Raw genomic sequence first — 72,089 nt, 5'->3', positions numbered from 1 at the left:
AAAATTGGAAAATAAATTGATGAAAAGATGCCCATTGGTCGACTGAGATGACTGTGCCCCCCACAGTGTACACACACACAGTGTACACACACACTGTACACACACACACACACAGTGCACACACAGTGCACACACACAGTGTACACACACACACAGTGCACACACACAGTGTACACACACACACAGTGCACACACACAGTGTACACACACACTGTACACACACAGTGTGTACGTGTACACACACAGTGTGCACACACAGTGTACACACACACACACAGTGCACACACAGTGTACACACACACAGTGCACACACACAGTGTACACACACACTGTACACACACACAGTGTGTACGTGTACACACACAGTGTGCACACACAGTGTACACACACAGAGTGTACACAATAATTTCAGTTAATATATTTTGGTATACCCCTGTGAGCCATTCGGCTCTTGAATCAAGTGCAACCACAACAAACACAAACAAGAAACTCATCTTAAAGTGACTACTTTGTGTGACTCTGCAAACAGAAAATCCATGAAAAAAACAGCAAAATGTTCCTGAAAAAAGCACCGTACACCAACGCTGTGCTAAAAATCCCAGTGGGATGCAATGTCCACGTTGTTGATGCTGAGTTCAAGGGAGGGAGCAATGGAAAATGAATCTAAATCAACTTCAACTCCAACCCCGCTCTGTGACGTCACTACTCAGCATCACCTCATCGGCGTGAAACGCCAGGGGGAGGTGTCCCTCGCTAGTGACGTCATGTCACCAAGGTATTCACCCCACCGTCTACCGCGCCCTTGAGCGTGACGTCACCTCTGCCCTGGTCAACTTCCGTTATCTGTTCAAGTACAATCCTTATTTGGGTAAAGCTACGCCCGGTGACTGGCGGCTCATTAACATAATGTATTCGTGAAGGCCGTCGCGAGTTTATTGCGACGGGTTTCAGCACCCACGCCCCATCCCTCCACGTATGGGCCGGGCTCATTAACATAATTTATTTAAATTAAGACCCATAATAAAGGTTTTTGGGTTAGATCACGTTTATTTATAAATGTGTCGTAACCCTCCACTACCCGACACGGCCAATCAGCAAAAAAAAGTGTCACGTTGACAAAAAGACAAATAGTTCACTACTTTAGACACCGGTGTGTTGAAGAGTGAATCCATATTTACAGTTTGAGTACGACGTTTCGCTGGTAAATACATCCAGCATCATCGGGCAATTCGCTAGAATGGTAAAGCCCTCGCTTGCTCCCGGTTTTATATAGAGCAGCAGGGTGACGTCATCACTTAACTCATATCAGGTGCAGTGAATAGAGGCGGAGGGGGGGTATTGTAATTATATAATCGATTAGTAATCAGTCATTGGTTATGATTAGTAATGAGTTGTAGATTAGTAATTCTTTAAATCAAAATGTAATGTGTATTATTTAATAATACGCTTCCAGGCCGGACTAAGCCTGTAGCTGTCAGAGTGATTAAAGTTATTCTTGTTCCTCTCAATTTCAATGGATTCTCTAATTAGTCTTTGCCAGTAATAATTGGTTTTACACACCACTGCAACATTGTCAAAATCAATTGAGTGTCCTTGTTGACAAGCATGTTCTGCCACTGCCGACAGTTGTGTTTGACGTAATTTAATATTTCTCTGATGTTCTTTTAGTCTTATGCTGATGTTACGTCCCGTCTGTCCAATGTAGCAGCTGCCACATAAACAATTAATCCGATATAAACGTTCTGTTGATAATTTAGGTAATGCGTCTTTAGTGCAAGATACTAGTTTTTGAATTTTGTGTACTGTACCAAATCTTACTGTAATGTTTTGCTTTTGCAAAACACGGGCTAATTTGTCAGTTACTCCTGAGATATATGGAATTTTTATTGTTTTAACAATCTGGTCACTTTCAGCAGTATTGCTTTGCGATCGTGATTTGGCATTCAATGCTCTGTTAATTTGAGCATTATTGTAGCCATTCTGTCGTAGTGCGTCTTTAACGTGTTTAATCTTTCTCACTAGACTCTCACCATCTGACACTGTTTTAGCCCGATGTATGAGCGTCTTGATAAGAGCGGATTTCTGAGCTGGATGATGCGAATCTGCATTCAGATAGGCATCAGTGTGCGTTTGCTTTCTGTAAACGCTGTGTTATTTTACCGTTTAGGCCATGTCCAAGCAAAATATCTAGGAATGGGAGTGTATTATTCACCTCCATTTCCATGGTGAACTGGATGGCCGGGTTTTGTGCATTGAGATGATTTAGAAAATCATTAAGTGTATCTTTACCATGTGGCCAGACAACCAAAGTGTCATCCACATATCTAAACCAAAAGGATGGTTTTAATGTGCTCGAGGCAAGTGCTCTTATTTCAAAGTTTTCCATGTACAATTTTGCTATAGCAGGGGATAAAGGAGAACCGATTGCTGCTCCTTCCTTTTGTTTAAAAGAAATCCCCTCTCCATAAGAAATAAGTGTTATTTAAACAATGGCCAGCAAGTTTCGGAATATCTTTTGGTAAACCGGTATTCTTTACTAGTGTATCCAGTAATTTAAGCGATTCGTACACTGGAACCTTAGTGAATTGAGAAATCACATCAAAACTTACCAGAATATCAACAGGAGTAAGTTTAATATCTCTAATCACATTCACAAGATGTTCTGAATTATAAATAAATGCGATCTAACCCAAAAACCTTTATTATGAATAATATTGGTCGCGAAAGCCTACGTGTTAAACTGACTAACCTCTATGGGGAGGATACTTTTCTTAAAACCAGAAAATTGGAGAAGCTCCGCATTAAGTGGATGAAATTGATATCTTCACTGGCGTTCCTCAAAAGGTGCAGAGATTCAAAGGTAATACCAAACGCAGTTAAAATAACACATCACATGAAGTCTTCTAAAGCTAACCAAATACTACACAAAGCTATCGAATTATTATTAATAGAGAGAATACAGCACAATAGGAGTGAATTATCTTACATTTCGGAATCGCTAAAGCAGTTACACTTAGATATAAGCAATAGTGTATCTATGCATTATTGGAATATAATCGATAACATAACACAACAATCGGCTGATAATGTGTTTAAACTAACAAAAACTAACCAAATTCATAAATTTTCTAGACTACATAATAAACAAATCCCTACTGAAAACCAAAAAAAAAATTTAAAAACAAAACCGTACTGAACTTGACTAACACTATTAACCGGTGACATGGTCTCTATCCTTTCTAAAGGCCTTAACTTTGCCGTTACCCCACGCACAATTCCAGTGGATGAGATAATTGCTGAGGTAGAATCAGCAGTTCGACTCCTTCCACATAATGAGGCAGAGATGACTAGACATGAGGTTGCTAAAATAATTGAGAATAGCAAAGTTCCAAAAGTAAATATTAGCTCTAACGAGGCAAAAGCCCTAAGAGAGCTGCGTGTAAACAAGGATATCCAAATCCTAGCAGCTGATAAAGGCCGCACTACTGTAGTGATGTCACGAGCCGATTATGATAATAAAATTAGAAATTTACGAGAGGAAAGTACCTACATTAAAATTAAACGAGATCCAACTAATAGTTTAGAAAGTAAGACCACTGCAATAATTGCAAATTCATTAATCCCTAAAAATGAGCAATACCAAATTAAGCCAAAGGCCTCAAAACCACCTAGACTCTATGGGCTACCAAAGATTCATAAAATCGGCATCCCATTACGACCCATAGTCAGTACAATTGGCTCTGCCACATATCAATTAGCAAAATATATAACCAAACAAATACAGCCCTACATCGGTAGGACATCTTCATTCATAAAAAATTCAGAACATCTTGTGAATGTGATTAAAGATATTAAACTTACTCCTGATGATATTTTGGTAAGTTTTGATGTGATTTCTCTATTCACTAAGGTTCCAGTGGATGAATCGCTTAAATTACTTGATACACTAGTAAAGAATACCGGTTTACCAAAATATATTCCGAAACTTGCTGACCATTGTTTAAATAACACTTCTTATGTAGAGGGGATTTCTTTAAACAAAAGGAAGGAGCAGCAATGGGCTCTCCTTTATCCCCTGCTATAGCAAATTTGTACGTGGAAAACTTTGAAATAAGAGCACTTGCTTCGAGCACATTAAAACCATCTTTTTGGTTTAGATATGTGGATGACACTTTGGTTGTCTGGCCACATGGTAAAGATACACTTAATGATTTTCTAAATCATCTCAGTGCACAAAACCCGGCCATCCAGTTCACCATGGAAATGGACGTGAATAACACACTCCCGTTCCTAGATATTTTGCTTGGACATGGCCTAAACGGTAAAATATCACAGCGTTTACAGAAAGCAAACGCACACTGATGCCTATCTGAATGCAGATTCGCATCATCCTGCTCAGAAATCCTCTCTTATCAAGATGCTCATACATCGGGCTAAAACAGTGTCAGATGGTGAAAGTCTAGTGAGAGAGATCAAACACGTTAAAGACGCACTACGACAGAATGGCTACAATAATGCTCAAATTAACAGTGCACTGAATGCCAAATCACGATCGCAAAGCAATACTGCTGAAAGCGATCAGATTGTAAAAACAATAAAAATTCCATATATCTCAGGAGTAACTGACAAATTAGCCCGTGTTTTGCAAAAGCAAAACATTACAGTAAGATTTGGTACAGTACACAAAATAAATAAACTAGTATCTTGCACTAAAGACGCATTACCTAAATTATCAACAGAAGGTGTATATCGGATTAATTGTTTATGTGGCAGATGCTGTATTAGACAGACGGGACGTAACATCAGCATAAGACTAAAAGAACATCAAAGAAATATTAAATTATCTCAAACACAACTGTCGGCAGTGGCAGAACATGCTTGTCAACAAGGACACTCAATTGATTTTGATAACGTTGAAGTGTTGTGTAAAACTAATTATTACTGGCAAAGACTAATTAGAAAATCCATTGAAATTGAGAGGAATAGAAATAACTTTAATCGCTCTGACAGCTACAGGCTTAGTGCGGCTTGGAAGCGTATTATTAAATAATACATATTACAATTCCTTATTGGGAAAACACGTACTAATTAACGGATTACTAACGTAGCATATAATCACAATAACACACATTACAACTAATTACTAATCTACAACTCATTACTAATCATAACCATTGACTGATTACCAATCGATTATATAATTACAATACCCCCTCTCTGCCTCAAATCATTGCACTTGAAATGAGTTAAATGATGACGTCAGCCTGCTGCTCCTCTATTTAAGACCGGGAGCAAGCGAGGGCTTTACCATTCTGGCGAATTTCCCGATGATGCTGGATGTAATTACCAGCGAAACGTCGTACTCAAACTCTAAATGTTGTGGATTCACTCTTCAACACACCGGTGGGCTAAAGTAGTGAACTATTTGTCTTTTGTCAACGTGACACTTTTTTGCTGATTGGCCGTGTCGGGTGGTGGAGGGTTACGACACATTTATAAATAACGCGATCTAACCCAAAAACCTTTTATGATGAATATACATTGTATTAAACCTATATTAGATCATAGCTACATTTCTACCCTACAACATACAAATCTACATTGTGCTAATGTTTCAATTCTACTTTTATTAACTCACACACTTACAAATATACTGTCTAGGACACATTTTCAAAGAAATATTTTCATGTACCCAGACAATATTTGCACGTGCCCACGTAAAAAAACCTGCAGACTGCATACGTAGCTACGACAATGCAAAGCAGCACACACAGCCATGCATTCAATAGCTTTTTACGTTTTGCGGGTTTCTCTCTAAGTTTATTCGGTTTCTATTTCAGCTTATTGGGGTTTTCAGTCTCCTAGTGAATGGGCAGTGATGAGTTTATGGGCAGTGATGAGTCTACGGGCGGTGCTTATCAGTTCTACGGAATCTGAGCCTCGCTCGCCCCACGTGATCGCCTATCCGCGCTATGTTTTCTGAAAGCATCAAGCTAAGGCCTCTGTCGCGATCACAGGCACGCGCGCAAGTCACCCGTCCGTGGTAGTGACACGGAACGTCGGACATAAGCGACCTCCTCTTTCACCAGCGCACTAGGAAACAGTTTCGTGTGTAAACTCATCAAGACCCCTCCCCCAGACACCTACAGGAGCTTTGCGCCGGTAAGTGGTGATGTTGGTGGTGGTGGTGATGTTGGTGGTGATGTTGGTGGTGGTGATGTTGGTGGTGATGTTGGTGGTGATGTTGGTGGTGATGTTGGTGGTGGTGATGTTGGTGGTGATGTTGGTGGTGATGTTGGTGGGGTGGTGGTGATGTTGGTGGTGGGGATGTTGGTGGTGATGTTGGTGGTGGTGATGGTGGTGGTGATGTTGGTGGTGGTGGTGTTGGTGGTGGTGGTGATGTTGGTGGTGATGGTGGTGGTGATGGTGGTGGTGATGGTGGTGATGTTGATGGTGGTGGTGGTGATGGTGATGTTAGTGGTGGTGATGTTGGTGGTGATGTTGGTGGTGGTGGTGATGTTGGTGGTGGTGATGCTGGTGATGTTGATGGTGGTGGTGATGTTGTTGGTGGTGATGGTGGTGATGTTGGTGGTGGTGGTAGTGATGGTGGTGGTGGTGATGTTGGTGGTGGTGATGTTGGTGGTGATGGTGATGTTGGTGGTGGTGGTGATGTTGGTGGTGGTGATGGTGGTGGTGATGGTGTTGGTGATGATGGTGGTGGTGATGGTGTTGATGTTGGTGGTGGTGATGGTGGTGGTGGTGGTGATGTTGGTGGTGTTGGTGGTGGTGGGGATGTTGGTGGTGATGTTGATGGTGGTGGTGATGTTGTTGGTGGTGGTGATGTTGGTGGTGGTGGTGATGTTGGTGGTGGTGGTGATGGTGGTGGTGTTGGTGGTGGTGATGTTGGTGGTGGTGGTGATGTTGGTGGTGATGTTGGTGGCGATATTGGTGGTGATGGTGATGTTGGTGGTGTTGGTGGTGGTGATGGTGGTGGTGGTGATGTTGGTGGTGATGTTGGTGGTGGTGGGGATGTTGGTGGTGATGTTGGTGGTGGTGGTGATGGTGGTGGGGATGTTGGTGGTGATGTTGGTGGTGGTGATGGTGGTGGTGATGTTGGTGGCGATGTTGGTGGTGGTGGTGTTGGTGGTGATGTTGGTGGTGGTGATGTTGGTGGTGATGTTGGTGGTAATGGGGATGTTGGTGGTGGTGGGGATGTTGGTGGTGATGTTGGTAGTGGTGATGTTGGTGGTGGTGATGGTGGGGGTGATGTTGGTGGGGATGTTGGTGGTGGTGGGGATGTTAGTGGTGGTGATGTTGGTGGTGGTGATGTTGTGGTGGTGATGTTGGTGGTGGTGGGGATGTTAGTGGTGGTGATGTTGGTGGTGGTAATGTTGGTGGTGTTGATGGTGATGTTGGTGGTGGTGATGGTGCTGTTGGTGGTGGTGATGTTGGTGATGGTGATCTTTGTGGTGGTGATGTTGGTGGTGGTGGTGATGTTGGTGGTGGTGATGTTGGTGGTGGTGATGGGGCTGTTGGTGGTGGTGGTGATGTTGGTGATGGTGATGTTTGTGGTGGTGATGTTGGTGGTGGTGATGTTGGTGGTGGTGATGTTGGTGGGTGGTGATGGTGCTGTTGGTGGTGGTGATGTTGGTGGTGGTGGTGATGTTGGTGGTGATGTTGGTGGTGATGGTGATGTTGGTGGTGATGGTGATGTTGGTGGTGATGTTGGTGGTGGTGGTGGTGATGTTGGTGGTGGTGGGGATGTTGGTGGTGATGTTGGTGGTGGTGATGGTGGTGGTAGTGATGTTGGTGGTGGTGGTGTTGGTGGTGATGGTGGTGGTGGTGATGTTGGTGGTGATGTTGGTGGTGGTGATGTTGGTGGTGATGTTGGTGGTGGTGGGGATGTTGGTGGTGATGGTGGTGGTGGTGATGTTGGTGGTGATGTTGGTGGTGGTGGTAATGTTGGTGGTGTTGATGGTGATGTTGGTGGTGGTGATGGTGCTGTTGGTGGTGGTGGTGATGTTGGTGATGGTGATGTTTGGTGGTGATGTTGGTGGTGGTGGTGTTGGTGGTGGTGATGTTGGTGGTGGTGATGGTGCTGTTGGTGGTGGTGATGTTGGTGGTGGTGGTGATGTTGGTGGTGATGTTGGTGGTGGTGATGTTGGTGATGATGGTGATGTTGGTGGTGATGTTGGTGGTGGTGGTGGTGATGTTGGTGGTGGGATGTTGGTGGTGATGTTGGTGGTGGTGATGGTGGTGGTGGTGGTGATGTTGGTGGTGGTGGTGTTGGTGGTGGTGGTGATGTTGGTGGTGGTGATGTTGGTGGTGATGTTGGTGGTGGTGATGTTGGTGGTGATGTTGGTGGTGGTGGGGATGTTGGTGGTGATGTTGGTGGTGGTGATGTTGGTGGTGATGTTGGTGGTGGTGATGGTGGTGGTGATGTTGGTGGTGGTGGTGTTGGTGGTGGTGGTGGTGATGGTGGTGGTGATGTTGGTGGTGGTGATGTTGGTGGTGATGTTGGTGGTGGTGGGGATGTTGGTGGTGATGGTGGTGGTGGTGATGGTGGTGGTGATGTTGGTGGTGATGTTGGTGGTGGCGGGGATGTTGGTGGCGATGTTGGTGGTGGTGGTGTTGGTGGTGATGTTGGTGGTGGTGGGGATGTTGGTGGTGATGTTGGTGTTGGTGATGTTGGTGATGGTGGTGGTGATGTTGGTGGTGGTGGGAATGTTGGTGGTGATGTTGGTGGTGATGGTGGTGGTGGTGATGTTGGTGGTGATGTTGGTGGTGATGTTGGTGGTGGTGATGTTGGTGGTGGTGGTGATGTTGGTGGTGGTGATTGTGATGTTGGTGGTGGTGATGGTGCTGTTGGTGGTGGTGGTGATGTTGGTGGTGGTGATGTTGGTGGTGGTGAGGATGTTAGTGGTGGTGATGTTGGTGGTGGTGGTAATGTTGGTGGTGTTGATGGTGATGTTGGTGGTGGTGATGGTGGTGTTGGTGGTGATGTTGGTTGTGGTGGTGGTGATGTTGGTGGTGATGTTGGTGGTGGTGATGTTGGTGGTGATGTTGGTGGTAATGGGGATGTTGGTGGTGGTGGGGATGTTGGTGGTGGTGATGGTGGTGGTGATGTTGGTGGCGATGTTGGTGGTGGTGGTGTTGGTGGTGATGTTGGTGGTGGTGGTGGTGATGTTGGTGGTGATGTTGGTGGTGGTGATGTTGGTGGTGATGTTGGTGGTAATGTGGATGTTGGTGGTGGTGGGATGTTGGTGGTGATGTTGGTAGTGGTGATGTTGGTGGTGGTGATGGTGGGGGTGATGTTGGTGGGGATGTTGGTGTGATGTTGGTGGTGATGGTGGTGGTGGTGATGTTGGTGGTGATGTTGGTGGTGGTGGGGATGTTAGTGGTGGTGATGTTGGTGGTGGTGATGTTGGTGGTGGTGATGGTGATGTTGGTGGTGGTGCTGTTGGTGGTGGTGGTGATGTTGGTGGTGGTGATGTTGGTGGTGGTGATGTTAGTGGTGGTGGGGATGTTAGTGGTGGTGATGTTGGTGGTGGTGATGTTAGTGGTGGTGGGGATGTTGGTGGTGATGGTGGTGGTGGTGATGGTGGTGGTCATGTTGGTGGTGATGTTGGTGGTGGCGGGGATGTTGGTGGCGATGTTGGTGGTGGTGGTGTTGGTGGTGATGTTGGTGGTGGTGGGGATGTTGGTGGTGATGTTGGTGTTGGTGATGTTGGTGATGGTGGTGGTGATGTTGGTGGTGGTGGGAATGTTGGTGGTGATGTTGGTGGTGATGGTGGTGGTGGTGATGATGGTGGTGATGTTGGTGGTGATGTTGGTGGTGGTGATGTTGGTGGTGGTGGTGATGTTGGTGGTGGTGATTGTGATGTTGGTGGTGGTGATGGTGCTGTTGGTGGTGGTGGTGATGTTGGTGGTGGTGATGTTGGTGGTGGTGAGGATGTTAGTGGTGGTGATGTTGGTGGTGGTGGTAATGTTGGTGGTGTTGATGGTGATGTTGGTGGGGGTGATGGTGGTGTTGGTGGTGATGTTGGTGGTGGTGCTGTTGGTGGTGATGTTGGTGGTGGTGATGTTGGTGGTGATGTTGGTGGTAATGGGGATGTTGGTGGTGGTGGCGATGTTGGTGGTGGTGATGGTGGTGGTGATGTTGGTGGCGATGTTGGTGGTGGTGGTGTTGGTGGTGATGTTGGTGTTGGTGGTGGTGATGTTGGTGGTGATGTTGGTGGTGGTGATGTTGGTGGTGATGTTGGTGGTAATGGGGATGTTGGTGGTGGTGGGATGTTGGTGGTGATGTTGGTAGTGGTGATGTTGGTGGTGGTGATGGTGGGGGTGATGTTGGTGGGGATGTTGGTGGTGATGTTGGTGGTGATGGTGGTGGTGGTGATGTGGTGGTGATGTTGGTGGTGGTGGGGATTTTAGTGGTGGTGATGTTGGTGGTGGTGATGTTGGTGGTGGTGATGGTGATGTTGGTGGTGGTGCTGTTGGTGGTGGTGGTGATGTTGGTGGTGGTGATGTTGGTGGTGGTGATGTTAGTGGTGGTGGGGATGTTAGTGGTGGTGATGTTGGTGGTGGTAATGTTGGTGGTGTTGATGGTGATGTTGGTGGTGGTGATGGTGCTGTTGGTGGTGATGTTGGTGATGGTGATGTTTGTGGTGGTGATGTTGGTGGTGGTGGTGATGTTGGTGGTGGTGATGTTGGTGGTGGTGATGGTGCTGTTGGTGGTAGTGATGTTGGTGGTGGTGGTGATGTTGGTGGTGATGTTGGTGGTGGTGATGTTGGTGGTGATGTTGGTGGTGGTGGTGGTGATGTGGTGGTGGTGGAGGATGTTGGTGGTGATGTTGGTGGTGGTGATGGTGGTGGTGATGTTGGTGGTGGTGGTGGTGGTGATGTTGGTGTGGTGGTGATGTTGGTGGTGGTGGTGGTGATGTTGGTGGTGATGTTGGTGGTGATGTTGGTGGTGGTGGGGATGTTGGTTGTGATGTTGGTGGTGGTGATGTTGGTGGTGATGTTGGTGGTGGTGTTATTGTTGGTGGTGTTGATGGTGATGTTGGTGGTGGTGATGTTGGTGGTGATGTTGGTGGTAATGGGGATGTTGGTGGTGGTGGGGATGTTGGTGGTGGTGATGGTGGTGGTGATGTTGGTGGCGATGTTGGTGGTGGTGGTGGTGTTGGTGGTGATGTTGGTGGTGGTGGTGGTGATGTTGGTGGTGATGTTGGTGGTGGTGATGTTGGTGGTGATGTTGGTGGTAATGGGGATGTTGGTGGTGGTGGGGATGTGGTGGTTATGTTGGTAGTGGTGATGTTGTTGGTGGTGATGGTGGGGGTGATGTTGGTGGGGATGTTGGTGGTGATGTTGGTGGTGATGGTGGTGGTGGTGTTGGTGGTGGTGGTGGGATGTTAGTGGTGGTGATGTTGGTGGTGGTGATGTTGGTGGTGGTGATGGTGATGTTGGTGGTGGTGCTGTTGGTGGTGGTGATGTTGGTGATGGTGATGTTGGTGGTGGTGATGCTGTTGGTGGTGGGGATGGTTGGTGGTGATGTTGGTGGTGGTGATGGTGGTGGTGATGTTGGTGGTGGTGGTGTTGGTGGTGGTGGTGATGTTGGTGGTGATGGTGGTGGTGATGGTGGTGGTGATGGTGGTGATGTTGATGGTGGTGGTGGTGATGGTGATGTTAGTGGTGGTGATGATGGTGGTGATGTTGGTGGTGGTGGTGATGTTGGTGGTGGTGATGCTGGTGATGTTGATGGTGGTGGTGATGTTGTTGGTGGTGATGGTGGTGATGTTGGTGGTGGTGGTAGTGATGGTGGTGGTGGTGATGTTGGTGGTGGTGATGTTGGTGGTGATGGTGATGTTGGTGGTGGTGGTGATGTTGGTGGTGGTGGTGATGTTGGTGGTGGTGATGGTGGTGGTGATGGTGTTGGTGATGATGGTGGTGGTGATGGTGTTGATGTTGGTGGTGGTGATGGTGGTGGTGGTGGTGATGTTGGTGGTGTTGGTGGTGGTGGGGATGTTGGTGGTGATGTTGATGGTGGTGGTGATGTTGTTGGTGGTGGTGATGTTGGTGGTGGTGGTGATGTTGGTGGTGGTGGTGATGGTGGTGGTGTTGGTGGTGGTGATGTTGGTGGTGGTGGTGATGTTGGTGGTGATGTTGGTGGCGATATTGGTGGTGATGGTGATGTTGGTGGTGTTGGTGGTGGTGATGGTGGTGGTGGTGATGTGGTGGTGATGTTGGTGGTGGTGGGGATGTTGGTGGTGATGTTGGTGGTGGTGGTGATGGTGGTGGGGATGTTGGTGGTGATGTTGGTGGTGGTGATGGTGGTGGTGATGTTGGTGGCGATGTTGGTGGTGGTGGTGTGGTGGTGATGTGGTGGTGGTGATGTTGGTGGTGATGTTGGTGGTAATGGGATGTTGGTGGTGGTGGGGATGTTGGTGGTGATGTTGGTAGTGGTGATGTTGGTGGTGGTGATGGTGGGGGTGATGTTGGTGGGGATGTTGGTGGTGATGTTGGTGGTGATGGTGGTGGTGGTGATGTTGGTGGTGATGTTGGTGGTGGTGGGGATGTTAGTGGTGGTGATGTTGGTGGTGGTGATGTTGGTGGTGGTGATGGTGATGATGGTGGTGGTGCTGTTGGTGGTGGTGGTGATGTTGGTGGTGGTGATGTTGGTGGTGGTGATGTTGGTGGTGGTGGGGATGTTAGTGGTGGTGATGTTGGTGGTGGTAATGTTGGTGGTGTTGATGGTGATGTTGGTGGTGGTGATGGTGCTGTTGGTGGTGGTGATGTTGGTGATGGTGATCTTTGTGGTGGTGATGTTGGTGGTGGTGGTGATGTTGGTGGTGGTGATGTTGGTGGTGGTGATGGGGCTGTTGGTGGTGGTGGTGATGTTGGTGATGGTGATGTTTGTGGTGGTGATGTTGGTGGTGGTGATGTTGGTGGTGGTGATGTTGGTGGTGGTGATGGTGCTGTTGGTGGTGGTGATGTTGGTGGTGGTGGTGATGTTGGTGGTGATGTTGGTGGTGATGGTGATGTTGGTGGTGATGGTGATGTTGGTGGTGATGTTGGTGGTGGTGGTGGTGATGTTGGTGGTGGTGGGGATGTTGGTGGTGATGTTGGTGGTGGTGATGGTGGTGGTAGTGATGTTGGTGGTGGTGGTGTTGGTGGTGATGGTGGTGGTGGTGATGTTGGTGGTGATGTTGGTGGTGGTGATGTTGGTGGTGATGTTGGTGGTGGTGGGGATGTTGGTGGTGATGGTGGTGGTGGTGATGTTGGTGGTGATGTTGGTGGTGGTGGTAATGTTGGTGGTGTTGATGGTGATGTTGGTGGTGGTGATGGTGCTGTTGGTGGTGGTGGTGATGTTGGTGATGGTGATGTTTGTGGTGGTGATGTTGGTGGTGGTGGTGTTGGTGGTGGTGATGTTGGTGGTGGTGTTGGTGGTGGTGATGGTGGTGATGTTGGTGGTGGTGGTGATGTTGGTGGTGGTGATTGTGATGTTGGTGGTGGTGATTGTGCTGTTGGTGGTGGTGGTGATGTTGGTGGTGGTGATGTTGGTGGTGGTGAGGATGTTAGTGGTGGTGATGTTGGTGGTGGTGGTAATGTTGGTGGTGTTGATGGTGATGTTGGTGGTGGTGATGGTGCTGTTGATGGTGGTGGTGATGTTGGTGATGGTGATGTTTGTGGTGGTGATGTTGGTGGTGGTGGTGGTGATGATGGTGGTGGTGATGTTGGTGGTGGTGATGGTGCTGTTGGTGGTGGTGATGTTGGTGGTGATGTTGGTGGTGGTGATGTTGGTGGTGATGGTGATGTTGGTTGTAATGTTGGTGGTGGTGATGGTGGTGGTGATGTTGGTGGTGGTGGGGATGTTGGTGGTGATGGTGGTGGTGATGGTGGTGGTGGTGATGTTGGTGGTGTTGGTGGTGGTGGTGATGTTGGTGGTAGTGATGTTGGTGGGGATGTTGGTGGTGATGTTGGTGGTGGTGGTGATGTTGGTGGTGGTGGGGATGTTGGTGGTGATGTTGGTGATGGTGGTGGTGATGTTGGTGGTGGTGGTGGTGTTGGTGGTGGTGGTGATGTTGGTGGTGGTGGTGGTGATGTTGGTGGTGATGTTGGTGGTGATGTTGGTGGTGGTGGGGATGTTGGTTGTGATGTTGGTGGTGGTGATGTTGGTGATGATGTTGGTGGTGGTGTTATTGTTGGTGGTGTTGATGGTGATGTTGGTGGTGGTGATGGTGGTGGTGGTGATGTTGGTGGTGGTGATGTTGGTGGTGGTGGGTATGTTAGTGGTGGTGATGTTGGTGGTGGTGGTAATGTTGGTGGTGTTGATGGTGATGTTGGTGGTGGTGATGGGGCTGTCGGTGGTGGTGGTGGTGATGTTGGTGATGGTGATGTTTGTGGTGGTGATGTTGGTGGTGGTGATGTTGGTGGTGGTGATGTTGGTGGTGGTGATGGTGCTGTTGGTGGTGGTGATGTTGGTGGTGGTGGTGATGTTGGTGGTGATGTTGGTGGTGGTGATGTTGGTGGTGATGGTGATGTTGGTGGTGATGTTGGTGGTGGTGATGTTGGTGGTGGTGGGGATGTTGGTGGTGATGTTGGTGGTGATGGTGGTGGTAGTGATGGTGGTGGTGTTGGTGGTGATGGTGGTGGTGGTGATGTTGGTGGTGATGTTGGTGGTGGTGATGTTGGTGGTGATGTTGGTCGTGGTGGGGATGTTGGTGGTGATGGTGGTGATGTTGGTGGTGATGTTGGTGGTGGTGGTAATGTTGGTGGTGTTGATGGTGATGTTGGTGGTGGTGATGGTGCTGTTGGTGGTGGTGGTGATGTTGGTGATGGTGATGTTTGTGGTGGTGATGTTGGTGGTGGTGGTGTTGGTGGTGGTGATGTTGGTGGTGGTGATGGTGCTGTTGGTGGTGGTGATGTTGGTGGTGGTGGTGATGTTGGTGGTGGTGATGTTGGTGATGATGGTGATGTTGGTGGTGATGTTGGTGGTGGTGGTGGTGATGTTGGTGGTGGGGATGTTGGTGGTGATGTTGGTGGTGGTGGTGGTGGTGATGTTGGTGGTGGTGGTGTTGGTGGTGGTGGTGATGTTGGTGGTGGTGATGTTGGTGGTGATGTTGGTGGTGATGTTGGTGGTGGGTGGGATGTTGGTGGTGATGTTGGTGGTGGTGATGTTGGTGGTGATGTTGGTGGTGATGTTGGTGGTAGTGATGGTGGTGGTGATGTTGGTGGTGGTGTTGGTGGTGGTGGTGATGGTGGTGGTGATGTTGGTGGTGGTGATGTTGGTTGTGATGTTGGTGGTGGTGGGGATGTTGGTGGTGATGGTGGTGGTGGTGATGGTGGTGGTGATGTTGGTGGTGATGTTGGTGGTGGCGGGGATGTTGGTGGCGATGTTGGTGGTGTTGGTGGTGATGTTGGTGGTGGTGGGGATGTTGGTGGTGATGTTGGTGATGTTGGTGATGGTGGTGGTGATGTTGGTGGTGGTGGGAATGTTGGTGGTGATGTTGGTGGTGATGGTGGTGGTGGTGATGTTGGTGGTGATGTTGGTGGTGATGGTGGTGGTGATGTTGGTGGTGGTGGTGATGTTGGTGGTGGTGATTGTGATGTTGGTGGTGATTGTGCTGTTGGTGGTGATGTTGGTGGTGGTGATGTTGGTGGTGGTGAGGATGTTAGTGGTGGTGATGTTGGTGGTGGTGGTAATGTTGGTGGTGTTGATGGTGATGTTGGTGGTGGTGATGGTGCTGTTGATGGTGGTGGTGATGATGGTGATGTTTGTGGTGGTGATGTTGGTGGTGGTGATGTTGGTGGTGGTGATGTTGGTGGTGGTGATGGTGCTGTTGGTGGTGGTGATGTTGGTGGTGGTGATGTTGGTGGTGATGTTGGTGGTGGTGATGTTGGTGGTGATGGTGATGTTGGTTGTAATGTTGGTGGTGGTGATGGTGGTGGTGATGTTGGTGGTGGTGGGGATGTTGGTGGTGATGGTGGTGGTGGTGATGTTGGTGGTGTTGGTGGTGGTGGTGATGTTGGTGGTAGTGATGTTGGTGGTGGTGGGGATGTTGGTGGTGATGTTGGTGGTGGTGATGGTGGTCGTGATGTTGGTGGTGATGTTGGTGGTGGTGGGGATGTTGGTGGTGATGTTGGTGGTGGTGGTGGTGTTGGTGGTGGTGGTGATGTTGGTGGTGGTGGTGATGTTGGTGGTGATGGTGGTGGTGGTGATGTTGGTGGTGATGTTGGTGGTGGTGGGGATGTTGGTGGTGGTGATGTTGGTGGTGGTGATGTTGGTGGTGGTGGTGATGTTGGTGGTGGTGGTGATGTTGGTGGTGGTAGGGATGTTAGTGGTGGTGATGTTGGTGGTGGTGGTGATGTTGGTGGTGGGGATGTTGGTGGTGGTGGGGATGTTGGTGGTGATGTTGGTGGTGGTGTTGGTGGTGGTTGCGATGTTGGTGGTGGTGGTGATGTTGGTGGTGGTGATGGTGCTGTTGGTGGTGGTGATGTTGGTGGTGATGTTGGTGATGTTGGTGGTGGTGGGGATGTTGGTGGTGATGTTGGTGGTGATGTTGGTGATGTTGGTGGTGGTGGTGGTGATGTTGGTGTTGGTGGTGATGTTGGTGGTGGTGATGTTGGTGGTGATGTTGGTGGTGGTGGGGATGTTGGTGGTGATGTTGGTGGTGGTGGTGATGGTGGTGGTGATGTTGGTGGTGATGTTGGTGGTGGTGGGGATGTTGGTGGTGATGTTGGTGGTGGTGGTGTTGGTGGTGGTGGTGATATTGGTGGTGGTGATGTTGGTGGTGATGTTGGTGGTGGTGATGTTGGTGGTGATGTTGGTGGTGGTGGGGATGTTGGTGGTGATGTTGGTGATGGTCATGTTGGTGGTGGTGATGGTGGTGGTGATGTTGGTGGTGGTGGGGATGTTGGTGGTGATGTTGGTGGTGGTGATGGTGGTGGTGATGTTGGTGGTGATGTTGGTGGTGGTGGTGATGTTGGTGGTGTTGGTGGTGGTGGTGATGTTGGTGGTAGTGATGTTGGTGGTGGTGGGGATGTTGGTGGTGATGTTGGTGGTGGTGATGGTGGTGGTGATGTTGGTGGTGATGTTGGTGGTGGTGGGGATGTTGGTGGTGATGTTGGTGGTGGTGGTGGTGTTGGTGGTGGTGGTGATGTTGGTGGTGATGGTGGTGGTGGTGATGTTGGTGGTGATGTTGGTGGTGGTGGGGATGTTGGTGGTGATGTTGGTGGTGGTGATGTTGGTGGTGGTGATGTTGGTGGTGATGTTTGTGGTGGTGGGGATGTTAGTGGTGGTGATGTTGGTGGTGGTGGTGATGTTGGTGGGGATGTTGGTGGTGGTGGGGATGTTGGTGGTGATGTTGGTGGTGATGTTGGTGGTGGTGGTGTTGGTGGTGGTTGTGATGTTGGTGGTGGTGGTGGTGATGTTGGTGGTGGTGATGGTGCTGTTGGTGGTGGTGATGTTGGTGGTGGTGGTGATGTTGGTGATGTTGGTGGTGGTGGGGATGTTGGTGGTGATGTTGGTGGTGGTGATGTTGGTGGTGGTGGTGGTGATGTTGGTGTTGGTGGTGATGTTGGTGGTGGTGATGTTGGTGGTGATGTTGGTGGTGGTGGGGATGTTGGTGGTGATGTTGGTGGTGGTGATGGTGGTGGTGATGTTGGTGGTGATGTTGGTGGTGGTGGTGATGTTGGTGGTGGTGGTGTTGGTGGTGGTGGTGATATTGGTGGTGGTGATGTTGGTGGTGATGTTGGTGGTGGTGATGTTGATGGTGATGTTGGTGGTGGTGGGGATGTTGGTGGTGATGTTTGTGGTGATGTTGGTGATGGTGCTGTTGGTGGTGGTGATGGTGGTGATGTTGGTTGTGGTGGGGATGTTGGTGGTGATGTTGGTGGTGGTGATGGTGGTGGTGATGTTGGTGGTGATGTTGGTGGTGGTGGTGATGTTGGTGGTGGTCGGGATGTTAGTGGTGGTGATGTTGGTGGTGGTGGTGATGTTGGTGGTGGTGATGGTGACGTTGGTGGTGATGTGGGTGGTGGTGATGTTGGTGGTGATGTTGGTGGTGTTGATGGTGATGTTGGTGGTGGTGATGGTGCTGTTGGTGGTGGTGGTGATGTTGGTGATGGTGATCTTTGTGGTGGTGATGTTGGTAGTGGTGATGTTGGTGGTGGTGATGTTTGTGGTGGTGATGGTGCTGTTGGTGGTGGTGATGTTGGTGGTGGTCGGGATGTTAGTGGTGATGATGTTGGTGGTGGTGGTGATGTTGGTGGTGGTGATGGTGATGTTGGTGGTGATGTTGGTCGTGATGTTGGTGTTGGTGGTGATGTTGGTGGTGGTGATGTTGGTGGTGGTGATGGTGCTGTTGGTGGTGGTGGTGATGTTGGTGGTGGTGATGTTTGTGGTGGTGATGTTGGTGGTGGTGATGTTTGTGGTGGTGATGGTGCTGTTGGTGGTGGTGATGTTGGTGGTGGTGATGCTGGTGGTGGTGACGGTGGTGGTGATGCTGGTGGTGGTGGTGGTGATGTTGGTGGTGATGGTGGTGGATGGAGCGTTTGTGTGCACTAATATAAATTACGGTGTCAAAAATCATTACGTGAAAGGATTTGGCCTTTAAAAGGTAGCAAATCATTTATTTGCAAGGCAATTTTAACAAATTGCACGAACATGAACCATTCAAAAACGTGTCATAACGTGATTGATCAAACATCACGAAAACGTCTGAGGCCTGCGCCCAGAACACTTACCGCACTCCCGGTCAAAGTGCGCCGTCTAATCTGGGAAACGGGGGCATTACAGGAGCAAGGTAAAATTTAATTTAACAACAACAACAATAATAATATTTGGACAAGTTCGGCAGGCCGGATTAGGAATCCCAACTGGCCGTCCTTTGCCCACGTCTGGCCCAAAGCGTGTAGAGACGGCGCTACGGGATCGCTTCATGACGCAGGAGCGAAGTGTGACGTGGCCCTTGCAGTACCGTGAGCGACTCACGAGGGGGGTGCCCTTCACCCCGCAGCTGATAGACCACGGCTGAGGTTGATGACGGACCGGTTGAGGCTCACGGCGTTCCTCTGAGGCCGAATGAATCAGCCTCGCCCCCTCCGCTGCACTCCGGGCTCTCACGTAATGCATCCTGTACACGTGAGACTATGCACGATATCGAATCGAACGTCTCTGAATATGGATTCAACTGTCGCCGGTTCCAACGTGCAAGCCTCATCTCCCCTCTTACACTAGGCACCGCCTCCGTGCGCTCTGCGCTGCAGGAGCCGAAGCTTTCTGATCGAAGCAGCGAGTTGACCTTGTCCTTGTGTAGAGGTCAACCCTCGATTCGTCTTTTGCTTCGCCTTCTCCTCTTGCTGCCTCCAAGATCTGGAACTTACTTCCCTCAACCAGCTGTCCACGTCCAAGCTAAATACATTTCCTCCTCTTCTCTGCCTATGGCCGTCTCTCTCTTAAAATACCGGACAAATATCACGCCTCGTTGTTACCGGTTAGGTGCACGCGTCTGTTGTGGTATAGCGTCGTGAGATTCGGTTGCATGTAGATGCTCTCTAAATTAAAAATCGTGTTAACTTATTCTGTACAAGCTCCACCACTGTCGTCATGTATAATTATCACACACACACCACTCGCGCTATTCGCCACGGCAGAGTTAATTGTGTAGGCAATGTCACAACAGTAGCACAGCTACCGACCTCACCTTCAAAGAGTGCAATATACCTAGGAGCTGATATAATTAGTCGATTAAGTGAATTGACCAAACTTATAACTTTTGTGTGCATGTATGTTGTTGAACTTCTTTCACGCTGTGCGGTAGTTAACCGTGCCAATCAGAGATGTGGGGGAAGGACGAAAGACTAAACACAAAGCAGTTAAATTTTGATTTAAAGGTTTCGTGACTACAGTAATTCAAATTCTTAGCTATTTCGGTAAAGCCACGTTGAAGGGAAACAATAAAATAATAAAATATATATAAAACAATAAAAATCATGATGACCGTTTGTGTTATGGTCGAAACGTCGTGATAATTTTTATTGTTTTATATATATTTTATTATTTTATTGTTTCCCTTCAACGTGACTTTACTGAAAGAGCTAAGAACACAAAAAGCAGTACTAAAGAAATGAGTTTGAAATCTAGATGTGAATGTGCATAGCTCCAGTGGCTTCCTAATATGGTAATAAAAAGTATTCCAGGCGGCTGCAGAAACACACTTGACAGCGTGCGACGCCGTGACCGTCTTTGTTCGGTGGCTGAGCCAAAAGGCACTGCGAGGGTGACCGCAGTTTGCGTGAAGGTTCCTTAACCAGAGGAACGCGTGGTCAGTAACTCGGGTGGATTAAAAAACAGCGACCATTTCAGCGTCGCGCTTCCCGAAGGTAGGAAACCCCCTACAAGCCACGCCCAGCATGATACAACTGATTATGCCGCGCCCATAACCTCCCATCCAGTGGCACATATGCGGACAATTTTTTTAAAAAACCAATTGTTATCCAATTTGTCGAGTAATGAAACCGATATATTTGGTTGAGTGATCGACGACTTGAGAAATATGATGATATCCCAGCTCTAATTATAACTGCAGTTATTTAAGAGATGGCCAAAGCAAAATTCATCACCCCAATTCATGACACAAATTTATAAATTCTGATATATGAAATATTTTACTTAATTAAAACCATGCGATATTATTTATTTCGTTATTGAGCTGCGTGAATTGTAAAACATGCACTCCATTGATTTAAAATATCCATTTAAAAATTGTATCCTTTTAGCAACTTGATCAAAACCTATTTGCGATTTGGCATCTTCATGAGATCAAAGATGAATCGGCCCACTTTGAAACACAAGCAAAATGAATATCTGAATATGAATGGCGTGACCAAATTAAACATATCCTGGATCGTTTTGGTGAACGCTACACTAACAACAATACTCATTTCTATACAACGTCTGGCTCGCGTGATTACTCTGTGTGGTTCATAAGGTGGGGCGTGTGCTGCTTTGATGATGGCAATTCAACCCCCGACCCACCACCCTCCCCAACAACTCGCTCCAACCATTCTGCGGTCATGATTTGGGACTGTGATTCCATTTGCAAGTAAACTCACATTTTAACAACGAGGGTTTGAAAGCATTAAGCATTAAGATCTGTCTGCATGTCTGCTCTGTTGTAAAGATGATCCAATATGAACACAATTGTAATACAACAGCTCTGTTGCTGTTAGGGACCATACAATGTTGAAAACTGGCCACAATTGATTAAACGGCCCACTCATGGTCCAGAGCAGAACTCGGTACCACCTAAGTTAGCAAAACTTCAGTTGTACCCATTTATTTGAATGGAAAATGAAAGTAAATTACTTGATAGTCTCACTCATTGAATTTGTTTATCACTGGCCACGTAGAGAAATTGCAACTGCTCAATTTAGGCCACCTCACGTGGTACCGACAAAGGAGACATCTCATGGGCTATGGAAAAATAAGAATAGGTTGTATCCTTTCTGGCAATAAAACAGATCTTAAGATTCATTGAAGAAGGTTTCTGTTTGGTGTTTGAACATCTAAACACCCGTTTTGTTGCCAAAAAAGGATCAAATCTATTCTTATTTTGTCATACTTTGATACCGGCAAAACGGTCTCATTTTGAAGCGTCTCTTGGACTATTGGATGGGGAGAAATAAACCGGCGCTAAAAGTCAGTGCCGACCTCTCCTGTCGTGCCCAGTGACGTCATCACGGGCGAAGTTCACCGCGCGAAGTCAAACGCCGCTCGAAACGCAAAATCATCGCTCGGTGAACATTTCCGAGGACAAACAAACGCATGCCAGGAACCGTGTGAGTTTGTGTTTCTTGTTTCCTCTGCGCAATGTGGGGGAGGGCTTCATCCAGCAGTGGATTGACAAAAGCGCTGTATGCATACTGCACAGGCTACGCTAACGTCACATTTAGGCCCATGGACCGAACAAACGCGTCTCTCTTTCTCCATCCGTCTCCACTCTCTCTCTCTCTTCCTCTCTTCACTGTTGGCCTGTAGGTTTGGGCCGAGCGAGTTCCTGCCGGGGTTTTGGCTTTTCAGGAGCTGATTCCCCCCGTGGCTTTGTCGGCACGAGGCGACCGCGCGGAGTGTCAAGGGCTCCACCGGGCCCCAAGGTGCTGCCCCAGCACCACCGTAGTAGCCAAACCACCGGTGCTCGGCATGGCCTGTATGAAGGTCCTGCTGGACCTCATGTTGCGCACGGGGTACAGCATCGTCCAGGAGAACGGACAGAGGAAGTTCGGACCGCCGCCCGACTGGCAGGGGCCCCCTCCCGCCCATGGCTGCGAGGTGTTTCTGGGGAGGATCCCGCGCGACCTCTACGAGGATGAGCTGGTGCCCGTGCTGGAGATGGTGGGGAAGCTCTACCAACTCCGCCTCATGATGGATTATAGCGGAGAGACCCGCGGCTATGCGTTCGCTACCTACGCGACGCTCGCCCAAGCCACGGATGCCGTCAAGAAACTCGACAAATTCGAGATCCGTCCTGGACGCCGCATTGGAGTCTGCTTCAGCGTGGACAATCGCCGCCTCTTCATTGGGGGGCTGCCAAAGGACAAGAAGCGAGCGGAGGTGATGATGGCGATGAGCTGTGCCACGGAGGGCGCGGTGGACGTCACAATGAGCATCTGTTGCTGGGACATAACCCTCAACCGAGGCTACGCGTTCATCGAGTACAGGAGCCATCGCGCGGCCGCCATAGCCCGGAGCAAACTCCTTCGAATCAACTTGCAGCTATGGGGCCGGACCATCAAGGTGGACTGGGCCATCCCGGAACGGGTGGCTGCGGCCGCGGCGGTGGAGATGGAGGCGGCGGTGCCAGACCTGCTGCAGCCGGAGTGCACGGTCACCGGCAAAGCCACACACAGCCAATTTGGGGGCTGGGGGGCACGCCCGCAGCTGTGGTGGGTACCTCACCACCTGCGGCCCATGCCCATTGCTCTCGAGGCGCTGCCGGAGGCGGCCATGCTGTCGTGGGAGGTGCGGCTGCGGATGCTGTGCCGGACCGCTGGCATCAGCTACCCAAGCTTCGAGCTGCACGCTTACTCGGGGCCCGGGATGCCCGCGGGCCTCCTCTATAAGGTGTCAGTTCCCGGGATGGGAGAAGGCACCGGCATCTTCCCCGCATTTCTGAGCTCCAGCGAGGAGGGAGCACGGCAGGTGGCGTGTCAGCACGTCTACAACATCCTCACCAAAGCGAATCCTCTGAGAATGTGCCCAGCCCCTGCCGCGACACCGCCTCCCAGCTGCCTCTTCCAGGACCTCTATGCGTAACCCGGCTCCTTCCCCGTGACCCAGCCGCCGGTCGCCACGTGCTGTACCTGCACCAAAAGGCGTGACGGCGATGGAGAGAGATGTCGGCGAACGGCGACACGCCAGGACCCGGGACCCCACCGACGAGGCCCGAGCTCTGGGTCCCCTCCCCCTTATATCCCCCCAGGCGTGGCTAGGCCCCGCCTCCGGCCACGCCCTCTCGTGGAACCTTGGAGCAGGTTACACGAGAGGGCGTGGCCGGAGGCGTGGCTAGGCCCCGCCTCCGGCCACGCCCTCTCGTGGAACCTTTCGAGCAGGTGACCGGAGTAACTCGGCTAGCCCCACCTGTTGCCTTTGCCCCAGATGCGCCTCCTTCCCTGATTGGTTGTTACCTCTGTGGCCGTACCGTGAAGCCCTTGCCAGGCCAGCGGGTGTCACCCTGTCATGCCAGCAGGTGTCACCCTGTGATGTCAGCAGGTGTCACCCTGTGATGTCAGCAGGTGTCACCCTGTCATGTCAGCATGTCACCCTGTGATGTCAGCAGGTGTCACCCTGTGATGTCAGCAGGTGTCACCCTGTCATGTCAGCAGGTGTCACCCTGTGAAGTCAGCAGGTGTCACCCTGTGATGTCAGCAGGTGTCACCCTGTCATGTCAGCAGGTGTCACCCTGTCATGTCAGCAGGTGTTACCCTGTGATGTCAGCAGGTGTCACCCTGTGATGTCAGCAGGTGTCACCCTGTGATGTCAGCAGGTGTCACCATGTCATGTCAGCAGGTGTCACCCTGTGATGTCAGCAGGTGTCACCCTGTCATGTCAGCAGGTGTTACCCTGTGATGTCAGCAGGTGTCACCCTGTGATGTCAGCAGGTGTCACCCTGTCATTGCACTTTAATGAAAACCGACAACAGAATCCTTGAAGAAAAAACGAATTCAGGTGTTTGACATGTCGACGCCATTTCGTTTTGAAAATGTAGTGGAGAAAAATATATATTGTTCACATCGCATTCTGTTTTGTCAATGATCTCTGTAACGTGCGACTGCTCTGCAAGCCATGCATTAACCCCTTTCTGTCTCAATTTAATTCCCAGCATGCAATTCTCCAAGCCTCAGATTTTATAACATATTTCGCACAACTTTAATCCTGGTAAATATATTATTTTCTTTAAAAACACAAGCATTATATTTAGTCTATTGCATGGCTAAAGTATTCTAAGTAAAAATATAAATTGTATTAAACCAATATTAGATCATCGCTATGATAAATATATTTCTACCCTACAATATACAAATCTACATTGTGCTAATGTTTCAATTCTACTTTTATTAACTTACAAATATAGTGTCTAGGACACATTTTCAAAGAAATATTTTCATGTACCCAGACAATATTTGCACGTGCCCACATAAAAAAACTTGCAGACTGCATACGTAGCTACGACAACAGAATCCTTGAAGAAAAAAACGAATTCAGGTGTTTGACATTTCTTTTTGTACGGGAGAAAAATATATATTGTTCACATCGCATTCTGATGTCAAAACATTTGATTCTTTATAAAATTGAAAAACCCTTGAACAACTTTGCTGCACACGGAGATGTCCGTGCACCGCCTTGTTTCCACAGCCTCTATCCTAGTGCCATTTGTATTTCATGCACATACCGCTGTTAAGAGTTTGATGTTTTATTGATTTTCAATTTAGGTGTTTTTTCCTGTAATGTCTTTTTGTTACTTTTTTAGTGGAAATAAAGTCCTGAAAAGTCTCTTCCTCTCTATCTCCACTCTCTCGGCCGAGTCTCTGCCACTTCTGGTTTTGAGTGTCGCATGCTTGGGATCCTTCTTTCCCTCCTCTGTGGATTTAATTTGATATGCTGATTTACACGCCAACATATTTCAGACTTTCCTGTTTTGTTAGGGCATTTTCCTGATCATTACCAACGTTCCCATGGCCATGCACTTTAGAGTAACTTATTGCCCGATGATGCTGGATGTAATTAGCAGCGAAACGTCGTACTCAAACTGTAAATGTGGATTCACTCTTCAACACACCGGTGGGCTAAAGTAGTGAACTAATTGTCTTTTGTCAACGTGACACTTTTTTTGCTGATTGGCCGTGTCGGGTGGTGGAGGGTTACGACACATTTATAAATAACGCGATCTAGCCCAAGAACCTTTATTATGAATAATATTGGTGCTAATGTTTCAATTCTACTTTTATTAACTCACACACTTACAAATATACTGTCTAGGACACATTTTCAAAGAAATATTTTCATGTACCCAGACAATATTTGCACGTGCCCACATAAAAAAAACTTGCAGACTGCATACGTAGCTACGACAATGCAAAGCAGCACACACAACCATGCATTCAATAGCTTTTTACGTTTCGCAGGTTTCTTTCTAAGTTTATTCGGTTTCTATTTCAGCTTATTGGGTTTTCTCCTAGCGAATGGGCAGTGATGAGTCTATGGGCAGTGCTGGGTCTACGGGCAGTGCTTATCAGTTCTACGGAATCTGAGCCTCGCCCTCCCCCACGTGATCGCCTATCCGCGCTACGTTTTCTGAAAGCGTCAAGCTAAGGCCTCTGACGTGATCACAGGCACGCGCGCGGTCACCCGTCCGTGGTAGTGACACGGAACGTCGGACATAAGCGACCTCCTCTTCCACCAGCGCACTAGGAAATAGTTTTAGTGTGTAACCTCATCAAGACCCCTCCCCCAGACACCTACGGAGCTTTGCGCCGGTAAGTGCCGTAGTGAGGCCTGGTCCCCGGGAGGCTCGCCGGTCTCGGCTAGATTGCTCACCCGGCCCAGGGTGGCGATGTTGGCCGCCTGGGGCTCCCTGGGGAGACAAAGGCGGCCGCGCGCTCAGGCGCTTGGTCACCCCATCGTGCGCCACGCGGCGGCTGCTGCTGCTGGAGACTGAACAGCGGCTTGCCCCCCAAGGGTCTCGTTCCAGGGCTCGTACGGTGGGGGGGGGGGGGGCATCTCTATAGTTTGTCTTTGATGGTGGTGGTGGTGATGTTGGTGGTGGTGATGGTGGTGGTGATGGTGGTGGTGGTGATGTTGGTGGTGGTGGTGATGTTGGTGGTGGTGGTGATGGTGATGTTGGTGGTGGTGATGGTGGTGGTGATGGTGGTGGTGATGGTGGTGATGTTGATGGTGGTGGTGGTGATGGTGGTGGTGATGATGGTGGTGGTGATGGTGGTGATGGTGATGTTGGTGGTGATGTTGGTGGTGGTGATGGTGGTGGTGATGGTGGTGATGTTGGTGGTGGTGATGTTGGTGGTGGTGATGTTGGTGGTGGTGTTGGTGGTGATGGTGGTGGTGATGTTGGTGGTGGTGATGTTGGTGGTGGTGATGTTGGTGGTGGTGATGGTGGGGATGTTGGTGGTGATGTTGGTGGTGGTGATGGTGGTGGTGATGTTGGTGGTGGTGTTGGTGGTGGTGGGGATGTTGGTGGTGATGTTGGTGGTGGTGGTGATGTTGGTGGTGGTGATGTTGGTGGTGATGTTGGTGGTGGTGGGGATGTTGGTGGTGATGTTGGTGATGGTGGTGGTGATGGTGGTGGTGATGTTGGTGGTGATGTTGGTGGTGGTGGTGATGTTGGTGGTGGTGGGAATGTTAGTGGTGGTGATGTTGGTGGTGATGTTGGTGGTGATGTTGGTGGTGGTGTTGGTGGTGGTGGGGATGTTGGTGGTGATGTTGGTGGTGGTGGTGTTGGTGGTGGTGGTGATGTTGGTGGTGGTGGTGATGGTGGTGATGTTGGTGGTGATGGTGGTGGTGGGGATGTTGGTGGTGATGTTGGTGGTGGTGATGGTGGTGGTGATGGTGGTGGTGATGTTGGTGGTGATGTTGGTGGTGATGTTGGTGGTGGTGGGGATGTTAGTGGTGGTGATGTTGGTGGTGGTGGTGGTGATGTTGGTGGTGGTGATGTTGGTGGTGGTGATGTTGGTGGTGGTGGTGATGTTGGTGGTGGTGGTGATGTTGGTGGTGGTGATGTTTGTGGTGGTGATGTTGGTGGTGATGCTGGTGGTGGTGATGGTGGTGGTGATGCTGGTGGTGGTGATGGTGGTGGTGATGGTGGTGGATGGAGCGTTTGTGTGAACTAATATAAATGACGGTGTCAAAAATCATTACGTTAAAGGATTTGGCCTTTAAAACGTAGCAAAGCATTTATTTGCAAGGCAATTTAACAAATTGCACGAACATGAACCATTCAAAAACGTGTCGTAACGTGACTGATCAAACATCACGAAAACGTCTGAGGCCTGCGCCCAAAACAATTACCACACTCCCGGTCAAAGTGCGCCGTGTAATCTGGGAAACGGGGGCATTACAGGAGAAAGGTAAAATTTAATTTAACAACAATAATAACAATATTTGGACAAGTTCGGCAGGCCGGATTAAAAAGCCCAACGGGCCGTGCTTTGCCCACGTCTGGCCTAACCCGTGTAGAGACGGAGCTACGGGATCGCTTCGTGACGCAGGAGTGAAGTGTGACGTGGCCCTTGCAGTACCGTGAACGCCTCACGAGGGGGATGCCCTTCACCCCGCAGCGGATAGACCACGGCTGAGACTGATGACGGACCGGTTGAGGGTCACGGCGTTCCTCTGAGGCCGAATGAATCAGCCTCGCCCCCCTCCGCTGCACTCCGGGCTCTCACGTGATGTATCCTCTACACAAATTGAACGTCTCTGAATATGGATTGAACTGTCGCCGGTTCCAACGTGCAAGCCTCATCTCCCCTCTTACACCAGGCACCGCCTCCGTGCGCTCTGCGCTGCAGGAGCCGAAGCTTTTTGATCGAAGCGGCGAGTTGACCTTCTCCTTGTGTAGAGGTCAACCCTCGATTCGTCATTTGCCTCGCCTTCTCCTCTTGCTGCCTCCAAGATCTGGAACTTACTTCCCTCAACCATCTCTCCACGTCCAAGCTAAATACATTTCCTCCTCTTCTCTGCCTATGGCCGTCTCTCTCTTAAAATACCGGACAAATATCACGCCTCGTTGTTACCGGTTAGGTGCACGCGTCTGTTGTGGTATAGCGTCGTGAGATTCGGTTGCATGTAGATGCTCTCTAAATTAAAAATCGTGTTAACTTATTCTGTACAAGCCACACCACTGTCGTCATGTATAATTATCACACACACACACACACCACTCGCGCTATTCGCCACGGCAGAGTTAATCGTGTAGGCAATGTCACAACAGTAGCGCAGCTACCGACCTACTCACCTACAAAGAGTGCAATATAGCTAGGAGCTGATATGATTAGTCGATTAAGTGAATTGACCAAACTTATAACTTTTGTGTGCATGTATGTTGTTGAACTTCTTTCACGCTGTACGGTAGTTAACCGTGCCAATCAGAGATGTGGGGGAAGGACGAAAGACTAAACACAAAGCAGTTAAATTTTGATTTAAAGCTTTCGTGACTGCAGTAATTCATATTCTTAGCTCTTTCGGTAAAGTCACGTTGAAGGGAAGCAATAAAATAATTAAATATATATGACAATACAAATCATGATGACCGTTTGTGTTATGGTCGAAACGTCTTGAGAATTTTTATTGTGTTTTATATATTTTATTATTTTATTGTTTCCGTTCAACGTGACTTTACCGAAAGAGCTAAGAACACAAAAAGCAGTTCTAAAGAAATGAGTTTGAAATCTAGATGTGAATGTGCATAGCTCCAGTGGCTTCCTAATATAGTAATAAAAAATATTCCAGGCGGCTGCAGAAACACACCTGACAGCGTGCGACACCGTGACCGTCTTTGTTCGGTGGCTGAACCAAAAGGCACTGCGAGGGTGACCGCAGTTTGCGTGAAGGTTCCTTAACCAGAGGAACGTGTGGTCAGTAACTCGGGTGGATTAAAAAACAGCGACCGTTTCAGCGTCATGCTTCCCGAAGGTAGGAAACCCCTTACAAGCCACGCCCAGCATGATACAACTGATTATGCCGCGCCCATAACCTCCCATCCAGTGGCACATATGCGGACAAATTAAAAAAAAGCTAATTGTTATCCAATTTGTCGAGTAATGAAACCGATATATTTGGTTGAGTGATCGACGACTTGAGAAATATGATGATATCCCAGCTCTAATTATAACTGCGGTTATTTAAGAGATGGTCAAAGCAAAATTCATCACCCTAATTCATGACACATTTATAAATTCTGATATATATAAAATATTTTACTTAATTAAAACCATGCGATATTATTTATTTCGTTATTGAGCTGCGTGAATTGTAAAACATGCACTCCATTGATTTAAAATATCCATTTAAAAATCGTATCCTTTTAGCAACTTGATCAAAACCTATTTGCGATTTCGCATCTTCATGAGATCAAAGATGAATCGGCCCACTCTGAAACACAAGCAAAATGAATATCTGAATATGAATGGCGTGACGAAATAAAATATATCCTGGATCGTTTTGGTGAACGCTACACTAACAACAATACTCATTTCTATACAACGTCTGGCTCGCGTGATTACTCTGTGTGGTTCATAAGGTGGGACGTGTGCTGCTTTGATGATGGCAATTCAACCCCCGACCCACCACCCTCCCCAACAACTCGCTCCAACCATTCTGCGGTCATGATTTGGGACTGTGATTCCATTTGCAAGTAAACTCACATTTTAACAACGAGGGTTTGAAAGCATTAAGCATTAAGATCTGTCTGCATGTCTGCTCTGTTGTAAAGATGATCCAATATGAACACAATTGTAATACAACAGCTCTGTTGCTGTTAGGGACCATACAATGTTGAAAACTGGCCACAATTGATTAAACGGCCCACTCATGGTCCAGAGCAGAACTCGGTACCACCTAAGTTAGCAAAACTTCAGTCGTACCCATTTATTTGAATGGAAAATGAAAGTAAATTACTTGATAGTCTCACTCATTGAATTTGTTTATCACTGGCCACGTAGAGAAATTGCAACTGCTCAATTTAGGCCACCTCACATGGTACCGACAAAGGAGACATCTCATGGGCTATGGAAAAATAAGAATAGGTTGTATCCTTTCTGGCAATAAAACAGATCTTAAGATTCATTGAAGAAGGTTTCTGTTTGGTGTTTGAACATCTAAACACCCGTTTTGTTGCCAAAAAAGGATCAAATCTATTCTTATTTTGTCATACTTTGATACCGGCAAAACGGTCTCATTTTGAAGCGTCTCTTGGACTATTGGATGGGGAGAAATAAACCGGCGCTAAAAGTCAGTGCCGACCTCTCCTGTCGTGCCCAGTGACGTCATCACGGGCGAAGTTCACCGCGCGAAGTCAAACGCCGCTCGAAACGCAAAATCATCGCTCGGTGAACATTTCCGAGGACAAACAAACGCATGCCAGGAACCGTGTGAGTTTGTGTTTCTTGTTTCCTCTGCGCAATGTGGGGGAGGGCTTCATCCAGCAGTGGATTGACAAAAGCGCTGTATGCATACTGCACAGGCTACGCTAACGTCACATTTAGGCCCATGGACCGAACAAACGCGTCTCTCTTTCTCCATCCGTCTCCACTCTCTCTCTCTCTTCCTCTCTTCACTGTTGGCCTGTAGGTTTGGGCCGAGCGAGTTCCTGCCGGGGTTTTGGCTTTTCAGGAGCTGATTCCCCCCGTGGCTTTGTCGGCACGAGGCGACCGCGCGGAGTGTCAAGGGCTCCACCGGGCCCCAAGGTGCTGCCCCAGCACCACCGTAGTAGCCAAACCACCGGTGCTCGGCATGGCCTGTATGAAGGTCCTGCTGGACCTCATGTTGCGCACGGGGTACAGCATCGTCCAGGAGAACGGACAGAGGAAGTTCGGACCGCCGCCCGACTGGCAGGGGCCCCCTCCCGCCCATGGCTGCGAGGTGTTTCTGGGGAGGATCCCGCGCGACCTCTACGAGGATGAGCTGGTGCCCGTGCTGGAGATGGTGGGGAAGCTCTACCAACTCCGCCTCATGATGGATTATAGCGGAGAGACCCGCGGCTATGCGTTCGCTACCTACGCGACGCTCGCCCAAGCCATGGATGCCGTCAAGAAACTCGACAAATTCGAGATCCGTCCTGGACGCCGCATTGGAGTCTGCTTCAGCGTGGACAATCGCCGCCTCTTCATTGGGGGGCTGCCAAAGGACAAGAAGCGAGCGGAGGTGATGATGGCGATGAGCTGTGCCACGGAGGGCGCGGTGGACGTCACAATGAGCATCTGTTGCTGGGACATAACCCTCAACCGAGGCTACGCGTTCATCGAGTACAGGAGCCATCGCGCGGCCGCCATAGCCCGGAGCAAACTCCTTCGAATCAACTTGCAGCTATGGGGCCGGACCATCAAGGTGGACTGGGCCATCCCGGAACGGGTGGCTGCGGCCGCGGCGGTGGAGATGGAGGCGGCGGTGCCAGACCTGCTGCAGCCGGAGTGCACGGGCACTGGCAAAGCCACACACAGCCAATTTGGGGGCTGGGGGGCACGCCCGCAGCTGTGGTGGGTACCTCACCACCTGCGGCCCATGCCCATTGCTCTCGAGGCGCTGCCGGAGGCGGCCATGCTGTCGTGGGAGGTGCGGCTGCGGATGCTGTGCCGGACCGCCGGCATCAGCTACCCAAGCTTCGAGCTGCACGCTTACTCGGGGCCCGGGATGCCCGCGGGCCTCCTCTATAAGGTGTCAGTTCCCGGGATGGGAGAAGGCACCGGCATCTTCCCCGCATTTCTGAGCTCCAGCGAGGAGGGAGCACGGGAGGTGGCGTGTCAGCACGTCTACAACATCCTCACCAAAGCGAATCCTCTGAGAATGTGCCCAGCCCCTGCCGCGACACCGCCTCCCAGCTGCCTCTTCCAGGACCTCTATGCGTAACCCGGCTCCTTCCCCGTGACCCAGCCGCCGGTCGCCACGTGCTGTACCTGCACCAAAAGGCGTGACGGCGATGGAGAGAGATGTCGGCGAACGGCGACACGCCAGGACCCGGGACCCCACCGACGAGGCCCGAGCTCTGGGTCCCCTCCCCCTTATATCCCCCCAGGCGTGGCTAGGCCCCGCCTCCGGCCACGCCCTCTCGTGGAACCTTGGAGCAGGTTACACGAGAGGGCGTGGCCGGAGGCGTGGCTAGGCCCCGCCTCCGGCCACGCCCTCTCGTGGAACCTTTCGAGCAGGTGACCGGAGTAACTCGGCTAGCCCCACCTGTTGCCTTTGCCCCAGATGCGCCTCCTTCCCTGATTGGTTGTTACCTCTGTGGCCGTACCGTGAAGCCCTTGCCAGGCCAGCGGGTGTCACCCTGTCATGCCAGCAGGTGTCACCCTGTGATGTCAGCAGGTGTCACCCTGTGATGTCAGCAGGTGTCACCCTGTGATGTCAGCATGTCACCCTGTGATGTCAGCAGGTGTCACCCTGTGATGTCAGCAGGTGTCACCCTGTCATGTCAGCAGGTGTCACCCTGTGAAGTCAGCAGGTGTCACCCTGTCATGTCAGCAGGTGTCACCCTGTCATGTCAGCATGTCACCCTGTGATGTCAGCAGGTGTCACCCTGTGATGTCAGCAGGTGTCACCCTGTCATGTCAGCAGGTGTCACCCTGTGAAGTCAGCAGGTGTCACCCTGTGATGTCAGCAGGTGTCACCCTGTCATGTCAGCAGGTGTCACCCTGTCATGTCAGCAGGTGTTACCCTGTGATGTCAGCAGGTGTCACCCTGTGATGTCAGCAGGTGTCACCCTGTGATGTCAGCAGGTGTCACCATGTCATGTCAGCAGGTGTCACCCTGTGATGTCAGCAGGTGTCACCCTGTCATGTCAGCAGGTGTTACCCTGTGATGTCAGCAGGTGTCACCCTGTGATGTCAGCAGGTGTCACCCTGTCATTGCACTTTAATGAAAACCGACAACAGAATCCTTGAAGAAAAAACGAATTCAGGTGTTTGACATGTCGACGCCATTTCGTTTTGAAAATGTAGTGGAGAAAAATATATATTGTTCACATCGCATTCTGTTTTGTCAATGATCTCTGTAACGTGCGACTGCTCTGCAAGCCATGCATTAACCCCTTTCTGTCTCAATTTAATTCCCAGCATGCAATTCTCCAAGCCTCAGATTTTATAACATATTTCGCACAACTTTAATCCTGGTAAATATATTATTTTCTTTAAAAACACAAGCATTATATTTAGTCTATTGCATGGCTAAAGTATTCTAAGTAAAAATATAAATTGTATTAAACCAATATTAGATCATCGCTATGATAAATATATTTCTACCCTACAATATACAAATCTACATTGTGCTAATGTTTCAATTCTACTTTTATTAACTTACAAATATAGTGTCTAGGACACATTTTCAAAGAAATATTTTCATGTACCCAGACAATATTTGCACGTGCCCACATAAAAAAACTTGCAGACTGCATACGTAGCTACGACAACAGAATCCTTGAAGAAAAAAACGAATTCAGGTGTTTGACATTTCTTTTTGTACGGGAGAAAAATATATATTGTTCACATCGCATTCTGATGTCAAAACATTTGATTCTTTATAAAATTGAAAAACCCTTGAACAACTTTGCTGCACACGGAGATGTCCGTGCACCGCCTTGTTTCCACAGCCTCTATCCTAGTGCCATTTGTATTTCATGCACATACCGCTGTTAAGAGTTTGATGTTTTATTGATTTTCAATTTAGGTGTTTTTTCCTGTAATGTCTTTTTGTTACTTTTTTAGTGGAAATAAAGTCCTGAAAAGTCTCTTCCTCTCTATCTCCACTCTCTCGGCCGAGTCTCTGCCACTTCTGGTTTTGAGTGTCGCATGCTTGGGATCCTTCTTTCCCTCCTCTGTGGATTTAATTTGATATGCTGATTTACACGCCAACATATTTCAGACTTTCCTGTTTTGTTAGGGCATTTTCCTGATCATTACCAACGTTCCCATGGCCATGCACTTTAGAGTAACTTATTGCCCGATGATGCTGGATGTAATTAGCAGCGAAACGTCGTACTCAAACTGTAAATGTGGATTCACTCTTCAACACACCGGTGGGCTAAAGTAGTGAACTAATTGTCTTTTGTCAACGTGACACTTTTTTTGCTGATTGGCCGTGTCGGGTGGTGGAGGGTTACGACACATTTATAAATAACGCGATCTAGCCCAAGAACCTTTATTATGAATAATATTGGTGCTAATGTTTCAATTCTACTTTTATTAACTCACACACTTACAAATATACTGTCTAGGACACATTTTCAAAGAAATATTTTCATGTACCCAGACAATATTTGCACGTGCCCACATAAAAAAAACTTGCAGACTGCATACGTAGCTACGACAATGCAAAGCAGCACACACAACCATGCATTCAATAGCTTTTTACGTTTCGCAGGTTTCTTTCTAAGTTTATTCGGTTTCTATTTCAGCTTATTGGGTTTTCTCCTAGCGAATGGGCAGTGATGAGTCTATGGGCAGTGCTGGGTCTACGGGCAGTGCTTATCAGTTCTACGGAATCTGAGCCTCGCCCTCCCCCACGTGATCGCCTATCCGCGCTACGTTTTCTGAAAGCGTCAAGCTAAGGCCTCTGACGTGATCACAGGCACGCGCGCGGTCACCCGTCCGTGGTAGTGACACGGAACGTCGGACATAAGCGACCTCCTCTTCCACCAGCGCACTAGGAAATAGTTTTAGTGTGTAACCTCATCAAGACCCCTCCCCCAGACACCTACGGAGCTTTGCGCCGGTAAGTGCCGTAGTGAGGCCTGGTCCCCGGGAGGCTCGCCGGTCTCGGCTAGATTGCTCACCCGGCCCAGGGTGGCGATGTTGGCCGCCTGGGGCTCCCTGGGGAGACAAAGGCGGCCGCGCGCTCAGGCGCTTGGTCACCCCATCGTGCGCCACACGGCGGCTGCTGCTGCTGGAGACTGAACAGCGGCTTGCCCCCCAAGGGTCTCGTTCCAGGGCTCGTACGGTGGGGGGGGGGGGCATCTCTATAGTTTGTCTTTGATGGTGGTGGTGGTGATGTTGGTGGTGGTGATGGTGGTGGTGATGGTGGTGGTGGTGATGTTGGTGGTGGTGGTGATGTTGGTGGTGGTGGTGATGTTGGTGGTGGTGATGGTGGTGGTGATGGTGGTGGTGATGGTGGTGATGTTGATGGTGGTGGTGGTGATGGTGGTGGTGATGATGGTGGTGGTGATGATGGTGGTGGTGATGGTGGTGATGGTGATGTTGGTGGTGATATTGGTGGTGGTGATGGTGGTGATGTTGGTGGTGGTGATGTTGGTGGTGGTGATGTTGGTGGTGGTGTTGGTGGTGATGGTGGTGGTGATGTTGGTGGTGGTGATGTTGGTGGTGGTGATGTTGGTGGTGGTGATGGTGGGGATGTTGGTGGTGATGTTGGTGGTGGTGATGGTGGTGGTGATGTTGGTGGTGGTGTTGGTGGTGGTGGGGATGTTGGTGGTGATGTTGGTGGTGTTGGTGGTGGTGGTGATGTTGGTGGTGGTGATGTTGGTGGTGATGTTGGTGGTGGTGGGGATGTTGGTGATGGTGGTGGTGATGGTGGTGGTGATGTTGGTGGTGATGTTGGTGGTGGTGGTGATGTTGGTGGTGGTGGGAATGTTAGTGGTGGTGATGTTGGTGGTGATGTTGGTGGTGGTGGTGATGTTGGTGGTGGTGTTGGTGGTGGTGGGGATGTTGGTGGTGATGTTGGTGGTGGTGGTGTTGGTGGTGGTGGTGATGTTGGTGGTGGTGGTGATGGTGGTGATGTTGGTGGTGATGGTGGTGGTGGGGATGTTGGTGGTGATGTTGGTGGTGGTGATGGTGGTGGTGATGGTGGTGGTGATGTTGGTGGTGATGTTGGTGGTGATGTTGGTGGTGGTGGGGATGTTAGTGGTGGTGATGTTGGTGGTGGTGGTGGTGATGTTGGTGGTGGTGATGTTGGTGGTGGTGATGTTGGTGGTGGTGGTGATGTTGGTGGTGATGTTGGTGGTGGTGATGGTGATGTTGGTGGTGGTGATGGTGCTGTTGGTGGTGGTGATGTTGGTGATGGTGATGTTTGTGGTGGTGATGTTGGTGGTGATGCTGGTGGTGGTGATGGTGGTGGTGATGCTGGTGGTGGTGATGGTGGTGGTGATGGTGGTGGATGGAGCGTTTGTGTGAACTAATATAAATGACGGTGTCAAAAATCATTACGTTAAAGGATTTGGCCTTTAAAACGTAGCAAAGCATTTATTTGCAAGGCAATTTAACAAATTGCACGAACATGAACCATTCAAAAACGTGTCGTAACGTGACTGATCAAACATCACGAAAACGTCTGAGGCCTGCGCCCAAAACAATTACCACACTCCCGGTAAAAGTGCGCCGTGTAATCTGGGAAACGGGGGCATTACAGGAGAAAGGTGAAATTTAATTTAACAACAATAATAACAATATTTGGACAAGTTCGGCAGGCCGGATTAAAAAGCCCAACGGGCCGTGCTTTGCCCACGTCTGGCCTAACCCGTGTAGAGACGGAGCTACGGGATCGCTTCGTGACGCAGGAGTGAAGTGTGACGTGGCCCTTGCAGTACCGTGAACGCCTCACGAGGGGGGTGCCCTTCACCCCGCAGCGGATAGACCACGGCTGAGACTGATGACGGACCGGTTGAGGGTCACGGCGTTCCTCTGAGGCCGAATGAATCAGCCTCGCCCCCCTCCGCTGCACTCCGGGCTCTCACGTGATGTATCCTCTACACAAATTGAACGTCTCTGAATATGGATTGAACTGTCGCCGGTTCCAACGTGCAAGCCTCATCTCCCCTCTTACACCAGGCACCGCCTCCGTGCGCTCTGCGCTGCAGGAGCCAAAGCTTTTTGATCGAAGCGGCGAGTTGACCTTCTCCTTGTGTAGAGGTCAACCCTCGATTCGTCATTTGCCTCGCCTTCTCCTCTTGCTGCCTCCAAGATCTGGAACTTACTTCCCTCAACCATCTCTCCACGTCCAAGCTAAATACATTTCCTCCTCTTCTCTGCCTATGGCCGTCTCTCTCTTAAAATACCGGACAAATATCACGCCTCGTTGTTACCGGTTAGGTGCACGCGTCTGTTGTGGTATAGCGTCGTGAGATTCGGTTGCATGTAGATGCTCTCTAAATTAAAAATCGTGTTAACTTATTCTGTACAAGCCACACCACTGTCGTCATGTATAATTATCACACACACACACACACCACTCGCGCTATTCGCCACGGCAGAGTTAATCGTGTAGGCAATGTCACAACAGTAGCGCAGCTACCGACCTACTCACCTACAAAGAGTGCAATATAGCTAGGAGCTGATATGATTAGTCGATTAAGTGAATTGACCAAACTTATAACTTTTGTGTGCATGTATGTTGTTGAACTTCTTTCACGCTGTACGGTAGTTAACCGTGCCAATCAGAGATGTGGGGGAAGGACGAAAGACTAAACACAAAGCAGTTAAATTTTGATTTAAAGCTTTCGTGACTGCAGTAATTCATATTCTTAGCTCTTTCGGTAAAGTCACGTTGAAGGGAAGCAATAAAATAATTAAATATATATAACAATACAAATCATGATGACCGTTTGTGTTATGGTCGAAACGTCTTGAGAATTTTTATTGTGTTTTATATATTTTATTATTTTATTGTTTCCGTTCAACGTGACTTTACCGAAAGAGCTAAGAACACAAAAAGCAGTTCTAAAGAAATGAGTTTGAAATCTAGATGTGAATGTGCATAGCTCCAGTGGCTTCCTAATATAATAATAAAAAATATTCCAGGCGGCTGCAGAAACACACCTGACAGCGTGCGACACCGTGACCGTCTTTGTTCGGTGGCTGAACCAAAAGGCACTGCGAGGGTGACCGCAGTTTGCGTGAAGGTTCCTTAACCAGAGGAACGTGTGGTCAGTAACTCGGGTGGATTAAAAAACAGCGACCGTTTCAGCGTCATGCTTCCCGAAGGTAGGAAACCCCTTACAAGCCACGCCCAGCATGATACAACTGATTATGCCGCGCCCATAACCTCCCATCCAGTGGCACATATGCGGACAAATTTAAAAAAAAGCTAATTGTTATCCAATTTGTCGAGTAATGAAACCGATATATTTGGTTGAGTGATCGACGACTTGAGAAATATGATGATATCCCAGCTCTAATTATAACTGCGGTTATTTAAGAGATGGTCAAAGCAAAATTCATCACCCTAATTCATGACACATTTATAAATTCTGATATATAAAATATTTTACTTAATTAAAACCATGCGATATTATTTATTTCGTTATTGAGCTGCGTGAATTGTAAAACATGCACTCCATTGATTTAAAATATCCATTTAAAAATCGTATCCTTTTAGCAACTTGATCAAAACCTATTTGCGATTTCGCATCTTCATGAGATCAAAGATGAATCGGCCCACTCTGAAACACAAGCAAAATGAATATCTGAATATGAATGGCGTGACGAAATAAAATATATCCTGGATCGTTTTGGTGAACGCTACACTAACAACAATACTCATTTCTATACAACGTCTGGCTCGCGTGATTACTCTGTGTGGTTCATAAGGTGGGGCGTGTGCTGCTTTGATGATGGCAGTTCAACCCCCGACCCACCACCCTCCCCAACAACTCGCTCCAACCATTCTGCGGTCATGATTTGGGACTGTGATTCCATTTGCAAGTAAACTCACATTTTAACAACGAGGGTTTGAAAGCATTAAGCATTAAGATCTGTCTGCATGTCTGCTCTGTTGTAAAGATGATCCAATATGAACACAATTGTAATACAACAGCTCTGTTGCTGTTAGGGACCATACAATGTTGAAAACTGGCCACAATTGATTAAACGGCCCACTCATGGTCCAGAGCAGAACTCGGTACCACCTAAGTTAGCAAAACTTCAGTCGTACCCATTTATTTGAATGGAAAATGAAAGTAAATTACTTAATAGTCTCACTCATTGAATTTGTTTATCACTGGCCACGTAGAGAAATTGCAACTGCTCAATTTAGGCCACCTCACGTGTTACCGACAAAGGAGACATCTCATGGGCTATGGAAAAATAAGAATAGGTTGTATCCTTTCTGGCAATAAAACAGATCTTAAGATTCATTGAAGAAGGTTTCTGTTTGGTGTTTGAACATCTAAACACCCGTTTTGTTGCCAAAAAAGGATCAAATCTATTCTTATTTTGTCATACTTTGATACCGGCAAAACGGTCTCATTTTGAAGCGTCTCTTGGACTATTGGATGGGGAGAAATAAACCGGCGCTAAAAGTCAGTGCCGACCTCTCCTGTCGTGCCCAGTGACGTCATCACGGGCGAAGTTCACCGCGCGAAGTCAAACGCCGCTCGAAACGCAAAATCATCGCTCGGTGAACATTTCCGAGGACAAACAAACGCATGCCGGGAACCGTGTGAGTTTGTGTTTCTTGTTTCCTCTGCGCAATGTGGGGGAGGGCTTCATCCAGCAGTGGATTGACAAAAGCGCTGTATGCATACTGCACAGGCTACGCTAACGTCACATTTAGGCCCATGGACCGAACAAACGCGTCTCTCTTTCTCCATCCGTCTCCACTCTCTCTCTCTCTTCCTCTCTTCACTGTTGGCCTGTAGGTTTGGGCCGAGTGAGTTCCTGCCGGGGTTTTGGCTTTTCAGGAGCTGATTCCCCCCGTGGCTTTGTCGGCACGAGGCGACCGCGCGGAGTGTCAAGGGCTCCACCGGGCCCCAAGGTGCTGCCCCAGCACCACCGTAGTAGCCAAACCACCGGTGCTCGGCATGGCCTGTATGAAGGTCCTGCTGGACCTCATGTTGCGCACGGGGTACAGCATCGTCCAGGAGAACGGACAGAGGAAGTTCGGACCGCCGCCCGACTGGCAGGGGCCCCCTCCCGCCCATGGCTGCGAGGTGTTTCTGGGGAGGATCCCGCGCGACCTCTACGAGGATGAGCTGGTGCCCGTGCTGGAGATGGTGGGGAAGCTCTACCAACTCCGCCTCATGATGGATTATAGCGGAGAGACCCGCGGCTATGCGTTCGCTACCTACGCGACGCTCGCCCAAGCCACGGATGCCGTCAAGAAACTCGACAAATTCGAGATCCGTCCTGGACGCCGCATTGGAGTCTGCTTCAGCGTGGACAATCGCCGCCTCTTCATTGGGGGGCTGCCAAAGGACAAGAAGCGAGCGGAGGTGATGATGGCGATGAGCTGTGCCACGGAGGGCGCGGTGGACGTCACAATGAGCATCTGTTGCTGGGACATAACCCTCAACCGAGGCTACGCGTTCATCGAGTACAGGAGCCATCGCGCGGCCGCCATAGCCCGGAGCAAACTCCTTCGAATCAACTTGCAGCTATGGGGCCGGACCATCAAGGTGGACTGGGCCATCCCGGAACGGGTGGCTGCGGCCGCGGCGGTGGAGATGGAGGCGGCGGTGCCAGACCTGCTGCAGCCGGAGTGCACGGGCACCGGCAAAGCCACACACAGCCAATTTGGGGGCTGGGGGGCACGCCCGCAGCTGTGGTGGGTACCTCACCACCTGCGGCCCATGCCCATTGCTCTCGAGGCGCTGCCGGAGGCGGCCATGCTGTCGTGGGAGGTGCGGCTGCGGATGCTGTGCCGGACCGCCGGCATCAGCTACCCAAGCTTCGAGCTGCACGCTTACTCGGGGCCCGGGATGCCCGCGGGCCTCCTCTATAAGGTGTCAGTTCCCGGGATGGGAGAAGGCACCGGCATCTTCCCCGCATTTCTGAGCTCCAGCGAGGAGGGAGCACGGGAGGTGGCGTGTCAGCACGTCTACAACATCCTCACCAAAGCGAATCCTCTGAGAATGTGCCCAGCCCCTGCCGCGACACCGCCTCCCAGCTGCCTCTTCCAGGACCTCTATGCGTAACCCGGCTCCTTCCCCGTGACCCAGCCGCCGGTCGCCACGTGCTGTACCTGCACCAAAAGGCGTGACGGCGATGGAGAGAGATGTCGGCGAACGGCGACACGCCAGGACCCGGGACCCCACCGACGAGGCCCGAGCTCTGGGTCCCCTCCCCCTTATATCCCCCCAGGCGTGGCTAGGCCCCGCCTCCGGCCACGCCCTCTCGTGGAACCTTGGAGCAGGTTACACGAGAGGGCGTGGCCAGAGGCGTGGCTAGGCCCCGCCTCCGGCCACGCCCTCTCGTGGAACCTTTCGAGCAGGTGACCGGAGTAACTCGGCTAGCCCCACCTGTTGCCTTTGCCCCAGATGCGCCTCCTTCCCTGATTGGTTGTTACCTCTGTGGCCGTACCGTGAAGCCCTTGCCAGGCCAGCGGGTGTCACCCTGTCATGCCAGCAGGTGTCACCCTGTGATGTCAGCAGGTGTCACCCTGTGATGTCAGCAGGTGTCACCCTGTGATGTCAGCATGTCACCCTGTGATGTCAGCAGGTGTCACCCTGTGATGTCAGCAGGTGTCACCCTGTCATGTCAGCAGGTGTCACCCTGTGAAGTCAGCAGGTGTCACCCTGTGATGTCAGCAGGTGTCACCCTGTCATGTCAGCAGGTGTCACCCTGTCATGTCAGCAGGTGTTACCCTGTGATGTCAGCAGGTGTCACCCTGTGATGTCAGCAGGTGTCACCCTGTGATGTCAGCAGGTGTCACCATGTCATGTCAGCAGGTGTCACCCTGTGATGTCAGCAGGTGTCACCCTGTCATGTCAGCAGGTGTTACCCTGTGATGTCAGCAGGTGTCACCCTGTGATGTCAGCAGGTGTCACCCTGTCATTGCACTTTAATGAAAACCGACAACAGAATCCTTGAAGAAAAAACGAATTCAGGTGTTTGACATGTCGACGCCATTTCGTTTTGAAAATGTAGTGGAGAAAAATATATATTGTTCACATCGCATTCTGTTTTGTCAATGATCTCTGTAACGTGCGACTGCTCTGCAAGCCATGCATTAACCCCTTTCTGTCTCAATTTAATTCCCAGCATGCAATTCTCCAAGCCTCAGATTTTATAACATATTTCGCACAACTTTAATCCTGGTAAATATATTATTTTCTTTAAAAACACAAGCATTATATTTAGTCTATTGCATGGCTAAAGTATTTTAAGTAAAAATATAAATTGTATTAAACCAATATTAGATCATCGCTATGATAAATATATTTCTACCCTACAATATACAAATCTACATTGTGCTAATGTTTCAATTCTACTTTTATTAACTTACAAATATAGTGTCTAGGACACATTTTCAAAGAAATATTTTCATGTACCCAGACAATATTTGCACGTGCCCACATAAAAAAACTTGCAGACTGCATACGTAGCTACGACAACAGAATCCTTGAAGAAAAAAACGAATTCAGGTGTTTGACATTTCTTTTTGTACGGGAGAAAAATATATATTGTTCACATCGCATTCTGATGTCAAAACATTTGATTCTTTATAAAATTGAAAAACCCTTGAACAACTTTGCTCCACACGGAGATGTCCGTGCACCGCCTTGTTTCCACAGCCTCTATCCTAGTGCCATTTGTATTTCATGCACATACCGCTGTTAAGAGTTTGATGTTTTATTGATTTTCAATTTAGGTGTTTTTTCCTGTAATGTCTTTTTGTTACTTTTTTAGTGGAAATAAAGTCCTGAAAAGTCTCTTCCTCTCTATATCCACTCTCTCGGCCGAGTCTCTGCCACTTCTGGTTTTGAGTGTCGCATGCTTGGGATCCTTCTTTCCCTCCTCTGTGGATTTAATTTGATATGCTGATTTACACGCCAACATATTTCAGACTTTCCTGTTTTGTTAGGGCATTTTCCTGATCATTACCAACGTTCCCATGGCCATGCACTTTAGAGTAACTTATTGCCCGATGATGCTGGATGTAATTAGCAGCGAAACGTCGTACTCAAACTGTAAATGTGGATTCACTCTTCAACACACCGGTGGGCTAAAGTAGTGAACTAATTGTCTTTTGTCAACGTGACACTTTTTTTGCTGATTGGCCGTGTCGGGTGGTGGAGGGTTACGACACATTTATAAATAACGCGATCTAGCCCAAGAACCTTTATTATGAATAATATTGGTGCTAATGTTTCAATTCTACTTTTATTAACTCACACACTTACAAATATACTGTCTAGGACACATTTTCAAAGAAATATTTTCATGTACCCAGACAATATTTGCACGTGCCCACATAAAAAAAACTTGCAGACTGCATACGTAGCTACGACAATGCAAAGCAGCACACACAACCATGCATTCAATAGCTTTTTACGTTTCGCAGGTTTCTTTCTAAGTTTATTCGGTTTCTATTTCAGCTTATTGGGTTTTCTCCTAGCGAATGGGCAGTGATGAGTCTATGGGCAGTGCTGGGTCTACGGGCAGTGCTTATCAGTTCTACGGAATCTGAGCCTCGCCCTCCCCCACGTGATCGCCTATCCGCGCTACGTTTTCTGAAAGCGTCAAGCTAAGGCCTCTGACGTGATCACAGGCACGCGCGCGGTCACCCGTCCGTGGTAGTGACACGGAACGTCGGACATAAGCGACCTCCTCTTCCACCAGCGCACTAGGAAATAGTTTTAGTGTGTAACCTCATCAAGACCCCTCCCCCAGACACCTACGGAGCTTTGCGCCGGTAAGTGCCGTAGTGAGGCCTGGTCCCCGGGAGGCTCGCCGGTCTCGGCTAGATTGCTCACCCGGCCCAGGGTGGCGATGTTGGCCGCCTGGGGCTCCCTGGGGAGACAAAGGCGGCCGCGCGCTCAGGCGCTTGGTCACCCCATCGTGCGCCACACGGCGGCTGCTGCTGCTGGAGACTGAACAGCGGCTTGCCCCCCAAGGGTCTCGTTCCAGGGCTCGTACGGTGGGGGGGGGGGGCATCTCTATAGTTTGTCTTTGATGGTGGTGGTGGTGATGTTGGTGGTGGTGGTGGTGATGGTGGTGGTGATGGTGGTGGTGGTGATGTTGGTGGTGGTGGTGATGTTGGTGGTGGTGGTGATGGTGATGTTGGTGGTGGTGATGGTGGTGGTGATGGTGGTGATGTTGATGGTGGTGGTGGTGATGGTGGTGGTGATGATGGTGGTGGTGATGATGGTGGTGGTGATGGTGGTGATGGTGATGTTGGTGGTGATGTTGGTGGTGGTGATGGTGGTGGTGATGGTGGTGATGTTGGTGGTGGTGATGTTGGTGGTGGTGATGTTGGTGGTGGTGTTGGTGGTGATGGTGGTGGTGATGTTGGTGGTGGTGATGTTGGTGGTGGTGATGTTGGTGGTGGTGATGGTGGGGATGTTGGTGGTGATGTTGGTGGTGGTGATGTTGGTGGTGGTGTTGGAGGTGGTGGGGATGTTGGTGGTGATGTTGGTGGTGTTGGTGGTGGTGGTGATGTTGGTGGTGGTGATGTTGGTGGTGATGTTGGTGGTGGTGGGGATGTTGGTGGTGATGTTGGTGATGGTGGTGGTGATGGTGGTGGTGATGTTGGTGGTGATGTTGGTGGTGGTGGTGATGTTGGTGGTGGTGGGAATGTTAGTGGTGGTGATGTTGGTGGTGATGTTGGTGGTGGTGGTGATGTTGGTGGTGGTGTTGGTGGTGGTGGGGATGTTGGTGGTGATGTTGGTGGTGGTGGTGTTGGTGGTGGTGGTGGTGATGTTGGTGGTGGTGGTGATGGTGGTGATGTTGGTGGTGATGGTGGTGGTGGGGATGTTGGTGGTGATGTTGGTGATGGTGGTGGTGGTGGTGATGTTGGTGGTGATGTTGGTGGTGATGTTGGTGGTGGTGGGGATGTTAGTGGTGGTGATGTTGGTGGTGGTGGTGGTGATGTTGGTGGTGGTGATGTTGGTGGTGGTGGTGATGTTGGTGGTGGTGGTGATGTTGGTGGTGGTGATGGTGATGTTGGTGGTGGTGATGGTGCTGTTGGTGGTGGTGATGTTGGTGATGGTGATGTTTGTGGTGGTGATGTTGGTGGTGATGCTGGTGGTGGTGATGGTGGTGGTGATGCTGGTGGTGGTGATGGTGGTGGTGATGGTGGTGGATGGAGCGTTTGTGTGAACTAATATAAATGACGGTGTCAAAAATCATTACGTTAAAGGATTTGGCCTTTAAAACGTAGCAAAGCATTTATTTGCAAGGCAATTTAACAAATTGCACGAACATGAACCATTCAAAAACGTGTCGTAACGTGACTGATCAAACATCACGAAAACGTCTGAGGCCTGCGCCCAAAACAATTACCACACTCCCGGTCAAAGTGCGCCGTGTAATCTGGGAAACGGGGGCATTACAGGAGAAAGGTAAAATTTAATTTAACAACAATAATAACAATATTTGGACAAGTTCGGCAGGCCGGATTAAAAAGCCCAACGGGCCGTGCTTTGCCCACGTCTGGCCTAACCCGTGTAGAGACAGAGCTACGGGATCGCTTCGTGACGCAGGAGTGAAGTGCCCAACGGGCCGTGCTTTGCCCACGTCTGGCCTAACCCGTGTAGAGACGGAGCTACGGGATCGCTTCGTGACGCAGGAGTGAAGTGTGACGTGGCCCTTGCAGTACCGTGAACGCCTCACGAGGGGGGTGCCCTTCACCCCGCAGCGGATAGACCACGGCTGAGACTGATGACGGACCGGTTGAGGGTCACGGCGTTCCTCTGAGGCCGAATGAATCAGCCTCGCCCCCCTCCGCTGCACTCCGGGCTCTCACGTGATGTATCCTCTACACAAATTGAACGTCTCTGAATATGGATTGAACTGTCGCCGGTTCCAACGTGCAAGCCTCATCTCCCCTCTTACACCAGGCACCGCCTCCGTGCGCTCTGCGCTGCAGGAGCCAAAGCTTTTTGATCGAAGCGGCGAGTTGACCTTCTCCTTGTGTAGAGGTCAACCCTCGATTCGTCATTTGCCTCGCCTTCTCCTCTTGCTGCCTCCAAGATCTGGAACTTACTTCCCTCAACCATCTCTCCACGTCCAAGCTAAATACATTTCCTCCTCTTCTCTGCCTATGGCCGTCTCTCTCTTAAAATACCGGACAAATATCACGCCTCGTTGTTACCGGTTAGGTGCACGCGTCTGTTGTGGTATAGCGTCGTGAGATTCGGTTGCATGTAGATGCTCTCTAAATTAAAAATCGTGTTAACTTATTCTGTACAAGCCACACCACTGTCGTCATGTATAATTATCACACACACACACACACCACTCGCGCTATTCGCCACGGCAGAGTTAATCGTGTAGGCAATGTCACAACAGTAGCGCAGCTACCGACCTACTCACCTACAAAGAGTGCAATATAGCTAGGAGCTGATATGATTAGTCGATTAAGTGAATTGACCAAACTTATAACTTTTGTGTGCATGTATGTTGTTGAACTTCTTTCACGCTGTACGGTAGTTAACCGTGCCAATCAGAGATGTGGGGGAAGGACGAAAGACTAAACACAAAGCAGTTAAATTTTGATTTAAAGCTTTCGTGACTGCAGTAATTCATATTCTTAGCTCTTTCGGTAAAGTCACGTTGAAGGGAAGCAATAAAATAATTAAATATATATAACAATACAAATCATGATGACCGTTTGTGTTATGGTCGAAACGTCTTGAGAATTTTTATTGTGTTTTATATATTTTATTATTTTATTGTTTCCGTTCAACGTGACTTTACCGAAAGAGCTAAGAACACAAAAAGCAGTTCTAAAGAAATGAGTTTGAAATCTAGATGTGAATGTGCATAGCTCCAGTGGCTTCCTAATATAGTAATAAAAAATATTCCAGGCGGCTGCAGAAACACACCTGACAGCGTGCGACACCGTGACCGTCTTTGTTCGGTGGCTGAACCAAAAGGCACTGCGAGGGTGACCGCAGTTTGCGTGAAGGTTCCTTAACCAGAGGAACGTGTGGTCAGTAACTCGGGTGGATTAAAAAACAGCGACCGTTTCAGCGTCATGCTTCCCGAAGGTAGGAAACCCCTTACAAGCCACGCCCAGCATGATACAACTGATTATGCCGCGCCCATAACCTCCCATCCAGTGGCACATATGCGGACAAATTTAAAAAAAAGCTAATTGTTATCCAATTTGTCGAGTAATGAAACCGATATATTTGGTTGAGTGATCGACGACTTGAGAAATATGATGATATCCCAGCTCTAATTATAACTGCGGTTATTTAAGAGATGGTCAAAGCAAAATTCATCACCCTAATTCATGACACATTTATAAATTCTGATATATATAAAATATTTTACTTAATTAAAACCATGCGATATTATTTATTTCGTTATTGAGCTGCGTGAATTGTAAAACATGCACTCCATTGATTTAAAATATCCATTTAAAAATCGTATCCTTTTAGCAACTTGATCAAAACCTATTTGCGATTTCGCATCTTCATGAGATCAAAGATGAATCGGCCCACTCTGAAACACAAGCAAAATGAATATCTGAATATGAATGGCGTGACGAAATAAAATATATCCTGGATCGTTTTGGTGAACGCTACACTAACAACAATACTCATTTCTATACAACGTCTGGCTCGCGTGATTACTCTGTGTGGTTCATAAGGTGGGGCGTGTGCTGCTTTGATGATGGCAATTCAACCCCCGACCCACCACCCTCCCCAACAACTCGCTCCAACCATTCTGCGGTCATGATTTGGGACTGTGATTCCATTTGCAAGTAAACTCACATTTTAACAACGAGGGTTTGAAAGCATTAAGCATTAAGATCTGTCTGCATGTCTGCTCTGTTGTAAAGATGATCCAATATGAACACAATTGTAATACAACAGCTCTGTTGCTGTTAGGGACCATACAATGTTGAAAACTGGCCACAATTGATTAAACGGCCCACTCATGGTCCAGAGCAGAACTCGGTACCACCTAAGTTAGCAAAACTTCAGTCGTACCCATTTATTTGAATGGAAAATGAAAGTAAATTACTTGATAGTCTCACTCATTGAATTTGTTTATCACTGGCCACGTAGAGAAATTGCAACTGCTCAATTTAGGCCACCTCACGTGGTACCGACAAAGGAGACATCTCATGGGCTATGGAAAAATAAGAATAGGTTGTATCCTTTCTGGCAATAAAACAGATCTTAAGATTCATTGAAGAAGGTTTCTGGTTGGTGTTTGAACATCTAAACACCCGTTTTGTTGCCAAAAAAGGATCAAATCTATTCTTATTTTGTCATACTTTGATACCGGCAAAACGGTCTCATTTTGAAGCGTCTCTTGGACTATTGGATGGGGAGAAATAAACCGGCGCTAAAAGTCAGTGCCGACCTCTCCTGTCGTGCCCAGTGACGTCATCACGGGCGAAGTTCACCACGCGAAGTCAAACGCCGCCTCGTGAGCGCCGCTCGAAACGCAAAATCATCGCTCGGTGAACATTTCCGTGGACAAACAAACGCATGCCGGGAACCGTGTGTGTTTGTGTTTCTTGTTTCCTCTGCGCAATGTGGGGGAGGGCTTCATCCAGCAGTGGATTGACAAAAGCGCTGTATGCATACTGCACAGGCTACGCTAACGCCACATTTAGGCCCATGGACCGAACAAACGCGTCTCTCCTTCTCCATCCGTCTCCACTCTCTCTCTCTTCCTCTCTTCACTGTTGGCCTGTAGGTTTGGGCCGAGCGAGTTCCTGCCGGGGATTTGGCTTTTCAGGAGCTGATTCCCCCCGTGGCTTTGTCGGCACGAGGCGACCGCGCAGAGTGTCAAGGGCTCCACCGGGCCCCAAGCCGCTGCCCCAGCACCACCGTAGTAGCCAAACCACCGGTGCTCGGCATGGCCTGCATGAAGGTCCTGCTGGACCTCATGTTGCGCACGGGGTACAACATTGTCCAGGAGAACGGACAGAGGAAGTTCGGACCACCGCCTGACTGGCAGGGGCCCCCTCCCGCCCATGGCTGCGAGGTGTTTCTGGGGAGGATCCCGCGCGACCTCTACGAGGATGAGCTGGTGCCCGTGCTGGAGACGGTGGGGAAGCTCTACCAGCTCCGCCTCATGATGGATTATAGCGGAGAGACCCGCGGCTATGCGTTCGCTACCTACGCCACGCTCGCCCAAGCCACGGGTGCCATCAAGAAACTCGACAAGGTAGAGATCCGTCCCGGACGCCGCATTGCAGTCTGCATCAGCGTGGACAATCGCCGCCTCTTCATTGGGGGGCTGCCAAAGGACAAGAAGCGAGCGGAGGTGATGATGGCGATGAGCGGTGCCACGGAGGGCGTGGTGGACGTCAAGATGAGCGTTTGTCGCTGGGACAAAACCCTCAACCGAGGCTACGCGTTCATCGAGTACGGGAGCCATCACGCGGCCGCCATGGCCCGGAAGAAGCTCCTTCGAATCAACTTCCGGCCATGGGGCCGGACCATCAAGGCGGAGTGGCACACGGTGGTTGCGGCTGCGACAACGGAAGACGAGGACGAGATGGAGGCGGCGGTGCCAGACCTGCTGCAGCCGGAGTGCACGGGCACCGGCAAAGCCGCACACAGCCTGTTTGAGGGCTGGGGGGCACGCACGCGCCTGTGGTGGGTACCTCTCCACCTGCGGCCCATGCCCATTGCTCTCGAGGCGCTGCCGGAGGCGGCCATGCTGTCGTGGGATATGCGGCTGCGGATGCTGTGCCGGACCGCCGGCATCAGCTACCCAATCTTCGAGCTGCACGCTCACTCGGAGCCCGGGATGCCCGTGGGCCTCCTCTATAAGGTGTCGGTTTCCGGGGTGGGAGAAGGCGCCATCATCTTCCCCGAATTTCTGAGCTCAAGCATGGAGGGAGCACGGGAGGTGGCGTGTCAGCTCGACTACAACATCCTCACCAAGTCGAATCCTCCTGGCAGTAGTGGTGATGGCGGTGGTGGTGATGGTGGTGGTGGTGGTGGCGATGGCGGTGGTAGGCCGGGCTGCACTGCCGTCACCGGACAACGTCGAGCGGCGGCAGCATCAGCGGCGTCGTCGTCCCACGGCCTTTGCTGTCCCGTGAGCGACAGGGCGCTGCCGTGGCCGCTGGCGGTGGCGGGACCACAAAGGGCGAGGAGGAGGAGGTGGTGGTGGTGGTGATGGAGGAGGAGGGCGATGAAAAGGAGGAGGTGGATGAGAAGGAGGAGGTGGATGAGGTGGATGAGAAGGAGGCGGTGGATGAAAAGGAGGAGGTGGATGAGAAGGAGGAGGTGGATGAGAAGGTGGATGAGAATGTGGATGAGGAGGCGGTGGATGAGAAGGATGAGGGGAAGGTGGTTGAGTAGAAGGACGAGGTGGAGGGTGACTTTGTGTGGTGGTTTATAACCACCACCCCCTGCTCCGATGCCATTCCCACACGGGAGGGGGGCAGCCGTGGCTCCCCCTCACACTTGGAACCAGGTACATACACAAATACATACACACATAAACATACACAATATACATACACACATATAAACACATACACAAATAAACACATACACAATATACATACACACACATAAACACATACACAAATACATACACACATAAACACATACACAATATACATACACACATATGAACACATACACAAATACATACACATATAAACATACACACATATATACAAACAAACAAACATCCCCCGTATAGCCTTAACAGACTGTAGGGGCAAGTGCTGTTAGCGAGCACCTATGAAGGCCGCAACGGTACACGAGGGGGTGGGTGGCCAGCACCACGCCCGACCGCCTTTGTCTCCCAGTGGCGATGTTTACACACCGCACCAGGTATTCATTTGAGGCTGAGTCGACCTAGGGGAGGCCCAGGACCGGTTCAGATAATCGTCACTTCTGTTGGCCGTGAGCGGGAATCGAACCCGGGTCGCCAGGTTCATAGCGCAGCGCGCTAACCACTACACTACCGCTCCCCACACACATATATACATACACATATATACATACACATATATACATACGCACATATATACATACAACAACAACCGCCATTTGCCACTAAGTGGCGGTGACGTCACCACGACGCTTGTGCCAGGCTATGTGCACCGTGAGGCCACGTGAAGTGTCGAACGCCCGCTGGCAGGAGGTCACTGGGCAGACCCAGGTGCCACGGGTCGACTGACTGAGATGACTGGCTGATGCACCACCTGTGCCCCCTACTGTGCCAACCTGCTGTGCTTTAGCCACCCGGCGCTCCGCTCGTTGTTCTGAGCGTCGCTTCTCCGCCCTCCGTTGTTGTTGGAGGGCGACTGCCTCCAACTGCCCAGTAGCGTCCTTCACGAGCCTCCTCCACAGAGGCCGATCTTGACACCGCTGGTACCAGTCACCGGCAAGTCCACTCAGCTCCACGTCCTCCTGTACCACATCACTCCATCTCTTCTCTAGCCCGTGCCGCGCCCGCTTAGCCCCCTCAATCCGGCCAAACAAAAGCTGTTTCGGCATGCGGTGGCTGGGCATGCGGGCTACATGACCCAGCCATCGCAGCCTTGCCTGCCGGAGGAGCTCACCGATGGGAACCTGCCCAGATCTTTCTAGGATTTGTGAGCTCCTCACACAATCCAGTCTGGTTAAACCCAGGATGGATCGTAGGCAGGCCAGCCTAAATGTTTCTAACCGGCAAAGATGTTCCATTAGGGGGGTCCACGTTTCGCAAGCGTAGAGAAGGGGGGGAATGACCGTGGCCGAGAAGACCTGAAGCTTAGTGCGGAGCGACAGACCAGGTAGCTTCCACACAGCGTTACGCAACCGATGAAAAGATATTGCCGCTCGACTGATTCGGAGTGAGACCTCTGCTGTTAAACTGGAGCCAGTCATAAGCACACTGCCCAGGTATGGGAAACTCTCCACTCTCTCCACAACTGCCCCATCACCGATTGGGAGTTGTGGGGGTGGAGTGTCCGATGGTACAAAATACCCAGGCAGGTGCTTAGTTTTGGTGGGGCTGATGGTAAGGCCCCACCTCTTAGTGGCACGCTCCAGTCTCAGCAGCAGCGTCTCCAACTCCTCCTCTGACTGAGCAGCTATTACCAAATCATCAGCATACATAACGTGGTTGAGCAATAGGGAGCCATCCCTTGACCGCACCCGGGCATCGATTAGCCTCCCATTATATCTGTACCATATGGAGATTCCCCCGGTACAGCTTTTGAAGGCTTCACGAACTACGTGGTCAAAATAGATGTTAAATAATGTGGGAGCCAGAGGACATCCTTGTCGCACCCCAAGGTGTACAGGGAATGGCTCTGACTCCCGGCCACGTAGTTTTACCCGGGCCCGCTCACCATCATGAAGGTCCTTAATGATCGTGAGCAGAGGGTCAGGTACTCCAAAAGCACGAAGAACGACCCAGAGCCCAGGCCTACTGATGGTATCATAGGCCTTGACCAGGTCAATAAAGCAGAGATGTAGGTCTTGTTGGAATTCCCTACACCTCTGCTGTAGCAGACGGACAGAAAATATGGCATCTGTGCAGGACCGCCCTTTCCTGAAACCGCATTGGGGCTCCGCAAGCCTCTCCTCAGCGTGCCTGGCAAGGCGATGCTGAATAATTTTTGCCAGGACCTTTCCCGGCACACTGAGGAGTGAGATGCCCCTGTAGTTGTTACAGTCTGTGCGGTCCCCCTTCTTAAAAAGGGGGACCACCAGGGCATCCTTCCAATCCTGCGGAACCCGTCCGGTGGTCCAGACTGTTGTTATGATGTCATATAGGGCAGTCTGTGCACAAACGCCACCCTCCCTCAGCATTTCGCTTGGGAGATCATCTCTGCCCGCTGCCTTTCCTGGTCTCAGACTCCGGATTGCCTTCAATACTTCCTCAGCAGATGGCACCTCAGCCAGCCACTCACAGGGGGTGACTTCTTCCAATATTTGAGGCACCGCAGCCTCAGCAGGGTCATCCTCACTTTGTGCCACGATGTTTTCCTGGCTGAGGGATTTTCCCTCCCCCAGGACCTCACAGAAATGCTCAGCAAATCTGCGAACCTGTTCCTGGGGGTCGGAGATTGGATCACCGTTTTTTCCCCTAATGATGGTAATAGGTGTGGTGCTGCAGGGGCCACTGAGGCAGACTCCATCTCCTCAGCAACCCGCGACCACCACCCATCCTTGCAGCGCCTCACGGCTCTCCGAACCTCCGAGCGAAGGCTGCGGTAAGCCTCCTCATTCTCTGACGTGGGATTCTGTAGCCGATGACAGTGGGCCTGTCGCTTTTTCTCAACCATCCTGAACACCTCCTCTGTCAGCCAGGGTCTCTGGGGAGGTCTGGACCGCGTACCCAAAGCAGCCATTGCAGCTGCATGAGTCACAGTCCTAAACCTCGCCCATTTACCCTCGACATCAGGAGGAGTCTGGGACGATGCCAATCCCAGCCGCAAGCGATGATGAAATTCTCGCTTGCAACTTTCATCAGATAATTGAGACCAGGCCACTTTATGTTGGAATGGGGTCCTGGGTGTACACCCACCACCGGAGTGGAAGAATGGCAGGCGCATCTTACAGATGACTAGTCGATGGTCAGAGGGCAGATCAGCTCCACGGTAGGTCCTGGTGTCAAGGACATGGGCTCGCATCCGCTGATCCGTCACTATGTAGTCCAGCAGATGTTCTTGCTTGGACCCGGCATGCATCCATGATGTTGTGTGGATGCGCCAATGCCGGAACAGCGTGTTGGTAATTACAAGCCCATTGACTGCACAAAAATCTAGCAGCCTCCTACCGTTGTTATTGAGCTGATCTGACCCATGCCCTGCAATCACTCCAGACCAGGTACCAGCATCATGACCAACTCGGGCATTGAAGTACCCAACAAGATGACTCTATCCCGAGGGGCCACTTTAGCCAGCACCTGTTACAGGAGGTCATAGAAGGCATCTGACTCATCGGCTTTGCCTGCATCCCTCCACGGATGTTCATCTTCGGTGGGGGCATAAGTAACCACGACCACCACTCCTCGCCTCCAGTTGATGGGAAGGCGAGCCCAAAGTAGCCTGGGGATTAGAGCTTCCCACACCTCACCCCCACGCTCCCACGCCCCCTTCATTCTTTTGTTCAAAAGAAGAGCCACACCCTGTTGTTTGGCAGTCTCCTGCCCCGAGCAGAGGACTGTCCACCCCTCATTGTGGCAGGAGCCAGAGCCGGTCCACCGGACCTCCTGAATGCCGCAGAAATCCAGGCAGTACCGGTCCAACACCCGACAGAGGAGTGGCAGCCTCTCCTCCGCAGTGAGCATTCGAACATGCCACGTTGCCACACGTAGTGGCTTTACGTTGTTTCTGGAGGAGCCCCGAGGGTAGAGATTCAATCTCCTGGCTGGCCACGTGGAATGTTCGAACGCTCGCTGCGGAGGAGAGGCTGCCACTCCCCTATCGGAAGGTGGCCCGGCACTGCCTGCATCTCTGCCGTATTTGGGAGGTCCGGTAGACTGGCGCTGGCTCCTGCCACCATGAGGGGTGGCACCATCAGTAGGCTTGGGCTCTGGCTTTGTTCTTCGTGCTATTGGACTCTCTGCTCACGACCATTAAGCACCTTCATGATGGTGGGCTGGCCCGGGTAAAACTACGTGGCTGGGAGTTAGAGCCATTCCCTATTCACCTTGGGGTGCGACAGGGATGTCCTCTGGTTCCCACATTATTTAACATCTATTTCGGCCATGTAGTTCGTGAAACCTTCAATGGCTGTACCGGAGGAATTACCATCAGCCCCACCAAAACTAAGCACCTGCCTGGGTTCATTCTTTGGTTCTTTCGGTAAAGTCACGTAGAATGAGAACAAAATAATAAATTGATAAAATAAAATAACACAATAAAATTCTCATGACGTTTCGGTCACAACACAAGCGGCCTTCATCAGGTGAAGGGACGAGACTGTCTGGAGGACAGCGCTGGAGCGAACACAGCCAAGCTCAGACCGCGACCTTTAAGCTGTGTTATAAGAAACAGAGTGCCTTGACAAAGGAATTAGCATAGAATTTAGCATTGAAAAAGCTGAGTGATTAGCTTGTGACTGGTCACAGAAATGGCTATGTTAAAGTCAAAGCATACACATCCACAGAGGCACCCCTTGACAAAGGAATTAGCATAGAATTTAGCATTGAAATAGCTGAGTGATTAGCTTGTGACTTGTCACAGAAATGGCTATGTTAAAGTCAAAGCATACACATTCACAGAGGCACCTAGTGCAAATCAAACAAGAGAATTTAGTATTGAAATAACTGAGGGATTAGCTTGTGACTGGTCAAAGAAATAGTTATGGTAAAGTCAAAGCCTACACATCTACAGATGCACCTAGTACAAATCAAACAGGAGAATTTAGCATTGAAAAGCACAGAGACAATTTCAACCGAGAAGATGGATTCTGGCTTAGTAACCATTGGAAAGATGTTTAAACCATTTCCGTTCTTAATTAATTGTATTTTATGATGACCTTCAGACTGCAGCTCTTTCGCTGGCATTGACTCTTAATACCTCTCACACCACGGTTAATGGTATGGTTTACAACATGGAGTATAACAGCGCCTCGCAGCTGTCTCTCTCCCCCTCCTCCATTCCAACCATGGATGAACTCGTCCATCTGAACGGGGCTCGTAGCTATGCGTGGTGCTAAAGTTGAGGGTAAGAATCCACCCATTTTTTTGCCATATAGCATTGTGATATATAACGACTTATTGTTGGTAGCTTAGCTGATTGGAGAATATATAGAGTTTATTGATAACATTGAGGTAATTTATATTTTAGTTTTTTATTGGTTTACTATATAGCATTCATTATATAGTGTAGTGTATACTCAGTTACTGTTAATAGCTCAGATGTGTAGGCTTTGACTTTAACATAGCCATTTCTGTGACCAGTCACAAGCTAATCACTCAGTTATTTCAATGCTTAATTCTCCTGTTTGATTTGTACTAGGTGCCTCTGTAGATGTGTAGGCTTTAACATAAATATTTCTATGACCAGTCACAAGCTAATCCCTCAGTTATTTCGATGCTAAATTCTCCTGTTTGATTTGTACTAGGTGCGTCTCTGAATGTGTATGCTTTGACTTTAACATAGCCATTTCTGTGACAAGTCACAAGCTAATCACTCAGCTATTTCAATGCTAAATTCTATGCTAATTCCTTTGTCAAGGCACTCTGTTTCTTCTCACACAACTTAAAGGTCGCAGTCTGAGCTTGGCTGTGTTCGCTCCAGCGCTGTCCTCCAGACAGTCTCGTCCCTTCACCTGATGAAGGCCGCTTGTGTTGTGGCCGAAACGTCGTGAGAATTTTATTGTGTTATTTTATTTTATCAATTTATTATTTTGTTCTCATTCTACGTGACTTTACCGAAAGAACCAAAGAAGATGAATCCTTGCAGTCACGAAAGCTTTAAATCAAAACCTGCATGGGTATTTTGTGCCACCAAACACTCCACCCCCCGTTGTTGATGAAGCAGATGTTGAGAGAGTGGAGAGTTTTCCATACCTGGGCAGTGTGCTCATGACCGGCTCTGGTTTGACAGCAGAGGTCTCGCTCAGAATCGGTCGACCGGCATTACGAGAAGAGACGGAGTGCTGTTGGATTTGGAGCTGAGTGTCTCAATTGGTCTCTGTGGAGGAGGCTCGTGTAGGAATCTGCTACTGGGCAGTTGGAGGCAGGCGCCCTCCGTAACTTCCGTTCGGCACTTCACGTGGCCTTAACGTGCACACAGCCTGGCACAATCGCCGTGGTAACGTCACGGCCACTTAGTGGCGAATGGCGGTTGTGTTTGGAGATCTGAAGTGTAGCAGTTAGCGCTACGCTGCACCACGAACCTGACGACCCAAGTTCGATTCCCACTCGCATCCAACATCGGTGACGATTATTTGAATCGGTCCAGGGCCTCCCCTAGGTCGACTCCGCCTCAAATGAGTTCCTGGTGTGTAAACATCGCCACTGGGGAGACAAAGGCGGCCGGGCGTGGTGTTGGCCACCCACCCCCTTCGTGTGCCATGCCGGCCTTCATAGGTGCTCGCTAACAGCACTTGCCCCAACGGTCTGTTAAGGCTACACGGGGGATCTTTGTCTTTTTGCGACCCGGTGAGTGTGTGCAGCAAGTGTCTCTGCTGGGCGTATCAGAAGGCAACGAAAATAAGGACAACTTGGCAGTCACACAGACACAGTGACACACATGCGCAGAGACAGACACACATGCAGAGACACAGACACACACGCAGAGACACATAAACACACACGCAGAGACATAGACACACACACAGACACATGCAGAGACAGACACCGATACAGACACATAAACACAGATACACACAGACACACGCAGAGACACACACACACACACCGATACAGACACACACATAGACACACGCAGAGACAGGCGTGTGTTTGTTGGGATGATTAAAACAAAGCGTTGTTGTTGTTGTTGGGGAGTTTTTGGTGTTTTCACTTTGGGAGTTCATAGATGAGAGATGTAAACATCTGTAATAAATACATCAGTCAGTGGGTTCATAATGGCCGTGTCAGAGACACTGACACCCTGGGTTCAAGCCCTGGGTCTGGGTGTCTCTCTCTCAGTGGGTTCATAATGGCCGTGTCAGAGACACTGACACCCTGGGTTCAAGCCCTGGGTCTGGGTGTCTCTCAGTGGGTTCATAATGGCCGAGTCAGAGACACTGACACCCTGGGTTCAAGCCCTGGGTCTGGGTGTCTCTCTCAGTGGGTTCATAATGTCAGAGGCACTGAGACCCTGGGTTCAAGCCCTGGGTCTGGGTGTCTCTCTCTCTCAGTGGGTTCATAATGGCCGTGTCAGAGACACTGACACCCTGGGTTCAAGCCCTGGGTCTGGGTGTCTCTCTCTCTCAGTGGGTTCATAATGGCCATGTCAGAGACACTGACATCCTGGGTTCAAGCCCTGGGTCTGGGTGTCTCTCTCAGTGGGTTCATAATGGCCATGTCAGAGACACTGAGACCCTAGGTTCAAGCCCTGGGTCTGGGTTTCTCTCTCTCAGTGGGTTCATAATGGCCGTGTCAGAGACACTGACACCCTGCGTTCAAGCCCTGGGTCTGGGTGTCGTGGGTTCCATGCCGACCCTGATGCCCGCTGCTGCTGCTGCTGTATAGACTTTGTCTCTGTCCCTTTTGTCGCGTGGATTTTTTTTCCGGGCCCTCTGGTTTTCCCCTCCACATTTGAGAAACATGAGTTGTCGAGTATTTGTCAACTGCTCTAAAGGTCCACGTGATGATGACGACGACGATAATAATAAACCAAATTGCTAGAGCTATCATTTGTAATGGTCAGGTCAGGGCCTTCTGAAAGAGCTACGCCGCATCTCAACGAGGGCCTTACCCAGTAAAAATAAAACGTTTCGTTTTTAGTTCAAGTCCCGTGCACAACATCACGCGTCCACCTGTTAAGAGGAGGAGGAGGAGTTCCAGCCCAGGTAAGTGAACTCGCCACCTTTATTATCGTCACCACCACCACCACCACCGCGATGTCTCCAGCAAACAACGAAACAGCTGCCAGGCCCCCTTCAGTCTGGGGGCAGGCAGGCAGGGAGAGAGGGGACGAGGCCACGACAGACCACGTGACCCACAACCAACGCCGGGGCACGTGGCGACATCAAACAGAACCGTGACGCGCAAAGCGCCCCCACCCCACCCCCCCCTGGGTGGGGGCGAGTCGAACGGACGACGATTCTCTGTCGACTCTCTCGGATCATTCTGGAAGATGCATTGTGGACGCGCCCCAACAACGCACGCACAGCCTCACCACCCACCGGGCCATCGATAAAGTTGTGCGAGTCTGGTGAGTCTTTGGGTCTCTGTGTGGTGAGTCTGTGGGTCTCTGTGTGGTGAGTCTGTGGGTCTCTGTGTGGTGAGTCTTTGGGTCTCTGTGTGGTGAGTCTGTGCGTCTCTGTGTGATGAGTCTGTGGGTCTCTGTGTGGTGAGTCTGTCGGTCTCTGTGTGATGAGTCTTTGGGTCTCTGTGTGGTGAGTCTATGGGTCTCTCTGTGGTGAGTCTTTGGGTCTCTATGTGGTGAGTCTGTGGGTCTCTGTGTGATGAGTCTATGGGTCTCTGTGTGATGGGTCTCTGTGTGATGAGTCTGTGGGTCTCTGTGTGATGAGTCTATGGGTCTCTGTGTGATGAGTTTATGGGTCTCTGTGTGGTGAGTCTGTGGGTCTCTGTGTGATGAGTCTATGGGTCTCTGTGTGGTGAGTCTATGGGTCTCTGTGTGATGAGTCTATGGGTCTCTGTGTGATGAGTCTATGGGTCTCTGTGTGATGAGTCTATGGGTCTCTGTGTGATGAGTCTGTGGGTCTCTGTGTGATGAGTCTATGGGTCTCTGTGTGGTGAGTCTATGGGTCTCTGTGTGGTGAGTCTATGGGTCTCTGTGTGGTGAGTCTATGGGTCAAACTCAGAAATATCCAGCGGCGGCAGGCATCGTCAGGGGTCGGGATGGAACCCACGACCTCCCGCGTGCCAGGCGAGGTGGTCGAAATCTCCTAACCACCGCGCGGTGTGATTGGTGTGGCGACGACTTGGGGAGCGGCTTTCATCCGGCGGTGTCAACCGGGGGCGGGGACGAGGTCCTAAAGTTCCGATTTCTGCTCCACCGCGGTGGTGGCGGCGGCAGTGGTGGCGGTGGCAGCGGCGGTGGCGGTGGTGGTGTCGGCGGTGGTGGCGGCAGCGGCGGTGGCTACCTGCACTCGGCAGAGACAATATCAGGCTTGGGGACCAGGCCTGGGGCGTTCCCCCCTCGCTCGTTCGCCGGGGAACGAGAAGATCACGCAGGGTGGGGAGAAAAACTCACAAGGCACAGAACTCGAAACAACAGCCAGCAGCAGCATCATCATCATCAGGCCCGATGATGATGCCGGTGGTGGTTGTAATTAGCGGTGAGGTGTCACCAGGTACTTGAATTGTGAAGGTTGTCGTGGTTTTACTCTACAACACACTACCGGTTCGTACTGAACAAGCATACTACACTGTACACTACACACCACACTGTACACTACACTACACACAACACTGTACATTACACTGCACTGTCCACTACACTATACACTACACTGTACAGTACACTATAAACTAGTAACTAATTGGCACGTTTGTTTACGTGACACTAAACCTGACTAATTGGCTGCGTCAGGTGGTGGCGGGTTTTACGACACAGCGTTTATATATTGACAACACTTAACACAAAAACAAATTCGACTTTGGACACAACGGGAATATTGTGTTCATGTAGCAGCAGGAGGAGAAGGAATCCACAAATGTACGGTCGGGGGTACGGGGGTCAGAACGTTACAACAGCAAACACGACATGCAAACACGACACGCAGACACGACACGCTAACACGTCATGCAAACATGACAAGCAGACACGACACGCAGACACGACACGCTAACACGACACGCAGACACGTCACGCTAACACGTCATGCAGACACGACACGCAGACACGACATGCAAACACGACACGCAGACACGACACGCTAACACGTCACGCTAACACGTCACGCAGACACGACACGCAGACACGACACGCTAACACGATACGCAGACACGTCACGCAAACACGACACGCAAACACGACACGCGCCGTCGGCACATGCCAGGTATAGCAAAGGTTAACAAATCAATAAAAATAAATATATAGACACAAATATTTTGTGTATCTTACCGGGTAAGCCCCCCGCTGTGCTACTACGTCACTTGTTTAGTAGAAGCTACACCGGCTACCACAGGTGACAGCTCAACTCAGTGGCTTATCGTCATCATTATCGTCATTATCATCGTCGTCATCGTCATCATCGTTATCATCGTCGTCATCATCGTTATCGTCATCATCATCGTCATCATCATTGTCATCATCGTTGTCATCGTCATCATCGTCATCATCATCGTCGTCATCATCGTCATCATCATCGTTGTCGGGTGGCAAATATAGAGCAGCAGCCAAATGGCTCTGAACGCGTAGAGACGCAGGAAGTGTCAGGGTCGGGATAGGACCCACGACCTCCTGCGTACCAGGCGAGGTAATAATACGGTTTTTCCCCTTTTTGGTACTGGCAAAGGAGGTCTAATGATGTAGATGATCCAGGCGAGGTGGTTAACATCTCATAGCCACCGTGATGATGACGATGATGATGAGGGAGACACCGCAAACTCCAAATACACAGGTGTCAGGGGCGGGGAAGTAGCCCACGCCCTCCTGTGGACCAAGCGAGGCAGTCCACATCTCAGCCATTGTGATACTGATGATGATTATGAGAGACACCGCAAACTCTAAATATACAGCAGCAGCAGCAGGCGTCGTCAGGGTCTGGATCCAACCCACGCCCTCCGGTGTACCAAGCGAGGCAGTCCACATCTACGTAGCCACCGCAACGCCACCGCCGCTCACTGGGACGCTCGCCGGCGTTCCGTCTGCCCCGCACGGTGCACATCAGCAAGGGGAGCAGCACCAGCACCGTCAGCACCGTCATGGCCACCGTCAAGCTGATGGGGTAGATACTGCTGCCGCTGGCGGGAGCGTCGCCTCGTCTCCCGTAGACACCGAAGACGAGGGTGGGGAGGAGCGGGAGGTGGATGGGGTGGTGGTGGTGGTGGTGGTGGCGGCGGTGGTGGTGGCATTGGTGGTGGTGGCGGTGGTGGTGGCGGTGGTGGTGGTGGCGGCGGTGGTGGTGGTGGCGGCGGTGGTGGTGGTGGTGGTGGCGGTGGTGGCTATGGGATTGGGGACACACGAGGAGATTCGGTGAGACGCGGGGAGATAACAGGGAGATACGGGTAGACATGGGGAAGCAGAGACACGGGGAAACAGAGAGACACAGTGAGACAGATACAGACAGAGAGACAGATACAGACAGAGAAACAGACAGAGACTGACAGAGAGACAGACAGAGAGACAGACAGAGTGGGATGCTGAGCAGTGTTGTTGGATGAGGTTAGTGAGGAGGAGGTTTTGGTCTTAATCACTTCTCTGTGTATGTGTGTGTGTCTGTCTGTGTGTCTGTATGCTGGGCTGGCTGAGTCATGTAGCCCGCATGCCCAGCCACCGCATGCCGAAACAGCTTTTGTTCGGCCGGATCGAGGGGGCTGAACGGGCGCGGCATGGACTGGAGAAGAGATGGAGTGATGTGGTACAGAAGGACGTGGAGCTGAGTGGACTTGCCGATGACTGGTACCAGCGGTGTCAAGATCGGCCTCTGTGGAGGAGGCTCGTGAAGGACACTACTGGGAAGTTGGAGGCAGTCGCCCTCCAACAACAACGGAGGGCGGAGGAGCGACGCTCACAACAACGAGCGGAGCGCCGGGTGGCTAAAGCCCAGCAGGTTGGCACAGTAGGGGGCACAGGTGGTGCATCAGCCAGTCATCTCAGTCGACCCGTGGCATCTGGGTCTGCCCCGTGACCTGCCAGCGGGCGTTCGACACTCCACGTGGCCTCAAGGTGCACATGTCCTGGCACAAGTGTCGTGGTGACGTCACCACCACTTAGTGGTGAACGGCGGTTGTTGTTGTGTCTGTGTGTGTCTGTGTGTGTCTGTGTGTGTCTGGCACAAGCGTCGTGGTGACGTCACCGCCACTTAGTGGCGAATGGCGGTTGTTGTTGTTGTCTGTGTGTGGCTGTCTGTGTGTGTCTGTCTGTCTGTGTCTATTCAACATCGCCTTGCCAGGCACGCTGAGGAGAGGCTTGCAGAGCCCCAATGTGGTTTCAGGAAAGGGCGGTCCTGCACAGATGCTGTCCGTCTGCTACAGCACAGGCGTAGGGAATTCCAGCAAGACCTACATCTCTGCTTTATTGACCTGGTCAAGGCCTATGATACCATCAGTAGGCCTGGGCTCTGGGTTGTTTTTCATGCTTTTGCAGTCCCTGACCCTCTGCTCACTCTCATTAAGGACCTTCATGATGGTGAGCAGGCCCGGGTAAAACTACGTGGCCGGGAGTCAGAGCCATTCCCTGTACACCTTGGGGTGCGATAGCGATGTCCTCTGGCTCCCACATTATTTAACATCTATTTCGACCGCGTAGTTCGTGAAGCCTTCGATGGCCGTACCAGACCAGAAGAATTTCCATCTGGTACAGATGTAACGCCATAGATGGAACGGCGGTGCCTCGTACCGTCAGGGGAGGGGCTGCAGCGGCAGCCCTAGAGGGGAGGGGCTGCTGGGGGCTCAGGACCCCAGACAGCCCCACCCCTCGGCTCTAGGACCCCAGACAGCCCCACCCCTCGATGGGCAGGAGGCACCAGAGGGGACCTCCCCGGCCGATCTGGAGCCAGCCGCAGCCGAAGAACGAAGGGCGGCGGCGGCAGCAGCCAAGTAGGACCCTGGACCCCCTCGCCCCGCCGTCCTTGTGCAGGGTGGTAGTTGGTGACGTCACGTCGCGCTCAACCCTCCGGTACGATGACGTCACGTGCGGTGACATCACGGACAGGGGGCCGGGACGGTGACATCATGTCCCCCTGGGGTATTTAGGTCGGGACCCCTTGATGTGTTCGAGGTCGTCGCGGGGAGCCAGGAACGTGTGAAGTTGGGAGTTGGGACCCAGGGTAGGGGGAGATTGGCACCTGGCTAGGGTAGCCTGTGGGTGTGCTAGGGACCTCCCCAGTACCCTACCCCTGGGGGAGCGATGGGACCCAGGGTAGGGGGAGATTGGCACCAGGCTAGGGTAGCCTGTGGGTGTGCTAGCGACCTCCCCAGTACCCTTCCCCTGGGGTGTGGAGTGTAGGCAGTGAGCGTGCAGTACACGGAGTCGTGGTGTGTGAAGAAAAGTCTTTAATAAAACAACTGGCGCAAGCCCCTACACGAAGATCTGCCTCCGAGTCGTCATTTACGCCTCAACACTTGTAAGGGCCGGGACGCCGTGCGGGCCGTTGGTGGGACTCTGGGCCGGTGGTGGGACTCTGGGCCAGTGGTGGGACTCTGGGTCAGTGGTGGGACTCTGGGTCAGTGGTGGGACTCTGGGCCAGTGGTGGGACTCTGGGTCAGTGGTGGGACTCTGGGCCGGTGGTGGGACTCTGGGCCAGTGGTGGGACTCTGGGCCAGTGGTGGTGAGACTCTGGGCCGGTGGTGGGACTCTGGGCCTGTGGTGGGACTCTGGGCCAGTGGTGGGACTCTGGGCCAGTGGTGGGACTCTGGGTCAGTGGTGGGACTCTGGGCCTGTGGTGGGACTCTAGGCCAGTGGTGGTGGGACTCTGGGCCAGTGGTGGGACTCTGGGCCTGTGGTGGGACTCTGGGCCAGTGGTGGGACTCTGGGCTTGTGGTGGGACTCTGGGGCGGTGGTGGGACTCTGGGCCAGTGGTGGGTTTCTGGGCCAGTGGTGGTGTGACTCTGGGACTCCCGGCCCCACGCCCTTGTAAGGGCGAGGTCCGAGGAAGCCAGAGTGTGGACCCGCACCTTGGCTGGGTGGGGTCAGGGTAGCCTCCCCTAGGGTGGTCACAGCGGAGGAGCCCAGAGCGTAGGCAGTGTCACAGCACGCTAGGGGCAGGCCGTGTGCCTAGGCTGTAGCAGTGTATCAGGAGGACTGTTGGAGTGTTGCGTTGTAATAATGGAGTTACCTATGCAAAGTGTCTCCGAAACCCACTACACGGATACAATGGGAGGCTGATCGATGCCCAGGTGCGGTCAAGGGATGGCTCCCTATCGCTCAACCACGTTGCGTATGCCGATGATCTGGTAATCGCTGCTCACTCAGAGGAGGAGTTGGAGGCGCTGCTGCTAAACCTGGAGCTTGCCACTAAGAGGTGGGGCCTTACCATCAGCCCCACCAACACTAAGGACCTGCCTGGGTATTTTGTAACATTGGACACTCTACCCCCACAACTCCCAATTGGTGATTGAGTTGTGGAGAGAGTGAAGAGTTTCCCATACCTGGGCAGTGTGCTCATGACCGGCTCCGGTTGGACAGCAAAGGTCTCACTCTGAATCAGTCGAGCGGCATTATCTATTCATCGGTTGCGTAACGCTGTGTGGAAGCTACCTGGTCTGTCACTCCGCACGAATCTTCAGGTCTTCTCGGTCACAGTCATTCCCTCCCTTCTCTACGCTTGCGAAAAGTGGACCCCCCTAATGGAACATATTCGCGGGTTAGAAACATTTAGGCTGGCCTGCCTACGATCCAATTTGGGTTTCAACAGGCTGGATTGTGTGAGCTCACAAATCCCAGAAAAATCTGGACAAAGTCCCATAGGTGAGCTCCTCCGGCAGGCAAGGCTCGGACTCCAGCCCCTCGCACCCGTCCAGAGCCCTCGCTTAGCCCCTGTGGTGGTCACAGACGCCATGAGGGGAGGAACCAATCGGAATTGGCCCTCACCCCACAGCACTGTCCACGACAGAGTTGCCCGTCCGGCACCGCGAGGAGGTAGGGGGTACACACACACACACAGGTACATACACACAGGTGCACACACACACACAGGTAAACACACAGGTACACACACACACAGGTACACACACAGGTACACACACACAGGTACACACACAGGTACATACACATGTACACACACAGGTACACACACAGGTACACACACACAGGTACACACAGGTACACACACAGGTACACACACACAGGTACACACACACAGGTACACACACAGGTACACACACACACAGTTACACACGCAGGTACACACACAGGTACACACACACATACAGGTACACACACAGGTACACACACAAACAGGTACACATGCAGGTACACACACAGGTACACACAAACACAGGTACACACACACAGGTACAACAACAACAACCGCCATTCGCCACTAAGTGGCGGTGACGTCACCACGACGCTTGTGCCAGGCTATGTGCACCTTGAGGCCACGTGAAGTGTCGAACGCCCGCTGGCAGGAGGTCACGGGGCAGACCCAGCAGGTGCCACGGGTCGACTGACTGAGATGACTGGCTGATGCACCACCTGTGCCCCCTACTGTGCCAACCTGCTGTGCTTTAGCCACCCGGCGCTCCGCTCGTTGTTGTGAGCGTCGCTCCTCCGCCCTCCGTTGTTGTTGGAGGGCGACTGCCTCCAACTGCCCAGTAGCATCCTTCACGAGCCTCCTCCACAGAGGCCGATCTTGACACCGCTGGTACCAGTCATCGGCAAGTCCACTCAGCTCCACGTCCTCCTGTACCACATCACTCCATCTCTTCTCTAGCCCGTGCCGTGCCCGCTTAGCCCCCTCAATCCGGCCAAACAAAAGCTGTTTCGGCATGCGGTGGCTGGGCATGCGGGCTACATGACCCAGCCATCGCAGCCTTGCCTGCCGGAGGAGCTCACCGATGGGACCCTGCCCAGATCTTTCAAGGATTTGTGAGCTCCTCACACAATCCAGTCTGGTTAAACCCAGGATGGATCGTAGGCAGGCCAGCCTAAATGTTTCTAACCGGCGAAGATGTTCCATTAGGACGTTTCGCAAGCGTAGAGAAGGGAGGGAATGACCGTGGCCGAGAAGACCTGAAGCTTAGTGCGGAGCGACAGACCAGGTAGCTTCCACACAGCGTTACGCAACCGATGAAAAGATATTGCCGCTCGACTGATTCGGAGTGAGACCTCTGCTGTTAAACTGGAGCCAGTCATAAGCACACTGCCCAGGTATGGGAAACTCTCCACTCTCTCCACAACTGCCCCATCACCGATTGGGAGTTGTGGGGGTGGAGTGTCCGATGGTACAAAATACCCAGGCAGGTGCTTAGTTTTGGTGGGGCTGATGGTAAGGCCCCACCTCTTAGTGGCACGCTCCAGTCTCAGCAGCAGCGTCTCCAACTCCTCCTCTGACTGAGCAGCTATTACCAAGTCATCAGCATACATAACGTGGTTGAGCAATAGGGAGCCATCCCTTGACCGCACCCGGGCATCGATTAGCCTCCCATTATATCTGTACCATATGGAGATTCCCCCGGTACAGCTATTGAAGGCTTCACGAACTACGTGGTCAAAATAGATGTTAAATAATGTGGGAGCCAGAGGACATCCCTGTCGCACCCCAAGGTGTACAGGGAATGGCTCTGACTCCCGGCCACGTAGTTTTACCCGGGCCCGCTCACCATCATGAAGGTCCTTAATGATCGTGAGCAGAGGGTCAGTTACTCCAAAAGCACGAAGAACGACCCAGAGCCCAGGCCTACTGATGGTATCATAGGCCTTGACCAGGTCAATAAAGCAGAGATGTAGGTCTTGTTGGAATTCCCTACACCTCTGCTGTAGCAGACGGACAGAAAATATGGCATCTGTGCAGGACCGCCCTTTCCTGAAACCGCATTGGGGCTCCGCAAGCCTCTCCTCAGCGTGCCTGGCAAGGCGATGCTGAATAATCCTTGCCAGGACCTTTCCCGGCACACTGAGGAGTGAGATGCCCCTGTAGTTGTTACAGTCTGTGCGATCCCCCTTCTTAAAAAGGGGGACCACCAGGGCATCGTTCCAATCCTGCGGAACCCGTCCAGTGGTCCAGACTGTTGTTATGATGTCATATAGGGCAGTCTGTGCACAAACGCCACCCTCCCTCAGCATTTCGCTTGGGAGATCATCTCTGCCCGCTGCCTTTCCTGGTCTCAGACTCCGGATCGCCTTCAATACTTCCTCAGCAGATGGCACCTCAGCCAGCCACTCACAGGGGGTGACTTCATCCAATATTTGAGGCACCGCAGCCTCAGCAGGGTCATCCTCACTTTGTGCCACGATGTTTTCCTGGCTGAGGGATTTTCCCTCCCCCAGGACCTCGCAGAAATGCTCAGCAAATCTGCGAACCTGTTCCTGGGGGTCGGAAATTGGATCACCGTTTTTTCCCCTAATGATGGTAATAGGTGTGGCGCTGCAGGTTACTTTTTTGATGGAGTTAAATAGAGATTTGTGATCACGGGCCACTGAGGCAGACTCCATCTCCTCAGCAACCCGCGACCACCACCCATCCTTGCAGCGCCTCACGGCTCTCCGAACCTCCGAGCGAAGGCTGCGGTAAGCCTCCTCATTCTCTGACGTGGGATTCTGTAGCCGATGACAGTGGGCCTGTCGCTTTTTCTCAACCATCCTGAACAACTCCTCTGTCATCCAGGGTGTCTGGGGAGGTCTGGACCGCGTACCCAAAGCAGCCATTGCAGCTGCATGAGTCACAGTCCTAAACCTCGCCCATTTACCCTCGACATCAGGAGGAGTCGGGGACGATGCCAATCCCAGCCGCAAGCGATGATGAAATTCTCGCTTGCAGCTTTCATCAGATAACTGAGACCAGGCCACTTTAGGTTGGAATGGGGTCCTGGGTGTACACCCACCACCGGAGTGGAAGAATGGCAGGCGCATCTTACAGATGACTAGTCAATGGTCAGAGGGCAGATCAGCTCCACGGTAGGTCCTGGTGTCAAGGACATGGGCTCGCATTCGCTGGTCCGTCACTATGTAGTCCAGCAGATGTTCTTGCTTGGACCCGGCATGCATCCATGATGTTGTGTGGATGCGCCGATGCCGGAACAGCGTGTTGGTAATTACAAGCCCATGGGCTGCACAAAAATTTAGCAGCCTCCTACCGTTGTTATTGAGCTGATCTGGCCCATGCCCTCCAATCACTCCAGACCAGGTGCCAGTATCATGACCAACTCGGGCATTGAAGTCACCCAACATGATGACTCTATCCCGAGGGGCCACTTTAGCCAGCACCTGTGACAGGAGGTCATAGAAGGCATCTGACTCATCGGCTTTGCCTGCATCCCTCCACGGATGTTCATCTTCGGTGGGGGCATAAGTAACCACGACCACCATTCCTCGCCTCCGGTTGATGGGAAGGCGAGCCCAAAGTAGCCTGGGGCTTACAGCTTCCCACACCTCACCGCCACGCTCCCACGCCCCCTTCATTCTTTTGTTCAAAAGAAGACCCACACCCTGTTGTTTGGCAGTCTGCTGCCCCGAGTAGAGGACTGTCCACCCCTCATGGTGGCAGGAGCCAGAGCCGGTCCACCGGACCTCCTGAATGCCGCATAGATCCAGGCGGTACCGGTCCAGCTCCCGACAGAGGAGTGGCAGCCTCTCTTCTGCAGTGAGCGTTCGAACGTTCCACGTGGCCACCCGTAGTGGCTTTTCGTTGTTTCTGGAGTAGCCCCGAGGGTAGGTATTCAATCTCCTGGCTCCGCCAATTGGGGTTTCGCCAGGAGACGTCATAGACGCCTGGCCCCCCGGGGCCTCCGGCACAAGCTTAGTTGTTACATATTTCAGTTTAATTCGTGGTTTCGTGGTAATTAATTGAAGGTGGAGGGGTTACCAGCCCCTCGCACCCGTCCAGAGCCCCCGTTTAGCCCCTGTGGTGGACACACATGCCATGAGGGGAGGAGCCAATCAAAATTGGATCTCCCCCCACAGCGCTGTCCACGACAGAGTTGCCCGTCCGGCACCGCGAGGAGGTAGGGGGTTGTTTTGCCGGACACACACACAGGTACACACACAGGTACACACACACACAGGTACACAAACACACAGGTACATACACAGGTACACACAACAACAACAACAACAACCGCCATTCGCCACTAAGTGGCGGTGACGTCACCACGACGCTTGTGCCAGGCTATGTGCACCCTGAGGCCACGTGAAGTGTCGAACGCCCGCTGGCAGGAGGTCACGGGGCAGACCCAGGTGCCACGGGTCGACTGACTGAGATGACTGGCTGATGCACCACCTGTGCCCCCTACTGTGCCAACCTGCTGTGCTTTAGCCACCCGGCGCTCCGCTCGCTGTTGTGAGCGTCGCTCCTCCGCCCTCCGTTGTTGTTGGAGGGCGACTGCCTCCAACTGCCCAGTAGCATCCTTCACGAGCCTCCTCCACAGAGGCCGATCTTGACACCGCTGGTACCAGTCATCGGCAAGTCCACTCAGCTCCACGTCCTCCTGTACCACATCACTCCATCTCTTCTCTAGCCCGTGCCGCGCCCGCTTAGCCCCCTCAATCCGGCCAAACAAAAGCTGTTTCGGCATGCGGTGGCTGGGCATGCGGGCTACATGACCCAGCCATCGCAGCCTTGCCTGCCGGAGGAGCTCACCGATGGGACCCTGCCCAGATCTTTCAAGGATTTGTGAGCTCCTCACACAATCCAGTCTGGTTAAACCCAGGATGGATCGTAGGCAGGCCAGCCTAAATGTTTCTAACCGGCGAAGATGTTCCATTAGGGGGGTCCACGTTTCGCAAGCATAGAGAAGGGAGGGAATGACCGTGGCCGAGAAGACCTGAAGCTTAGTGCGGAGCGACAGACCAGGTAGCTTCTACACAGTGTTACGCAACCGATGAAAAGATATTGCCGCTCGACTGATTCGGAGTGAGACCTCTGCTGTTAAACTGGAGCCAGTCATAAGCACACTGCCCAGGTATGGGAAACTCTCCACTCTCTCCACAACTGCCCCATCACCGATTGGGAGTTGTGGGGGTGGAGTGTCCGATGGTACAAAATACCCAGGCAGGTGCTTAGTTTTGGTGGGGCTGATGGTAAGGCCCCACCTCTTAGTGGCACGCTCCAGTCTCAGCAGCAGCGTCTCCAACTCCTCCTCTGACTGAGCAGCTATTACCAAGTCATCAGCATACATAACGTGGTTGAGCAATAGGGAGCCATCCCTTGACCGCACCCGGGCATCGATTAGCCTCCCATTATATCTGTACCATATGGAGATTCCCCCGGTACAGCTATTGAAGGCTTCACGAACTACGTGGTCAAAATAGATGTTAAATAATGTGGGAGCCAGAGGACATCCCTGTCGCACCCCAAGGTGTACAGGGAATGGCTCTGACTCCCGGCCACGTAGTTTTACCCGGGCCCGCTCACCATCATGAAGGTCCTTAATGATCGTGAGCAGAGGGTCAGGTACTCCAAAAGCACGAAGAACGACCCAGAGCCCAGGCCTACTGATGGTATCATAGGCCTTGACCAGGTCAATAAAGCAGAGATGTAGGTCTTGTTGGAATTCCCTACACCTCTGCTGTAGCAGACGGACAGAAAATATGGCATCTGTGCAGGACCGCCCTTTCCTGAAACCGCATTGGGGCTCCGCAAGCCTCTCCTCAGCGTGCCTGGCAAGGCGATGCTGAATAATCCTTGCCAGGACCTTTCCCGGCACACTGAGGAGTGAGATGCCCCTGTAGTTGTTACAGTCTGTGCGGTCCCCCTTCTTAAAAAGGGGGACCACACAGGTACACACACACAGGTACACACACACAGGTACACACACACAGGTGCACACACACAGGTACACACACACAGTACACACACAGGTACACACACACACAGGTACACACACACAGGTACACACACACACAGGTACACACACACAGGTACACACACAGGTACACACACAGGTACACACACACAGGTACACACACACAGGTACATTCACAGGTACACACCAAGGTACACACACAGGTACACACACACAGGTACACACACAGGTACACACACACAGGTACACACCTAGGTACACACACAGGTACACACACACAGGTACACACACAGGTACACACACACACACAGGTACACACACAGGTACACACACAGTTACACACAAAGGTACACACACAGGTACACACACACATACAGGTACACACACAGGTACACACACAAACAGGTACACATGCAGGTACACACACAGGTACACACAAACACAGGTACACACACACAGGTACACACACAGGTACACACACACACAGGTACACACACACACAGGTACATACACAGGTACACACACACAGGTACACACACACACAGGTACACACACAGGTACACACACAGGTACACACACACAGGTACATACACAGGTACACACCAAGATACACACACAGGTACACACACACACAGGTACACACACACACAGGTACACACCTAGGTACACACACAGGTACACACACACAGGTACACACACAGATACACACACAGGTACACACACACACAGGTACACACACACACACAGCTACACTCACACACAAAGGTACACACACAGGTACA

At 51.0% G+C, this 72,089-nt stretch overlaps 3 long non-coding RNA genes across 3 annotated transcripts; all 3 read left to right on the top strand.

Moving 5' to 3' along the window:
* The first annotated feature begins 25,858 nt into the window (after window positions 1-25,858).
* On the top strand, window positions 25,859-29,660 carry LOC142912382 (uncharacterized). The gene is made up of 3 exons (XR_012934049.1): window positions 25,859-26,031; window positions 27,847-27,959; window positions 29,148-29,660. It is a non-coding gene; the product is annotated as an uncharacterized LOC142912382 (long non-coding RNA).
* Window positions 29,661-34,814: 5,154 nt separating this feature from the next.
* On the top strand, window positions 34,815-38,450 carry LOC142912381 (uncharacterized). Its single transcript, XR_012934048.1, has 3 exons — window positions 34,815-34,987; window positions 36,852-36,964; window positions 38,153-38,450. It is a non-coding gene; the product is annotated as an uncharacterized LOC142912381 (long non-coding RNA).
* A 5,232-nt stretch (window positions 38,451-43,682) lies between these two features.
* On the top strand, window positions 43,683-47,670 carry LOC142912380 (uncharacterized). Its single transcript, XR_012934047.1, has 3 exons — window positions 43,683-43,855; window positions 45,800-45,912; window positions 47,101-47,670. It is a non-coding gene; the product is annotated as an uncharacterized LOC142912380 (long non-coding RNA).
* Window positions 47,671-72,089: the final 24,419 nt, after the last annotated feature.

This window comes from Petromyzon marinus, unplaced genomic scaffold, assembly GCF_048934315.1.
Source record: "Petromyzon marinus isolate PM22_M1 ecotype Great Lakes invasive population unplaced genomic scaffold, UKy_Petmar_22M1.pri1.0 PM_G_Scaffold_2, whole genome shotgun sequence".
Classification (NCBI taxonomy): Eukaryota; Metazoa; Chordata; class Hyperoartia; order Petromyzontiformes; family Petromyzontidae; genus Petromyzon; species Petromyzon marinus.
Note: the sequence above shows the minus strand (reverse complement) of the source record. Positions and strands in the feature narration are given on the sequence as shown.